This window comes from Triticum urartu, chromosome 3A (assembly GCF_056163025.1).
Source record: "Triticum urartu cultivar PI428250 chromosome 3A, HENAU_Tu73, whole genome shotgun sequence".
NCBI classification, from domain to species: Eukaryota; Viridiplantae; Streptophyta; class Magnoliopsida; order Poales; family Poaceae; genus Triticum; species Triticum urartu.
Window position 1 is genome coordinate 535,758,261 of NC_141875.1, and position 72,089 is coordinate 535,830,349.

The 72,089-nt window shown below is 45.1% G+C and overlaps 2 protein-coding genes and 1 long non-coding RNA gene across 3 annotated transcripts; 1 reads left to right on the forward strand and 2 right to left on the reverse strand.

Annotated features, from left to right (window-relative positions):
• Positions 1-15,494: 15,494 nt before the first annotated feature.
• LOC147980411 (uncharacterized) lies at positions 15,495-16,268 on the forward strand. Its single transcript, XR_015599791.1, has 2 exons — positions 15,495-15,669; positions 15,755-16,268. It is a non-coding gene; the product is annotated as an uncharacterized LOC147980411 (long non-coding RNA).
• Positions 16,269-22,349: 6,081 nt separating this feature from the next.
• On the reverse strand, positions 22,350-25,369 carry LOC125544911 (F-box protein At3g03040). Its single transcript, XM_048708699.2, has 4 exons — positions 24,812-25,369; positions 23,405-24,253; positions 23,157-23,318; positions 22,350-23,070 (listed from the first exon to the last, which is right to left on the reverse strand). Exons 1-4 carry the CDS (start codon positions 25,352-25,354, stop codon positions 22,645-22,647), a joined length of 1,980 nt encoding a protein of 659 aa, XP_048564656.2. The 5' UTR covers positions 25,355-25,369; the 3' UTR covers positions 22,350-22,644.
• A 1,324-nt stretch (positions 25,370-26,693) lies between these two features.
• On the reverse strand, positions 26,694-31,986 carry LOC125544913 (F-box protein At4g18380). Its single transcript, XM_048708700.2, has 2 exons — positions 30,041-31,986; positions 26,694-27,121 (listed from the first exon to the last, which is right to left on the reverse strand). The coding sequence occupies exon 1, from the start codon at positions 31,269-31,271 to the stop codon at positions 30,066-30,068; it is 1,206 nt and encodes a 401-aa protein (XP_048564657.1). The 5' UTR covers positions 31,272-31,986; the 3' UTR covers positions 26,694-27,121; positions 30,041-30,065.
• Positions 31,987-72,089: the final 40,103 nt, after the last annotated feature.

A 72,089-nucleotide genomic window follows, 5' to 3' on the forward strand; every position in this document is an offset into this window, starting at 1 on the left:
TATTAGTAATAGTTTTGAGATATGATGATGTGATATGTGAGTCATCTTGATGAGTAATTATGCTTTAGTAAGAATATTGGTGTTAAGGTTTGTGATTCCCTATGCAAGCACGGAAGTCAATAATTGTGCAATGAAATTATATCCTACTTGTGGTGCATTATTCGGTGTTAATTATGCTTAATGCTCGCTTATGAGATTATTCGTTTCTTGGTTGGTCGCTTCTCAATCTTTTGCTAGCCTTCATTTTGCACTAAGTATGATCACTACTTGTGCAACCAAAAATCTTTAAACCAGTTTTGCCACATGAGTCCACTATATCTACCTATATGCGGTATTATTTTACCGTTCTAAGCAAATTTGCATGTGTCATCTCTAATTTTAAAAATAAACTTCTCTTTTGTTCGTTCGTGCCGCTCACGGAGCGGTGAGGGATGGCTAATATTTTCCATACTAGATGTGTTATTCTCACGATGAGTGTTTATTCACTTGTCATTGCACGAGAGTAAGGCAAAGGTATTAGAGATGCCCTGTCCTGAAATGAAAAATGAGTTTACTTTATGTTATCAAATAATAAATTCCTTGGAAAGTGTTGGTATGGAAGGCACCCGTGGATACGGTTAACCATGGAAAGTGGAAGTATGGTGGAAAAAGGAATAAACTTTATTTTTTTTGTTTGGGAACCACCTATGATATATCTAGCATGGAAAGTGTTGAGAAGTCTAAGTCGTTATCGTTGGTGGGAAGGACACACCTCCCAAAATGTTTTTATCTCTAAGTTTTTCGCTTTGAGCTCTGGCACCTCTACAAATCCCTACTTCCCTCTACGAAGGGCCTTTCTTTTACTTTATGCAATTTTAATTTTTGAATTTGAGTCTCCATCTTCTCTTATAAAAGCACCAACTAAGAGGCATTATGATCGTACTTGAGCATTGGATGTAGTTAATACGCGAGCATGTTTCATGAATGGATCAATGATTGAGCATAATGGGCTAGGGATAGCTTATTTTGGCATTGATATTTTGAAAGACATGGTTGCTTGTTGATATGCTTGAGTATTTAACTTATCATGTCAAAACTAGACTATTGCTTTGAACAATATAAAAGTCCAAATGTCCATTCTATAAAGAAAAGAATATGATATGACATGTTAGGCATCATTCCACATCAAAAATTCTATTTTTATCACTTACCTACTCGAGGACGAGCAGGAGTTAAGCTTGGGGATGCTAATATGTCTCCAACGTATCTATAATTTTGTTTGTTCCATGTTGTTATATTATCAGTCTTGGATGTTTTTTAATCATTTTATAGTTATTTTAGATCATTTTTTGGTACTAACCTATTGACATAGTGCCAGTTGCTGTTTTCTGCATGTTTTTACATCGTAGGAAATCAATACCAAACGGAGTCCAAATGCAACGAAACTTTAGGAGGATTTTTTATGGACTAGAAGACACCCAATGGGCCAAGGCAGCGCCTGGGGGTGCTCTGAGGGGAGCACAACCCACTAGGGCGCGCCAGGAGACCCAGGTGTGCCCTGGTGGGTTGTGCCCACCTCGGGTGCCCCCCGGACAACCTATTTTCTCTATAAATACCCCAATATTCTAGAAACCCTAGGGAAGTAGACGAAAATCAATTCCGGCCGCCGCAGAGTCCAGAACCACCAGATCCAATCTAGACACCATCACGGAGGTGTTCACCACTTCCAATGGTGCCTCTCCGATGATGCGTGAGTAGTTCTTTGTACACCTTCGGGGCCGTAGTTAGTAGCTAGATGGCTTTCTCTCTCTCTTGTTTGATTCTCAATACAATGGTCTCTTGGAGATCCACATGATGTAACTCTTTTTGTGGTGTGTTTGTTGGGATCGGATGAACTTTGAGTTTATGATCAGATCTATCTCTTTTTATCCATGAAAGTTATTTGAGTTTCTTTGATCTCTTATATGCATGATTGCTTATAGCCTCGTATTTCTTCTAAGATATTTGGGTTTTGTTTGGCCAACTTGATCTATTTATCTTGCAATGGGAGGAGGTGCTTCGTAGTGGGTTTGATCTTAAGGTGCTTGATCCCAGTGACAGAAGGGGAACCGACACGTATGTATCATTGCTACTATAAGGATAAAACGATGGGGTCTATCTCTACATAGATAGATCATGTCTACACCATGTCATCGTCCTTATTGCATTACTCCGTTTCCCCATGAACTTAATACACTAGATGCATGTTAGATAGCGGTCGATGTGTGGAGTAATAGTAGTAGATGCAGGTAGGAGTCGGTCTACTAATCTTAGACGTGATGCCTATATAATGATCATTGCCTGGATATTGTCATGATTATTTGAAGTTCTATTAATTGCCCAACAATAATTTGTTTACCCACCATTTGTTGTTTTTCTCGAGAGAAGCCACTAGTGAAACCTATGGCCCCGGGTCTCTTTCCCATATTATTTGCCTTTGCGGTCTACTTTTCCTTTGCTTTTATTTTCAGATCTACTAAACCAAAAATACAAAAATACCTTGCTGTGTTTTATTCTTATTTATTTTATTTGGCATTCGATCTATCAATCTACAACACCTTTATTCACGTCTGTTTGCCCATCTTGGGGCGCCGCTACCCGGAAGGGATTGGCAACCCCTTTTACACGTCGGGTTGCGAGTATTTGTTATTTGTGTGCACAGGTTGTTTACGTTGTGTTGCTTGGTTCTCCTACTGGTTCGAAACCTTGGTTTCATCACTGAGGGAAATACCTACCACCTCGGTGTTGCATCATCCCTTCCGCTTTGGGGAAATACCGACGTAGCTTCAAGCCGCTATCAACTCCTGCGCCGTCATGACACTTCAGAAGGACGAACAGCTGCCGCCGGTGCCAAGATAGTGGAGAATGTGACTGTGCGCCTTGGATAGAGGCGGCGGCGCACGACAGTCCTCCTTGACGACACGCCGGGGCGGCGGCAAGCGGCACTCCTCCTTAACGAAGCATTGGGGCGGTGACGAGATCCGCTCTTCCTTCACGTGGTGTCCAATTTGGTCGCCGCAGATGTGCGTCGGGGGAGAGCATGGAGGGGATGACGGCGTCAGCTTCATGGGGAAGAGCGCCCCTGGTGGCGGAGCCAAGCCATTGATGTGGATGACGGAGCGACGGAGTGACGGAGCAACGGAGCATCAGCTCCATCAGCTCCTCGAACTCCGCATCGATGGCGGTGTAGACCTGGCCCGGCATCGTCAACGCGGACTGCGGTGGTGGCAGCTAGTGGTCCTCCTCGTTGCCGCGGGAGATGACGATCTCAGCCTGCGTCGAGGAGCCGACAGCCGATGAGGACGATGGCCCCAAAGTTTGAGGGCGGCGTCGCCACGATCCGCCAGATCCCGTCCTAGACCCTCCTGCCAGCACCGACGCCTAGGACTTGCCCACCGCCGGAGATGTGGAGTGATATGGGCGGGGGGGAGGGGAGGAGGAGGAGGATTCCATCTGGACGGCACCGGAGCATGGCTTATATAGCCACGTCCAGGCCATGCGAAGGGTCGGTCAGCCGATTCAATGCGGCACAGCGACCGGAGTTTGTTCCTCGACAATAAGGATGACAATGGGTAGGGTATGGGAAGGGTAGAGCAATACCATACCCATACTGATGTCGCTTGAAGCTATGTCGGTTTTTTCCCCAAAGAGGAAGGGATGATGCAGCACAACAGCGGTAGGTATTTCCCTGAGATGTGAAACCAAGGTTATCGAACTAGTAGGAGAACCAAGCAACACAACATAAACAGCCCCTGCACACAAATAACAACACCTCGCAACCTGACGTGTTAAAGGGGTTGTCAATCCCTTTCGGGTAAAAGCGCCAGAAATGGTGTGTGGACGGGAGAAAGTTGTAATAGATTGAAAAATAGATCACAAATAAAATAAAGTGCAACAAAGTATTTTTGGATTTTTGGTTTAATAGATCTGAAATAAAAGCAAAAGAAAATAGATTGCAAAGGCAAATATATGAGAAAGAAGACCCGGGGGCCGTAGGTTTCACTAGTGGCTTCTCTCGAGAAAAATAGCAAACAGTGGGTGAACAAATTACTGTTGGGAAATTGATAGAACCTCAAATAATTATGATGATATCCAGGCAATGATCATTACATAGGCATCACGTCCAAGATTAGTAGACCGACTCCTGCCTGCATCTACTACTATTGCTCCACACATCGACCGCTATCCAGCATGCATCTGGTGTATTAAGTTCATGGAAAAATGGAGTAATGCAATAAGAACGATAACATGATGTGGACAAGATCCGTTTATCTATATGGCGGTAGATATAGATCTCGTCTTTTTATCCTTGGTAGTAACGATAGATACGTGTCGGTTCCCTTTCTGTCACTGGGATCAAGCACCGTAAGATCGAGCCCACTACCGGGCACCTCTTCCCATTGCAAGATAAATAGATCAAGTTGGCCAAACAAAACCCAAATATCGGAGAAGAAATACGAGGCTATAAGAGATCATGCATATAAGAGATCAAAGAAAATCAAATAACTTTCGTGGATATAAAAAGATATAACTGGTCATAAACTCGAAGTTCATCAGATCCCAACAAACACACCGCAAAAGAGTTACATCATATGGATCTCCAAGAGACAATTCTATTGAGAATTCAATGAGAGAGAGAAAGCCATCTAGCTACTAACTACGGACCCGAAGGTCTACAAAGAGCTACTCATGCATCATCGGAGAGGCACCAATGGAAGTGGTGAACCCCATCCGAGATGGTGTCTAGATTGGATATGGTGGTTCTGGACTCTGCTGCGGCTGGATGTATATTTCGTCGACTCCCCTAGGGTTCTAGTATTTTTGGGGTATTTATAGAGCAAAGAGGCGGTTCAGGGGGCACCCGAGGTGGGCACAACCCACCAGGGCACGTATGGGCCTCCTGGCGCGCCCTGGTGGGTTGTGCCCCCCTTGGTGCACCCCCGGGTGCAACCAGGGCCCATTGTCTTCCTTCTGGCCCATAAAAAACCATCGTGAAGTTTCGTGGCATTTGGACTCCGTTTGATATTGATTTCCTGCGATGTAAAAAACATGGAGAAAACAGCAACTGGCACTTGGCACTATGCCAATAGGTTGGTACCAAAAAATGATATAAAATGACTATAAAATGATTATAAAACATCCAAGATTGATAATAAAATAGCATGGAACAATCAAAAATTATAGATACGTTGGAGACGTATCAGCATCCCCAAGCTTAACTCCTACTCGTCCTCGAGTAGGTAAGTGATAAAAACAGAATTTTTGATGTGGAGTGTTGTTCATCAAGTCATATCATATTCTTTTCTTTATAGCATGGAAATTTGGACTTTTATGTGATTCAAAGCAATAGTCTAGTTCTGACATAATAATTTAGATACTCAAGCATATCAACAAGCAACCATGTCTTTCAAAATATCAACGCTAAAATAAGTTATCCCTAGCCCTTCATGCTCAAACATTGATCCATTCATGAAACACACTCGAATATTAACTACACCCAATACTTGAGCACGATCATATTGCCTCCTAGTTAGTGCTTTTATGAGAGAAGATGGAGACTGAATTTTAAAATAAAAATTGCATAAAGTAAAAGAAAGGCCCTTCGCATAGGGAAGTAGAGATTTGTAGAGGTGCTAGAGCTCAAAGCAGAAAATTAGAGGTAAAAACATTTTGGGAGGTGTATCCATCCCACCAACGAAAACGACTTAGACTTCCCAACACTTTCCATGCATAGATATATCAATAGGCAGTTCCCAAACAAAAAATAAAGTTTATTCCTTTTTCCACCATAACTTTCACTTTCCATGGCTAACCGTATCCACGGGTGCCCTCCATACCAACACTTTCCACATAAAGTAAATATTTCTTTGCATTTCGGGATTAGGCATCCCTAATACCTTTACCTTACTCTCATGCAATGACAAGTGGATAAACACTCATATTGAGAATAACACATCTAGCATGGAAAATATTAGTCACCCGTTACCGTTCTGCGAGCGAAACAAACACACAAAAGAGAAGTTTATTTTGAAAATTAGAGATGGCACATGCAAATTTGCCTAGAACGGCAAAAGAATACCACATATAGATAGATATAGTGGACTCATGTGGCAAAACTGGTTTAAAGGATTTTGGATGCACAAATAGAGGTCATACTTAGTGCAAAATGAAGGGTAGCAAAAGATTGGGAAGCGACCAACCAAGAAACGAATAATCTCATAAGCAAGCATTAAGCATAATTAACACCGAATAATGCACCACAAGTAGGATATAATTTTTATTGCATGATTATTGACTTTCGTGCATGCATAGGGAATCACAAACCTTAACACCAATATTCTTACTAGAGCACAATTACTCATCAACATAACTCACATATCACATCATCATATCTCAAAACTATTACTAAGAATCAAGTTTATTTTTTCCAATGATCATCATGACATTTTCTTTTACTTTATCCTTCTTGGATATCTATCACTTTGGGACTAACTTTTATGTGTTGCTTTTCATAAGCTCAAACAAATATAAGTGAAGATCATGAGCATAACAAATTTTCTTTCTCTCAAAATAATTTAAGTGAAGCAAGAGAGAATTTCTTCAAAATTTTACTAACTCTCAAATAAATCTAAGGGAAGCAAGAGAGCATTTCTTCAAAAATAACAAAGCACACCGTGCTCAAAAATATATAAGTGAAGCACTAGAGCAAGCCCTAGCTCATAAAAGATTTAAGTGAAGCATAGAGAGCAATTCTAACAAGTCATGATATAATTTTGGCTCTCTCAAAAAGGTGTGTCCAGCAAGGATTGGTGACTTAAAGCACAAAATAAAACAAGCAAAGACGCATATCATACAAGACGCTCCAAGCAAAACACATATCATGTGACGAATAAAAATATAGCCTCGAGTAAAATACCGATAGTTGTTGGAAGAAAGCGGGGATGCCACTCGGGGGCATCCCCAAGCTTAGTTGGTTTCTCATTCTTGGATAATAGCTTGGGATGCCGAGGCATACCCAAGCTTAGGCTCTTACATCCTTCCTTCATCCATCATAAGATAACCCAAAACTTGAAAACTTCAATCACACAAAACTCAACAACGCCTTCGTGAGATTCGTTAGTATAAGAATAATAAACTACTACTATAAGTGCTCTATCAAACCAATTCATATTTTTTTTTGTATTATATCTAATGTATTCCAACTTTTCTATGGCAAAAACTCATCAAATAAAACCATAGATCTATCAAAATAAGCGCACAACACAAAGAAAACAGAATCTGTCAAAACAGAACAATCTATAGCAATCTGACTATTTCGAATACTTCAATAACTCCAAAAACTCTGAAAAAATAGGACGGCCTGAGAAATTTGTATATTGATCTACTGCAATTGGAATGGGTATTTTATCGCCCTCTGGTAAAAAAATGAAAATTAATTTCATGAGCGTAAAAGTTTGTGTTTTTTCAGCAAGATCAAACAACTATCACCCAAGAAGATTCTAAAGGCTTTACTTGGTACAAACACCAATTAAACACAAAAAATACAATCATAATAGTAGCATAATTGTGCTAACACTCAAGAACAGAAAGCAAAAAGCAAAAATAAATTTTATTCATTGGGTTGCCTCCCAACAAGCGCTATAGTTTTACGCCCTTAGCTTGGCATAAAGCAAGGATCTAAGTTTTGTCATCCTTCTTCTTCTTAATTTTCTTGGCGGTTTTTATTAGAAGGTTTTTTAAACACAACATAGAACATATTATCCATAGAAACTTTAGCATTCCTTAGTTGATTTTCATCATAACCCCTTTGATTTCCTGCTACAATCCAAGAATAGTGTTGATTAACATTATTAAAAACTTGTTGGATTATATCTAGAACGAGGACCTCCTTTTTAAGATTCTCATCAAAGATCTTATTATCCCCAAGCAAATGCCTTAGTGCATAGTCACTATTGTAAAGAATTTCGTCTATCCCGGGTTTTTCACAATTCATACCATAAAAATCAAAGATTTCCCTAGCTTCCCGAATTATGTAGTCAGACTCGTTCACAAGAATGAGAGTGGCCAACTTTTTGGCTCTAGGATTCTTTATTTCGGGAAGCTCAAAAAACAACCTTTGCAAAGTAGGATGAGTGCGGATAAATTTGCTTTCAAGTTTCAGAACTAGTGCTGAAATAGCATCCGCATAAGATCTAGTAGTTTTACTATAGGAGCATCATCCGAACTTAGATTTCCGACACAATTGAAAAATTCTTGGATACATTCTTTTCCCATAATGTTCCCTTGCCCCAAGATAAAAGTTTTAGTATCCAGATTTCCCGTACATCCAATTTTAGGAGTTAGGCCATCATCTATTGGTGCCATACCGAAATCACTCATGATTGCAAGCAAATGATAGATCAGACGAGAAAACGGCGAACGGAAAAAGAGAGGCAAATAAAGCGGCAAATTTTTGTCAAGTGGAGAAGAGGAAAACGAGAGGCAAATGGCGAATAATGTAAATTGCAAGGAGATGAGATTTGTGATTAGGAACCTGGTTATGTTGAAGATCCTCCCCGGCAACGACGCTAGAATTTCCTTTTGATGTTGCTTGAAGCTATGTCGGTTTTTCCCCAAAGAGGAAGGGATGATGCAGCACAGCGGCGATAGGCATTTCCCTCAGATATGAAACCAAGGTTATTGAACTAGTAGGAGAACCAAGCAACACAATGTAAACAGCCCCTGCACACAAATAACAACACCTCGCAACCCGACGTGTTAAAGGGGTTGTCAATCCCTTTCGGGTAACGGCGCCAGAAACGGTGTGTGGATAGGAGAAAATTGTAATAAATTGAATAAATAGATCGCAAATAAAATAAAGTGCAGCAAAGTATTTTTGGATTTTTGGTTTAATAGATTTGAAAATAAAAGCAAAAGAAAATAGATCGCAAAGACAAATATATGAGAAAGAAGACCCGAGGGCCGTAGGTTTCACTAGTGGCTTCTCTCGAGAAAAATAGCAAATGGTGGGTGAAAAAATTACTATTGAGCAATTGATAGAACCTCAAATAATTATGACGATATCCAGGCAATGGTTATTAGATAGGCATCACGTCCAAGATTAGTAGACCGACTCCTGCCTGCATCTACTACTATTACTCCACACATTGTCCGCTATCCAGCATGCATCTAGTGTATTAAGTTCTTGGAAAAACGGAGTAATGCAATAAGAACGATGAAATGATGTAGACAAGATCCATTTATCTATATGGCGGTAGATATAGATCTCGTCTTTTTATCCTTAGTAGCAACGATAGATACGTGTCGGTTCCCTTTCTGTCACTGGGATCAAGCACCGTAAGATCGAACCCACTACCGGGAACCTCTTCCCATTGCAAGATAAACAGATCAAGTTGGACAAACAAAACCCAAATATCAGAGAAGAAATACGAGGCTATAAGAGATCATGCATATAAGAGAGCAAAGAAACTCAAATAACTTTCGTGGATATGAAAAGATATAACTGATCATAAACTCGAAGTTCATCAGATCCCAACAAACATACCGCAAAATAGTTACATCATATGGATCTCCAAGAGACCATTGTATTGAGAATTCAGCGAGATTGCGAAAGCCATCTAGCTACTAACTACGGACCCGATGGTCTACAAAGAACTATTCACGCATCATCGGAGAGGCACCAATGAAAGTGGTGAACCCCATCCGAGATGGTGTCTAGATTGGATCTGGTGGTTCTGGACTCTGCGGCGGCTGGATGAATATTTCGTCGACTCCCCTAGGGTTCTGGTATTTGTGGGATATTTATAGAGCAAAGAGGCGGTCCGGGGGGCACAACCCACCAGGACGCGGTTGGGCGTCCTGGAGCGCCCTGGTGGGTTGTGCCCCCCTCAGGGCACCCCCCAGGTGCAACCAGGGCCCATTGCCTTCCTTCTGGCCCATAAAAAATCATCATGAAGTTTCGTGGCATTTGGAATCCGTTTGATATTGATTTCGTGCGATGTAAAAAACATGAAAAAACAGCAACTGACACTTGACACTATGTCAATAGGTTAGTACCAAAAAATGATATAAAATGATTATAAAACATCCAAGATTGATAATAAAACAGCATGGAACAATCAAAAATTATAGATACGTTGGAGACGTATCACACACCTATATAATCAGTGGGTACAAAATTCTACCTATGCACGTACCCATGGGTATGAAACTTTACACATACCCATACCCAATGGGTACCCGTATCCATTGGGTGCCCAGCGGGTAGAAGAAATAGTACACATGTTGTTCACAATTCTACGCTCATTGATAGAACATTTGACAAAAAAATCAATTATCCCAGCTCAATAACAGGTAGTGAGTAAATGAGCATTAACAAAATTTAGAAATCACAACATACTCTTAAGTCAATAGGAGTAGACGAGTCACACGACAAACTAATGACTAATTGACGGCAACTTAACATTAGTTCACAAACACACAGGTATGGGTATACCCACGGGTACAATGCTATACCCGTGCCCTACCCATGACATAATGGGTAGGGTATGGGTACTACCCATGGGTATAAAAGTGTGCCCAAACCCTACCCATGCACATGCGGGTACGGTACCCACGGTTACCCGTACGCACCCTTACTCGGTAACCTGCGTCCGCATTGAAGCAGCTGTTGCCGAGAGGTCGCGTTGGTCAGCGCCGCCCTCCCTCCCTCCAGTCACATCATAAATCAATGTCAGCATCCACGTGCTCTGTGCCGGCATGAATGCGGCGCGGTAAGCGGCACGTGTATCGAAAGGTAAGCTCGGGAGGAGTGGGTAACGGGTTTTTGGTGGGTCAGAGCGGTCAGAAGCGGGCATGGGATCGTTCTGATGTCTCGCAAACCTCCCCGCGTTTGTCTCCGGATTACGAAAGAAAGCGTGTCAGCACTGACAGGTCCGCATTGAATGGCTTCAGCGGTCCGGACAACATGGTCCGGACGGTTACAAGAGGTTTGAGGTCGCGTTGAAGATGCCCTAACAAGTTTACACTTGCTTCCCTCAAAATAAAAAATGTACACTAGCTAGAACCACCAACATGGATGATAGCTTCACCAAACCTCAGCTCTGCCATAATTTAATTGATATATCTAGTTTTCCGCAGACATCAACCCCCCCCCACACACACACACACTTTCATGAGCTAGGTTCTTTGAAGTGTTCTTGGTCAGATCTTTGGTTGTCCATGGCTACTATTCCGCCAATGCTGGTGGCAGTGGCGAATAAGTTTTCTCCAAATATCCCATCAAAGCGGTGGTTCTCTCGCTTTTGGTGTTGGATTTGGAGACATTGTTTGTGTTGTGTTAGGTCCTTCGGATCTGGGCAAGCACTTTGTGTGTCTTTAGGTTGGTGTCGAGATAATGATTCTCTTCCTCCTGCTCATTGCAGTGGTGTTATGCGTAGCCAGCGGCGTTGACGTCGGAACATGGAGTAGGTCATAACCAAGAGTCATGCCGCCGCCACAAGAAACCTAGATCGCCTCTTCTCCTCTCACTGTGCAGTGTCGTCGATGGCTAGGAGGTCCTTTAGAAATGTGGTGCCCTGGTGGGGCGCATGATATGGTGGGGATGGTCAGTTGTTGCACATGCGTTGGCAGCGGCGGTGGCTGGTTAGGGCTGGCGACTCAACTCCGATGTGTTGGCTTTGGCTACCTTCGATGGCGGCCTGACGTAGCTTGGTCATCAGAGAAGGGAGCTTCATGATGTGATCACGAGCGTCGACAGGTCTCAGGTTGTCTTAGGGTCTTCATTAGGGAGGTGCGGTGACCCAGCATACCACTGCATGGTGTAGTATGCCTATCGTTGATATAATGCCCATAAGACACCGTCTCATGAACCTTATATCCCTCAGAGTGTACAATAGAAACATAGCGGGTCCAGACCATCATTATATTACAACCTTTATTCAAACAAAGATCCAACGTTGAAATGATTCAAACTACTGGTACCAAAATGCGGGGTACCACTATTGATCCTGCGATCACTTATTTGGTTTAGATCATGCCACTCACATGATCAAGCTGGCTGCTACTACTATTCTACACTACTCTTGTTGTTGCTGATGCTCTGATCCATCTCCTCCGTTGTCGGCTCCGTAGGCGATGACGTAGTCGACTCCTTCGACTCCACCAGAAAGGTCTGGCTCCTTATAGAAGTACTCTCCAGCAACATTGGGATCCCCCGGCAGCTCCTCCAAATACTCACAGTCTGGAGGGGAAATAGTACAAGGGATGAGTACAGGAGGTACTTAACAAGTTCATAGATATTCTGGGTGGAGATGCACTATAGATACTACTGATTCCAAATAGGTCTCGACAATGGTTTTGGAAAATATTTGCAGCACCAAATTTTACTTATAGCATTTAGTCATCAGACTTCACGGGTTGTTAGAATCTCCAATAGACTCCTTTCCCGCCGCGTTCGAAGATCTTTCCCAGATCAGGGAGTGACAAGCCACAGTTCATTACACTCTGCAGAGGTGTGCTACTTTACCCACGAACGATTAACTTAGCCCTTTTGCCTGGTCCGTAACCTTGCACATCCATGATGCGTGGCCGGGTCTAAGATCCGAGTCTTTCCCTCTCCCATGTTTACCAATGCCCCTGACCCTGGCTCGAGAGGTATTCCCTCTTTTGCCCAAAATCTGCTACAGGTAGGGTTTATACGGCCCCGTGACCGATGATCATTTATGCCGCCCTGGCGATTAAGGATTGACGGCCCTCTGCCGATAGGGTATTTACAGCACCCATAGCCGACAGGATATATCGACTCCCTGGGCCGGTTATACGGATTTACGCCCCGTGGCGAACCTGTGCGAGGGCACATCGGTATGAGGAAAAGTTATTTACTCGCCCGGCCCATTCCAGGCTCTGTGGTCAACGCTATCGCTACGGCGCTGGAATGTCTGCTGATTTTGGTTGTTAAGCCCGGTACAATGGAACTCTACCACCGTGTTACGATCCTGAGTTCCATTGCCCACCAATGAATTGATAGTACTGAATATAATTTTATTTAATGCTATGAATAGATTATGCAAGGAGAGAATTTTGTAAAGATGCTTTTATGAAAGCATAAACAAAGGCATGCAAGGTATGAACTTGCCTCATGAATCGATAGGTGGTGTAACTCGAGGCTTCGAGACTCGCGGTTGCCTCGGGTTCTGAAAACGACATATAGTCCGATAAGGACTAATGTTGCAAGAAAATCTGCAAGATGCTATATGCATAGGATGACACGGCTTTTCTCCCCCTCTAACCCTCCAAGATTTTATTAGTGCATTTCTTTCAATTTATTTTATTAGATTATTATTGTCAACTCTTATTTCCATACTATATATTTTATAAATAAGTGGTTTATTTGTTATTATTATTATTATTGATAATTTGAGACACCTAGACAGTGAATCATACTTGGTATTCAATTCTATGATTTTATGTGGATTATTTATTCTTGTTTATTTCTTAACTAAAAAGAATATTAATTATAATTAACATAGTTGAAATACTTGATTTTAAGATTGTATTAAATATTTTTAGATGTGAATTTGCACCTTGTTTATATATATTTATTTTATAATTTTAGTTGATTTATAACCTTAACACACATGTATTGGTTTGGGTTGATCTGACACATACGTGATGTGGACTAGTACTAATTAACACATATGTGTAAGTAGAAGTGCACAGGGGATTATACGTGAATCAATCCAAGGGCTTGAGGTAGCACACACGTGTATTGGTTTGGTGGCCTGGTTCAATACACATGTACGCACACCATGGTTGGGTTCAGCCCAACACGTACGCACGCTGGCTAGAGTATTTCAGAAGGGAGTATCTAGAACTCATCTAGATGAGACGTAATTTGGTCTCATTCACCTGGAAGACAAGAACAAATACAACCCACGTCAGCACACACGCATCTTATAGCACCACATCCAATGGCTATAAAAGATGAATGAGACCAAATTAAATCTCATCTAGATGAGTTCTAGCAAAACTGCATAACTAAAGAATCCTTCAGTTAACACGAATAGCAGAGCCACATAGGAGCAAACAACATATTAAGCACTTTGCTCCTGACCAACTTAGCAAATCCAGAGCAATCATATACTCCCACCAGACCATCACGTGAGCACAGAAATAAAGCAAATACACATGGGCAGCTACTGACAGACCCTAGAACAGCATGAATTTATCACCAGAGAGCTCCAGTAGGAGTTGATGCTTGATTACAACATCTAGCAGCAACTGTAGAATCCCACATCCAACCCAAATCATGGCCAAGGCCATGCATGAGCAAAATCAATGGAGAAGGAACCGGGAGGACCTCACCAGAGGGAGATTGTAGCCATAGCTGTAGCTCAGCCACACAACGGTTGTGGTGTGACCATCACCACATCCAGGAGAGGGTCTGGAGGCCGCCGGAGCACAACCACGACGACCAGGGCGAGCGCCGGGCACGGTGGCGCCACCCCGAGGGCATCACCGCACGGAGACGCCACCCCAGGGGCACCAACGCATCACGGTGAGCCGCTGGAGGTGCCGGATGAAACCCCGCGACGCCCGAAGGGCCGTCGGCGACAAGACCCGCCTCCACCACCGGAACCCTAGCGAGGAAATCGTTGGGGACGACCACAGGAGGGAGGAAAAGTAGATCGATGCGGCGGAGCTGGTAGAGCTCGCCAAGGAGCAGCAATGGGTGTGCTGGGAGGCGCCGGAGCTCACTGGAGCGGCCAGAATCAGCCGGCGACCCAGGCGGCGACAGCGGGGATCGAGCGAGAGAAGTACGAGAGGAAAAGAGCTGAGCGAGAGATAGAGTCGAGTGCGTGTGCGCATTCTCGAATCAGTTTTGCTAGAACTCATCTAGATGAAATTTAATTTGGTCTCATTCACCTTTTATAGCCATTGAATGTGGTGCTATAAGATGCGTGTGTGCTGACGTGGGTTGTATCCGTTCTTGTCTTCCAAGTGAATGAGACCAAATTACGTCTCATCTAGATGAGTTCTAGATACTCCCTTAGTTATGAAGCTCCCTGATTTAGTACACTAATCCTATTGTCTTTGTCTACTTGATTTCACTTGCTGTACTTCCCACTGCAAGTTGATTAACTGAATATACTGTTACTTAATTCTGTCTATTTCCATTGGTCTGGCTGACCTTCGGGTAATAGCTAATTATACTTGTTGTTACAGGTTATTGTTATTATATATACTTACAGCAGCACTGCTAATGATACCAGCCCATGTGCTGGTGGATGTGGTGTCCTATTTGCAGAAAAATACCATGTGTAAGTGAAGTGCAGTGTTCTGCAGAAGCAGATATTCAGTTGGGTGCTACCCTATCTATTTCTTCTATGCTATCTTTACTCTACTTAAGAATAGATACTGCTTGTCTTGGCTATATTTTGCTTTCTTGTCTATTTTTCTATCCCTCTCTCTTCTGTGGCTTCAAGAACTCCTACAAATCCTGTGATGCATGACACAACATTTCTGTGCACGCCTGAGGATTCCATCACTCCAATCCTACCTCTGGTGCTGAGTAGCTTGGTCTTGAGGCTTTGGTTATCCTTCTTCTTGTGGTTAGCCTGCACCTCCTCGCTGCTTCACACTAATTCTCAGGTTTGGGTTTGGTCCAACTCCTGTTTGGTTCAGTTGTACCAGTGGCTATCAAACTCTCACTACGGCTGGGTTGCTCTATTTATAGTGCTCTGGACGGGTGACTCAGCTGTGTGCTTGTTGTGTGTGCTGCTAGTGCTGTCCTTGCGTGAGTCTCTGGTGCTGGTGGTGTTGACAGCAGCTGCTTGCTGGTGTCAAGCTCTCCTTGATGCCTATCTTGTAAGCTGATGGGTGGCTAATTGCTTGGTTACTTGGTCCTGGCCGGGTGGGTTTGATCTATATCTACTCCTGGCTTTATTCTGAGGCTGAACAGTGGCTTATATCTACTGTCACTTGACAGGATATATGCTACATACTAATCCTAACCCACTCTCTCTAGTGTTTATGGTTGCAGGTTTTGAAGAAAAGAAGAAGAAGATCAAGATTAAAATCAAGATCTTAGATATGATAGTATAGGAAGAATAGATAATTTAGTTTAGGTTATCCTTCCCGAATTCTTTACAATCCAAGAATGTATTCTCTTATTAATTATTCATGTATGTCATATGTAATATAACTTTGTAATATTTATCCGATTATCAATAAAGCTTTAATTTTCTTTATTGTCCAAAGCCTATATTAAATGCAATTCCAATTTATAATTGATTGGAACTTATGCACTCAAGTCCTTTTAACTTATTTGAATTATAATTTGAACCCAAAACTCTAAATAAGAGTGAAGGTCATGTCCAAATTATTTAAAATGCAAATTTAACTTAGTAATTTGAATGCAAGTTTGATTTGGTTTTGAGTTGCAAGTTGATAATAACCCCAACCTATATGCATGAATGCAAATAACATTCGGAAAAAAAATTCCCCGTTCTCTCAAACTACGGGTCATTACAGGAGGTGAGACGGCAGCGCCATCCCTTTGTAGGAATAAGGTTCTCACCATCTTGTACCTATTTTGTTGGTGTGTTCTACGGGCCCTTCTTGGTGTTTTCTTCTCTAGGGCAGCGATTTGCCTCGCACTCGTGGCCGTCAGCATCTTCTCGTCTACATTGACGACTTTCTGGCCATTCCTTCCACAAGTCGTCTGTCTTCCATGAATGTTATGCTTGCCACCTACAAATCGCCTACATGGCGCTAGCAGTGGGCCAGCCAGTACCGCTCGCTATGGGATTCCGTTGGTTTTTCCGAGAGATTCATAGCGGAGCTTTCAATTTTTGAACCAGTTTTTTTGGTTTCCTTTTCTTTTTCACCTTTTTCCTTTTTTGTTGGTTTTCTTATGTTCCTCCTTCTTTTCTATTTCTCTTTTTTTCGAAGTTCATGAATATTTGTAAATTTTATGAACATTTTCAAATTTGTGGACTTTTTTCAAACTCATGAATATTTTTCAAATGTGCAAGTATTTTTAAAATTCTTGAACACTTTTATAAATCCGTGAACATTCTTACAAATTCATGATTATTTTTAAATTCATGAAAAAACGAAATTGCTAGGTTTTTCAAACTTATGAACATTTATTTAAATTGTTTAACATTTTGAAATGCATGAATATTTTTTAATACATAGATATTTTGAATTCATGAACATTCTTTTGAATTTGCCAACATTGGTTTCATATTTATGAATAAAAAATTAATTCTCAAACATTTTTTAGTTCCTGGACATTTTTTAGTTCACCGAGATTTTTTTTACATTCGTGAATTTGTTCTCGAATTCATGGACATCTTCTGAATGCGCGATTGTTTTTCGCAAACTCGCGTCCTTTTGTAATTCAGGATTTTTTTTGAGTTCGCGAACATTTTTTGAATATGCAGACATTTGTTAAGGGGTGATTGTTTTCCAATTCATGAACATTTTGTCAATTTTTGCTATTTTTTAAAAAAATATAACTATCTTTTGAATTCTTCGATATTTTTTAATTGATGAAAAGGTTTTGAATATGCAAATATTTTTTTGAATTAGTGAACATTTGTTAAATTAAAATAGAACCGACCACAATAGGAAATATGGTATGAAAAGAAAATCAAAAGGAAAAAAATAATGCAGCCGCTCGTTGGGAGCCTCCCGCTTGGTGTGGCATACTAAGGGCATGTATAATGATGCTATCTTAGGAGTACCACGTAGGATATATGTTAAGATGGAAGAGCTAGAAATCATAACAAAAGATTTGTCTTCTCTTATTTAAAAGATGATCTCTTAGCATCATTTTATTAGGATTAGCTAGTTATTAAATATAAGACTAAGAAATAACTCATTCTAGCCATATTTTTTGTTGTCGTCTCTAAACTACATGCAAGGTTAAGATAAGGCTATTTTATCAACCACTGTACTTGCCTTAGGCGTTTCCTATTTAGGACTACAGGCGCCCGTTTGTATACATTTCCCAAACGGGCGCCGGCAGCATCGAACTAGGGACGTCCTGCATTTGCCTACACTGCACTAACCGTACGTCCACTTAGCCCGTAGTGATAAGGTACATACATTTCCTTGTTTTCTTCTTTCTTCTATTCCTTTTTGCCTTTTTCATTTTCATTTTCTTCTTTTTTCTTCTTCCTTATTAGATGAAAAAAAAATCACATTAGTGAACTTTTATTCAAATCGATAATTTTTTTCATTTTTCGATGAACCTTTTTGGAACTCGATGAACTTTTTTCATAATTCGATAAACTTTTTTTAAAACTTATGAAGTTTTTTCAGAATGGTTGAAGTTTTTTCATTTTTTGATGATTTTTTTAGAAAATCGATGAACTTTTTTCATAACTCGATGAACTTTTTTGAAGTTTGATGAATTTCCTTCAAAATTTATGAACTTTTTCCCATATTGACGAAGTTTCTTTCCAAATTTAATGAACTTTTTTCAAATATACTGAACTTTTCGTAGAATTCGTGGTTTATATATATTTTTGTGAACTTCGTTTTAGATAATTAATATCGGATATATGATATATATTTAGTGTAGTACTGGAAGAATGGTCAAATAGTGCTTCTTTCAGTTAGTGGACAAGTACGGCAGCTCATTCTAGTGGTTACGGCGACCGCCCGTCGGTGGTTATGTCCCGAGTTAAAATCCATGTTCTCCCATTTATAATACCCATGAGAAATGTTTTTGCTTTTCTCAGCAGGTTGCTGGGCCTGCTGGGCCGGTCCGCTACGATTCCCTTGTGAGCGCTGGTAGCCCCAACTGGCGCTCACAGCCGCGCTCTCGCGGTTGCTATAAGCGATACATGGCAGCTTCAGGGACGGAGTCAGGATTTAGATATAGGGGTGAAGCTGAAAAATAATTTGTCTCACAAACTACATAAGAGTTTTAATCCTGATATTACTTGCTGTCGGTGCAGGTTTAGCTATAGCTTATAGTGTTGAACAATTCCACGTGCGCGCCATGTAGATAAAGTTGTAATCAAATTACTCCGATATACGGCATAAAGTACCTTGGTACGGACCATTGTCATCATATGTATGTTTACGAACATGACTGATCATTGTCTAATTAAATAGCAGGATTTAGCTTGCATTCATATAGTTTTGATTGGAAAATCAATCGACAACGCAGACATACTTACGCATCTTGAGCCAATATGCGTTGTATTTGAAAAAAAGTGACCAAGTCGCAAGAATCCATACCTAGCTAGAGTACGGAATTCAGGCCCAGCCCGTCTCATCTGCTCGTCATAACCGATGATCGTTCTTTCCATAGACCACAGGCATGTGGTAACCATCGATGGTCAACGTTGACGAAACATGGAAGGATTCGCGCTTCCGAAAGATTGTGTGCGCCTATTCCCTAGCATGGCGATGATGGTCGACGTCAACGCCTGATTAAGCCCTAGCCTGGCGTGGGCGGCGGCGGCGGCGACAAGAGATAAGTTGAAGCGTGATTAGGTCAAACGACACAGAATGGAAACGAACGGTTGTACGTGTAGATGCATGTATTACGTATGGTCTTCGATCGATCGCGTGATTGGATTAATGCGTCCAATTCACTCACGGGAAAACCATGCCATTTGTTTTGGGCTTGGGCCAGCTAACAATAATATTGGGACGCATAGAGAAAAGGCCTATACAGGTACTAAGTAAGAAGTACACAGAAGATTAGTATTAGCCCCCGCTAAAAATCCATGGGGGTGGCCGATCCATAGTGGGGGTCTGGCCCCCGCTGGCCCCCCTACTGGCTCCGCCCCAGCGCCCCTCTGCCTTCGTCCTACTAATGGAGTAGAATTTGCTCAAAAAGAAACTAGTGGAGTAGAAGGCTAAGAGGAAACTAGTGGAGAATAGAATTCTGGGAAAAAACTAGTGTAGAAACCATCCAACAGACTGATATGTATATGCGGGTCTGTTTGCAAGGATGTGCAGAATAAGATGCATTCCAACCCCATCGTAGTTCTCAATCATTCCGTGACACCGGGTGTGGCTGAACCATATACGAAGCTCTACCATCGATAAAAAGAAGTGTTTGGCCTGAGCCAAAAACAGGTTAATCCACTTCATTCACCAAGGGTGTGTTTGGTTGTCCGCATATGGCCCAGCCTGCCCCGTGCGGGAAAGATTGAGCCCGTTTGTTTGCCTGCGTTTACTATGCGGCCCGCATCGCATGGAACTTAAAGCACGTCCAGTCCAGACACAGGGGAAACGCCCGAATCGGCAGTAGCTCGCGAGCCTGACTCGGGCGAGGCAGGGAAGGGCGACGCGCTTCTCCCCTCGTGCGAGTAGGGAGATGGAGCAAGCTCGCCCGCGTCGCCGAAAAATCGGCAGGAGGATTTCGGCTCACCTCCCGCCGAGTCCACCCCTATTTAGCCCCTCCCTCACTGCCCCAACTCCCGCCACCATTCTCCCTCCGTTCGAGCTTTCCCGCCGACACGCATCGGCACCGACGAGCAGGTAAGCGACGCATCTTCATCGGCTGGCGGTCCACGACGTCGGCGCTCCTTCACCGGCCGGCGTTGATCTTCCACGACCACCCCCCCTCGTCCTCGAGTTGTAGCCATGGCCTCTGTGAGTTCAATCCCCCTTTCTCTTTGTTCCTTCTAGCTAGATCTAAGCTGCAGCTAGGGTTTGATATAGATGCATGGTTGATTAGTGGTCTGATCTGTGAGCTGATATGGATGATTGCTATGTTGCGGTTGCAATTTGGTAGGGCTAGATGTTCAAGCATGTGGTAGGCTAGATTAGTAGTAGAGTTTGAAGTTCAACCTTGTGCTTGTGTTGATTCGTGCTTAGATCTGTGATTTGTAGCTATTGGTGGTCCATTTGTAGCATGTTGTTTGTTGTAGATGTATGTTCCTGCTCATAGATTGTCCGGTATATGCTTAGTATGATAGCGATGAAGCATGTGCTTGCTATGATAGTGATGAATCGAGGACTTCCCTGGGACCCCGGACGTCGAGGTCCTTGATGGCCCTGACAAGCCCTTCGTGAAGCCCTTCGACAAGCCATTTGACCCCGTCCATGATAGGATGAGGAAGAGAGCAGGCCTGATGGAGGAGGAGATCAATGTCTTTTGCAGCATGACTGAGGCAGTGAAGGAGGTGGCAACAGCCACCAGGGAATGCAAGCGTCCACCCTGACCTGGTCTGTATATTTTGCAGCATGACTAGGGCTCAAAAACTATTTGATGGTCTGTATATTTTGGTGAGGTGGTATATACTAACCCCTCACGCTGATGGTGAACTTGCAGTGGTAGGACGACACCCTCTTTTGGATGTGGTGGTAGGTTAACACCAAGGTAGTGCTAGGTAGAACTTGCTATGCCGTATGATCATGCATGCTTTACTTCTTCTCTTCTGCTCCATTATTGTTTGTGTGCTACTTTACTTGCTACTTGTGGGCTTCATTGATTTGCTGCTATAACTCTTGCTCTTGTGCATTGCTAGGGCAAGTGGTATGCCGTGTTCATCGGTAAGGTTCTAGGGGTTTATAGTTCATGGGAAGAAGCCAGTGCACAAGTGGCATCGTATAGCAACAACAGCCATAGAGGGTTCAAGACTAGGCAGGCAACAGAATAAGCTTACTCCGACTGGCTGCGAAAGCACGGAGGCAGTAGTGTTGACAGTGGCAAGGTTGGAGGTGTCAAGGTGGATCGTCAGTTTGGGCTGAAGCTGAAGAATTTCATCATCTTCACCCAGTTCATTGCCATTGTTGTGTTGTGACATTGGTGTAGGTGGGGGTAAGCTCACCAACTAGGGTACAAGGTAAGCACAACATGTACGCCGTATGCAACCAAACACCGTGTTCATGTGCTGCTTGGGCCAATACAGGCAACCAAACAAAGTGCACTTGCGTATTACCTAATGCAGGGACACTAGATGCAGACAACCAAACAACTTACAGATGGCGTCTTAGGGCCTGTTTTTGCTCAACCAAACTGGGTTGAGAAGTGTATGCGATGCAGGAACTGTAGCAAACGGCAACCAAACACGCCCCAACTGATTGATCTTCGCTTCGCTGAACAACAAAAACCATCATACTTGTGGCCTTTTCCACACCCTACATTATATCTGACAATACTCGCCTAGACCAAATCACAGCAATTGTTTGGTGCCTGCCCGGTGTCCAAAGGGACTTGTATGCCAGTGAGCTGAGACTTTGCAATTGAGGCGTTCCAACAGGATGGAACTGGAACAGATGGGGAGCAGGTATAGCCTCCTCCAAGCAACGAGAGTGGGATCAGTGATAGTCATCGTCACCATTTGCGTTGATAAAGATAGGTTACCAACGATTTAATTGAAGAAACAGGAATACAGGATACAACACAAGATCAATGTATTTGTATAACTAGTCTTAGCTCTAATCCAGGTGGAGTAACAATCAACCTGCAGGTGTTCTAGTGACGCCAATAAGGTACACAAGCATAGAAAAACTGGTAACTTGTCAAGAAATGAAAGCACATGTGTGGTATGACAGGACCTACACAGTGAACAGCTATGGTACCAACACAGCAGAGAACAACAATGAGCGATGAAGACGAAGGACAACATCTACAACGTCGCAAATCTACATATTGGATACCTGCGGCAACATCACATCCATAACATGGCACCGGGTACAAGGCCCCCCGACATTTAACTTGACTGAAGAGGGAACTTTCTCCAGGATGTATCTCTTGACGGCACTGAGTGCTTTATGTGCTTCCAAGATCATACGCCGGCTTGTGGGCATGCATTTACCGGATTCTGGGGCAGAACACCTAACAGACTGACCAACCGCCTCCGCACCAAATATGCAGTCCAGTGTGAGGCTTTCAAGTGACGTTGCATTCTTGAGGATATGACATGTTAGCTCAACTACACTCTTTGCAGAGCAAAAGCCATCGATTTGCACCTTCTTCAGCCTCTCATGTCGCCTGTGTTCAGGAATCTGCCTCAGATGTGAGGAGGGATCCTCAAAAACCGAATCATGCCGCATGTCACTCTGATCTACCTGCATAGCATCAAATAAATGCCAGTCAAATTAAATGTCTCCATGGCAGATACTAGACACCTTTGCAGCGTGAACAGTTAACTCACACTTAAGATGAAACTCTCCAAGACAGGACAAGCATCCAGAAATGAAGCCAAGGATAAATAATCATAGGCCGGGGTAACAGCCCCACCATCATCCTCACCAAGGTAGATATTCAAGTGCTTTATGTGGAGGAATTTGTCAGCTACCATTGGGGTACTAACCCTCTGCACAAAGATAACTCGAATTAATCATATTCCTTCCTATGAGTCATAAACACTGGAATCTAATAATGTGAAGCTTCAGAGTATACCTCACAAAACGAGTATACAGTAAGAGTCTCAAGATGTGGTGCGATGAAAGGTAGCTTAGTGATAGCATAACTCACAGCATTGGGCGCAAATGAATACCCCACCCTTAAGTCTTTTACCTTTGATGATTCTCCAAGCACGAGTTGTACTGGTTCACCAAAGAAGTCAAAAATGGAGAGGTGTGGAGCTGTGCTCTTTATCACTCTCAGCTTGTCGCACTGAGACACAGTCAAGCAACTAAGCCGCTCCAGCCAGAATGGTATCTCCAGGCAGATTAGCTTCATGCAACAGCTGACTTCTAACTCCTCCAAAGCAAAACAATTGGAAATAAGATGCCCCAACTCATCCCCCGTGATACAAACTCCATACAGATGCAGCTTTGTCAGGCTTCTCAAGCAATCAAATCCAACCGGGGGGCGGAAGGCACAATTGGTGAGGTAAAGATACCAGATTGAGTTTCCACGCCCATCAAGTAGAGCTGAACACGGGACTTCATACATTTTCCTATATTTCGTAGGCAGCAAAAGTGTGACTTCTTCAATCCCTGGTGTGATAGCTTTCTGGAGCCAACTATTTAGATGACAAGTGTCGACATTGTAATGATCACGGATTACAAACTTGAGTATCTTCACACCGGTGTCTGAGTGATTTTTCAGAATATGATCAACTCTGCTAGTGAAACCCCTTGCTATATCGATATTTTGGCCTTCTTTCTGTTTCAAGCCTAGTGTTTCCTCACTGAATATAAGCTTGGGGTGACATCTCCAAGAATGTAGAAATGTGCGTGATACACAGGCAGAGCAGGCAGAATCACGCAATGGCATTAGGGAATGTATAAGGCACCAGATATCCTGCACAAGCATGGAAAAAATAGTTGATCACTGGGATTGAACAATTTTTAACAAATAATAGTGGAATGATACAGAGAAATGTTAAATCCCAAGTGATCTGCTCGCACTTGTACAAAATGTGCTGCACATGGAGGAAGGTAAGTGCATTGAAATGTAATTTTGGTAGATAAGTTCAGCTCATTACCGAGGTTCCTTTTCTATGTAAGAGTAATGTAGGTGGCTTTCACAGTTCGTTGCAATTTGCATGATCAACTACTGGAGTATATCACTAAGAAATTAATAATGTTGGATTTTTTCCCCATAACCTATTCTTTTTTTCAACCAATTTTGATAACCTATTCTTTGAACAAAACCTAGAGTAGCCAACTACTCCCTCCGTCCGGAAATACTTGTCATCAAAATGGACAAAAATGTATGTATCTAGAACTAAAATACGTCTAGATACATTTCTTTTTGTCCATTTTGATGACAATTATTTCCGGACGGAGGGAGTACTATAGAAGGATTAACCACATCTTTCAGAAAGATCTGTAAAGTACAGTACATTTTATCCCGTACCTCGGGTAGATTGGGCAATGACCATGTCGACGAATCACCACCCTGTGAATGATCATCTTGTTGGCAGAGTGAGCCCTGTTTATCTGGCACTGCGGGAACCGATTCATCTGTAGCACATGGGCTGAGCTCCGGCCAAATCCCTGTCGGGCTTGAAGTCGATCTGGTGATGGGCAAAATGGTAACTGTACGGTCCGCCTCCAGCGATTCGAAAGGCGACAAGGGCGGCGCGGGGGGCGTGCTCGTCGGCGAAGCGAAACGTGAGGGATCCGCTCCGCCGGCGCCCAGGCCCCTCTCCACCTCACCGGGGAAGGAGGCTTTTGCCCCCGGTGGCCGGAGATCACGGTTATCCCCGCCGGCTTTCACCATGGGTGGTGGAGGCGCTCCTACATACGACCGGGGCTGGAGGTCTGAGTGCGCCGGTGTGCTCGTCGCCGTCCGAGGAGGGGCGGTCTGCGGGAGTGCTGGCGGAGATGCGGCAGCAGGAAGCTCTGCGTCTGCCGGTGGCGGCCTAAGACTCGGGAGTTTGTCGTGGTGATGGGCCATACCCAGAAGTGGACATGTTTTTTTTAGGTGAGAATGTGGTCGATCCGATCCGGTGCTGGACCGTCCTGATCCTGGGCCTGGGCTTCGTAACTTTTTAAGCCCAGACTAAGTGGTCAAGTGTTTTGTATCAATCTGTCTAAAAAAAAGTGTTTTTGTCTTAAAGAAAACAAAAATCTCTCTATTACAAAAACAGTAACTAGCTAGCACATGCGCCGCTTGATTCAAAGAACGAGCACAATTTGTAGTTCATAGACTGATGAGCCCCCGGCTTGTCTGGTTTCCAAATTTGTAGACGATGTAATTCCTATCTGAAATCAATAAAGCTAGCCATGGTGGCCTTCCCTTAAAAAAAAATCTCTCCTCTGTCATGGAAGCCAAAGCTCATTCTTGTTTGGATTTGCAGGCTAGCACCAGTGAGTGATTTTATTTTATTTTTGCAAGAGAATTTCCGATCCATTCATCAATCATGGCAGTACATAGCACACTAGAGGTAAAAAAAAATTAGAATTAGGTCCATGGAACAGTGAGTGATATCTCGTCGAGTCAATTCGAAATGCAACTGCCTGCATGCCTTTCCTTTTTTTCCTGAACTGCGCCGTCATGATGTTATTGGACAGTTCCCGTGGTTAAAATATCTTGTTATTCGAGTCATGCGAAACCATGACATTATTCGACAGTTACTGTGCCGCAGGTGTATCTTCTGTCACGTAATCACTAAATCACATACGATTTGACACAAGACCTGAAGCTGTCCAACCTTTTGAGGCACAAATGGCCTCATGCAGATTAATTACTCACCAATGACCACAAGTTTCAAATTCTGGCAAAGAATCATTCAGCCACTCAGTTTCGAACAGAAGCGGAACTATTCATGCTTCAACTGGGAGGAGGGGTAATGATGTACTTCCTCCGTTTCTAAATACTCTTTGTAGAGATTTCACTACGAAAAACTGCATACGAATGTATATAGATGCATTTTAGAGTATAGATTCACTCATTTTGTTCGGTATATAGTTCATAGTGGAATCTCTACAAAGACTTATACTCCCTCCGTCCCAAAATTCTCAACTTTGTATTAACTTTAATACAAAGTTATACTAAGTTTAAGACACTTATTTTGGGACGGAGGGAGTATTTAGGTACGGAGGGAGTATCACACACAAAGTATTCACACATATGCAATAATGCAAGCATGCGTAACAAGCAACAATGCATGCTGTAAATGAAACAAAAGGGTACGACAGAACTAAAACATCAAAGTAGAGTGAAATTATTTGGAAGAAAAAAAACTCCCTACTAATTTCCTCGTCGATAAAAAAATCCGGTTGGGCGGTCTGGATTGATCGAATGATTATGGTATAGACATAGATAATTATGCATCTGTTCTGTAGTAAAAAGTTCAATCTAAAGACATTACTAGTCTGATACACACAAAGGTTCAACAGTTTTGAGTCACATATGCCACAGCACAGCTAAAATGTGTCTGGAAATGACAGAATGTTTCAGCCTATAATTTGGTATAGAACTAGCAGAGTAACAGTGAAAAAGGGATGCTACTCGATCGAATATGTCCAATAGGCGGATAGTCAACAATGGCCAACCAACCTAGCATCTAGAGGCTTCACTTCAGGGTACTTTTGCTGTAGATGAGACATTCCATTCCACATTGCTGAAAAGCCCAGCAAAAGCAGGGTGTATATAATCTGCACATGCGTCAGGTCCACCACTACTACATACGCTGATACGCCTGAAGGGCATCCCATCATCCTGCAAGTAGAGTGAAAATGATTTCAGTGAAACATTTCAATAGATCAGCTATAATAAATCATATAAAAATGGAAAAAATGCAACGGACAGAGGCACGTTTTTAAGAATGATCTCCGATGCTTTCATAGTCTGGTAAAAGAACATATATGAAAGAAATGCAACGGATATCAGTGTTATTAATTGTAAATATGCAATGATTGATTCAATAGTAAAGAAACTATGTACTCCCTCTCTCCCGAGTTACTTGTCGCACAAATATAAATGGATATATCTAGAACTAAAAATATGTCTAGATTTCTGCGACGGGTAATTTGGGACAGAGGGAGTATGACATAAATAACGAGTTACAAAAAAGAAGTATGATTGGGGAAAAGCATTGTTAGTCCCTTCTAAAAGTCAAATCTTCATCTTCTTTTACAGTTGAGTGCAAAAGAAGTGCTAAGAAAGCACCACATCATTTCAAATCCTTTGTGCCATCCAATAAGCATTCAATGAGTCAAAATGTATCCTTCCAAGTTCAGAGTGTAGGGCATATAAAAATTCTAGAGAATTCTCCTTTACAGACTAGGCTATACCACAAACTTCTATAGTACTCTCCTTAAGAGTCTTGCATCAAACCGCCATAAGCTTTCTCTGCATATTTATCAAGTAAACACAATTCTGGGTACTAAAATTAAGCATACATTGTCGATTGTTCTCCATTGTAGACCCGCAACATGCAAGAGGGTTCATCATTTAAGTAGTCATTCTCCATTCTAGCCATAAATGGACAGACTCGCACAGGGGCCACTATACTGTATGGTTCTAAAATTCTAGCAGACATACGCCACTAGCAAGAGTTGTTACGAAGTGTGGCTAAGCAAAAAGTTAGCAAGAAGTGTGGCAGAGCTTGGCAAAATGTTGAACCTATGACATGGGCCATACGAGTATTAAGTGCGGCAAGCCACAAGCGTAAAGATGGCAATTGGGCCCATGGTTATGGCCGCCTGTGGGCAACCGACCCGAATGGGTAGGGTATGTGCTGTGCTCTTTCCCCATGGGTTGTATCCATGGGTAACCCGGTTAGTAGTGGGTAGGGCATGACTACAAGTTTGTGCCCGTGAGTTACCCATGGGTCACCCGATTAATATTAGTGCTTAAATATTTTGTTTTTATTTTACATGACATGTTGACGTTTTGGTGAAGATTTGTTTTAGGGTAAAATGCATCTATCTTGCTTTGCTTATTGCTCCAAAGAGATCAACCCATAAATGAACTAAATGCTACCTAAGTAGCTTCAACAGAGCAACACGTTGGCCAGTTGGGTTGCTCGAAAGAGATAAACCCATAAATGAACTAAATGCTACCTAAGTTGCTTCAATGGAGCAACACGTTGGCCAGTTGTGCCTCCAAAGCTAGCGTGTGCTGCTTTGCATGCACAACAGCAAGTTAAATATGCAGCTGGCCAGCTGCTTTAGTACCACCTCGCCTAATCGAGCGCACGGGACGTGGAGCTCTGGATATATGACTATATGAGACTAGAAGAAGAACCAACAATCATCCGTTCGGAAGTGTGTGGCGCCAAGTATTGGGCATGAAGTAAATATTAAGAAAAATACTAAAAAACCAGTGGGTGACCAGTCAGGTTGCGACATGGGTGCCATTAAAGATACATGGATAGGGTCGTGCATAGGCGCTGGACCATATGATGGGTTCAGGCACGGGTCTGGTGAAGGTCGACCCGGCGAAACCTGATCCGATTGCCATCTTTACACAGTTGTGGTGCAAACCAAACATGTACCGACAAATATGTAGTGTGCCGTGTGCCTAAAGTTAGGAGTGGCAAACATCAGCTGGGAACCAAAAGTCCCGTAAAGGTGACAAGACTGCGCGAGAATTATTCTGTCCTATCTAATCATAACACGACCTCCAAAAACCATAAAAGATTATTGATTCCCAGTAACCACCTGCCTAATACTCAAGAAATTGCATCACAGCTAACATGCCAGCAGGAACAGAAAGGAACTAAAACAGACACATCCGAATAGCTGTAGTGAGACCAATTCAACAACCCTGGACTTTGAAAAGAAGTCATATAGTGTGCCTTTACCATGCCAAAAGTGGCACATGACCCATATCAGTGCATGGTCCAGCAAACAAACACAATGGCAGTAAAGTAAATATCATATAAATGTTAAATCCTTACCTGTTAGTACACTAACCTAAATACGTATGCAAAACATATGCACCCAAAAACCCTTATCACCCAAACCATGAATCTGTGAACTGTGGCCATTACCATTACTCTCTGTTGATTAAGGAGAACAAACTAAGCATATCAAGTTATGCTCACCATAAAGCAAGTTATGTTTGCATAATACCCATAGTTATGGTTATGTCAATCAGGCTCTTAGAACCTTCCAAACTGTGGAGAAGCAAAACATTGGTGCCAGTTGTAATACTTAGTACAAAACTACAAATTGGGCATTAGTAATATTAATAACAATAAGAATGATACAAAATTTGCCGGTGTTAGATTCAATAACTCACTGCCAAGCCTTCAGAATTGGGACCCATTAGAACTGGAGAGGCATGGAAAACCTTGCCACGTGTTTCATAACTCTCACGAACGAGAAGAAAGTCAATGAGCCAAAAATCAATAATTTTGCTTATATACACCCCAATCCTTTATTATTGAATAAATCCAGAACAGCATATACGCTTCCGGACATAGGTGGCGAACTTTAGAGATAATGATAAAATATGCGCGAATCAAGGTTTCACTCTATGCACTTCGATTTTGGCAAGAAAAAAAAGGTAGTTCCATTCAAGGAAACTGCATTGATTCCTTCCAGATACTGCAATGCTACAGGACATCAGCGATGATCTAAATAGTTTGGCAGTAATGATGTGCAATAATCATGTGAAGTGATAAATTACCTCCTAGAAAGTTAAACTCTGAAGCTCAGAATGAGTTCATTTCAAGGCTGTATGTCCGCCGCTTGAAAAGCACCTTTGCCGCTGTTCGATATGGCTCCTCAAAGGCATCTGAGATCCAGCTAGCTCCTGCCGGACCAGCAGCCTCAACCCCTCCTCCCTCCCTCAGCACATCGTCACTTGGTCTGATCGCCACCAGCGTGGCGCCCTTCAGCAGTACTCCCCCGGGAAGTTCAATATGCGGGGCATACCAAAGCCTCATAATGAGCGCTGGCATGAGCGTGCGGTGTGAATTGCCAGAAACCGACACAGGCCGCACTCGCAGCTCCTGTAACTGCTTCTTGTCCATAGTGAGCACACCCTGCCCGTCAGCATCCGTGAGGTTCAAGCTATCAAGCATTTCATGATCGGCAATGATTGGCTGCAGCAAGTAATGCCGAGCCGATGCAGCAATGAGCGAGCTGATGGTCCAGACGACGCGGAGCTTAAGGCCCCCATTCGTATGAAGCGACTCAGGGATGCTCGCCAGTTCTTCAGGCTCCCTGTTGTCATCCAGAGATGTAGCCTCGCTGTCCTCGGCATTAGGGGACGACATTGGTGATTGCAGCGGTTTTGACGATACAGAGGACGCGCCGAGGATAACACAGCTGCCGAGGGTGGACCCAAAGTCGGCCTTCCACTTGAGGAGCACGCCGTCGTCAATGCCGAGCTCTCCGGTGGGCAGCTCGATGCGGAGGCTGCGGAGCTCCTTGAAGGAGCGGAGGACCTCGGAGGGCGAGTGGTGGGAGACGTCCCCGGCGGGCGGAGGCGGCGAGGCGGGCGGCAGGGCCACGGAGCGCCGTGAGACGATGGCCAGGGTGGGGGAGAGGATCTGGCCCAGCGCCTGGATGGGCCTGACGATGCCGCCGAGCACGAGGCGCGCGATGTGGGCGAGCGCGCCCCGGCCCCGCGACGGCGCGGCGGCCTGCGGGGAGCCGGCCGAGGAGGGGGCCGGCTCGTCGGGAATGACGCAGTCGACGCGGACGAAGACGGAGTCAACGAGCGGGACGAGGCCGTGGAAGCGGCGCGAGACGAGCGCGCAGCGGCCGAGCGCCTTGACGTCGCCGATGCGGTTGAAGACGTCCAGGAGCACCGCGTCGGGCAGCCGGTCGAACTGGTCCTCCTCCTCCCCCTCCTCCGCCGCCACCGCCTCCCCCGCCGCCGCGCACGGCCATCCCTCGCGCCCTTCCTCCATGGCCCCCGCGGAGACGCCCGGCCGAGCCAGCCGGCGGCGCAGATCGGGATCCGGGGAGGGACGGGAGTGAGTCAGCCGCGGGTTGGGGGATTTCTGGTGGAAGCGAGCGAGCGAGCGAGCGAGTAGTCGGCACGGGGCACGGCACGGCGGCTGCGCGTGAGGCGAGGTCGGGCGCTTGGTCTTGGTTTTGGGTTGGGTAATGGGTACCCCCCTCTCCTTGGCCCTTGGGTGGTGGGTGCGGGCGACGACGCGTCACGTGTCGGGCTCGACCGCTGATCGCGGAGGTAATGGGGATCACCCCACCACCCCACCCCCCACCGTGGTGTCTTTGTGGTGCGGGCGTGTGGACTCGCCTGGGGCAACGCCTGCCTGACTGACCTTGGAGATAGATAGATGGTGGCCGAACCCGTCGCTCTCGGCCCAAAATTCCGACGGCGACCGCTCCGGCCGAGGCGACGGCAGCCCAATGCCAATGGGGATGGGATCATGACGTTTCCATGGTTGTTGACCTCGCGTCGTCGTGCCGCCCGCGGTGCCGTGCAAGGAACAACCCCGCACCGCAGCCAGCTGATGGAGACCGGGACCGATGGCCCGTCCCAGGCGCCTCCGGAGCCGTCCGATCCTCCTGACGCCAACAACGGATCAGATCGACCGTACGTGCGGACGTAAATGGCTTCCTAACTCATTCTCAGCCTCTCAGGTGTTTTGGGGCGATCGATGGGAACGGGATCTTAGCGGCGACCTACGATTAAACAAAGCGAAGAAGCGGGGGTGTTGTCAGAAGAAACAGCTCGATATATGGATCGAGGAGCTTGCTGACAGATGCGCTGTGCGAGTGGTGGGAGCCAGGCTGCGGCAGCGGGCACGCGAGGAATCTGGCCGCGGAACTGACGCCGCCGCTTCGGCCCCGATCGTCGTCCCCGCTGCAGGGCGGGGCGGCAGGCAACGTGGCCTGCGTCGCTAGCTGGCGTGCCTGGTCGGTCGTACGGGGAGATCGACGGAAGCTTCCGCGTCAAGCGAGGCAGCGGGGTGGATTTTATTCCATACGCTAATCAAGTGCGGTAGTTTGAGCTTGAGTGTGTTTCACCTTTCTTCGTGGAATGGATGCACAGCTTGCATCCATGGTGTTTGGGTGTGGTGCACTCGTGTGACGCAACGCAACGGCGACCCAACAACATGCTTGTATGTTAGAGCATCTCCAATAGCATGTGTATATTTGGATGTCTGTATATTCATATAGACACTGGTCTAAAAAGATTCTTTCATATACACGTCCAGTTTTATATCAGAATGTTTATATGCAGGGACCAGTGGGCTGTCGTTGGGGAGAGAAAGAAATTATGACTGCAGCTGAGTTTAGACAACGGCGTGGACATTGTCGGAGGTCGATATAAAGGATGTGTGTATTTGGACGACCATATAGACAAGCCGTTGGACGCCTGTTTTGGGGTCACGTCGTGGAAAACGAGTATAGACATCCATATAGACAAGCTATTGGAGATGCTCTTAGAGCATCTCCAGCCGTTGGCCCCTCAGGAGGCGCTAAAAATCGTTGTCTGCGGACGTACCGGCGCTAACCGCGTGCTGGGGACGTGATGTTTCCCGGTCACCGCATCCACGTCTTTTTTAAAACAAAATCCGGCCCCACATTCGCACAAATAAAACGCAAATTCAACCAAATTTCGGCGAGTTCATAACATATATAAAATATTTTACAAAAGAAAAAAAATCCCTGAGAGCCAGGTGGTCTAGGTGTAAAAAACCTTCGCGCACAAAACTTTTGTCTACTGCTGAAATTTGCTTATAAGTTTTTACACTCCACAAACCTTCCATGGAAGGATTGGGTCTTACACCATTCGCCACTTCATATTAGACATGGCAAAAACAGCTCCTTCCTAGCTAAAACCATCTTCAAGCATTTACAGAGTTTGAGAGAGATTTCCCGGTGCACTGTTGGAGACGGTTGCTCTATTTTTTTTGGTTAGATCGTTGGCTAAAGCCGACACCCCTGGCTTTAGTGTACCCTGCTCTTTTTTCTCACCACACAAACCAAAATGCCATGGTAGCCACTATTTTGCAGGATGGGATCGAACTTGCTCTTCGTAATCGACTAACCTCTACTGCGATTGCAGAAGTTGCTTCTCTAAACTCCTTGTTGCAGGATTGTACACTCTCTCAGGTTTCGGATGATCGTTGATTGCTTAACGGCGCTGCCTTTTCCATAAAAGGAGCATATACGGCCCTCTGGGATCACCTCTTGGATCCCATGCTTAATGATATTTGGGACTCAAAGGTACCCAAAAAGGTTACGATTTTCGGTTGGCTATTCTACCTTGATCGCCTAAACACAAGGAAGAATCTGCATAAGAAGAGCATACTGGACTCTGCAGCTTGTCCTAGATGTAATCACTTGGTGGAGGATCGTGAACACCTTTTTTTTACTTGTCCAGCAGCTCGCTGGATCTGAAGAGCAGCCGACATCTGTCCTCTTTTCACACCCATCACCAGTCTCTTCAGTACGACTCTTCCGGGCTCGCTGCCTACCACGTTCCGCCCCTTCATGCTCCTTATGATTCTTTGGAAAATCTGAGACGCACGCAACAAGAAAGTTTTCAAAAGTCTGGATATTCTGGCTTCAAACTCCTTGAGAGCTATCTTAGATGATTTGATTGTTTGGTCTCATAGACTTAAATCTGAAACTTTAAAGGGCCACGCCGGTCTGTGGCGTGAGTTCCTATCATCGCAACACTCTTAACTATGTAACATCCGGCAGGTTTTGAAATATATATTCAGGTGGGGAGCCTCCCCCCCGGTGAACATTTCAAAAACAAAAGAAAAAAAAATACTACTAGACCCGTTGTTCCTCGCCGCCCGCCGCCCTTGAAGCTCTACATGCCGAGGAGCCTGTAGAACTGTGTGTAGTCATCGTCGTCGCCTCCTAGGCGGCCGCTGTCCCTGCTGCTCCCCTGCCCAGGGTCGCCGACGCGGCGGGTTGGATGGTCCGGGGACATCCTCGTCCTTGTCGCTGTCGAGGATCACCACGCCGTTCTTGTCCTCGCGCCCATGTTGGCGGGCGGCTATCTCCTGCAGGGCTCGGCGCTGCCAGGCCATCTCGTCGTGGAGGTAGTCGTCTCGCGCCCACTTTAGGGCGGCCTCATTGGAGAAGCCGCGTCGTACTATAGCCTCGTACTCCGTGCGGAGGCCGGGCTCCACCTTTGGCCTGACGAGCCGGGTAGAGGTGGGGGAGGACTCGGCGATGCGGACGCTGGAGTTGTGGGTGCGCTGGCTAATCGGCGTGTCCTGGGGCTCCGGCTTGATGGGGAGGAGGGAGGGAGAGCCGGACGAGCGGCCGGATGAGGAGGAGGATGCCGGGTCCATGCGTCTCGGCGTCCACGAGCTCCCACGTCGGCGAGAGAAGGTGGGGGGAGCGGGGTACTCCAGCCTGGGTGTGTTGCCACCCTCGATGTACTCGAGGACGTCCTCGCCCCACCATCGGTGGCGGCCGTCGGCGTTGAGCCTCCCGGAGGGCATGACGCCGTTGGTGGCCTCGACCTGCTCGGCGTGGCGGCGACGGAAGTACGGCTCCCACAGCGTGCTGTCGGGGGTTGATACTTCCATTTTGCATCATGCTTTTATATTGATATTTATTGCATTATGGGCTGTTATTACACATTATGTCACAATACTTATGCCTTTTCTCTCTCATTTTACAAGGTTTACATGAAGAGGGGGAATGCCGGCAGCTGGAATTCTGGGCTGGAAAAGGAGCAAATATTAGAGACCTATTCTGCACATCTCCAAAAGTCCTGAAACTCCACGGGAATTATTTTCAGAATATATAAAAAATATTGGACGAAAGAAGTATCAGAGGGGGCCACCCACCGTCCACGAGGGTGGGGGCACGCTCTACCCCCTGGGCGCGCCCCCCTGCCTCGTGGGCCCCCTGGTGGCCCTCCGATGCCCATCTTTGGCTATATGGAGTCTTTCGTTGAGGAAAAAAATCATAAGCAAGCTCACGGGACGAAACTCCGCCGCCACGAGGCGGAACCAATCTAGGGCTCCGGCGGAGCTGTTTTGCTGGGGAAACTTCCCTCCGGGAGGGGGAAATCATCACCATCGTCATCACCGACGATCCTCTCATCGGGAGGGGGTCAATCTCCATCAACATCTTCACCAGCACCATCTCATCTCAAACCCTAGTTCATCTCTTGTATCCAATCTTTGTCTCAAAACCTCAGATTGGTACCTGTGGGTTGCTAGTAGTGTTGATTACTCCTTGTACTTGATGCTAGTTGGTTTATTCGGTGGAAGATCGTACGTTCAGATCCTTTATGCATATTAATACCCCTCTGATTATGAACATGAATATGATTTGTGAATAGTTATGTTTGTTCCTGAGGACATGGGAGAAGTCTTGCTATAAGTAGTCATGTGAATTTGGTATTCGTTCGATATTTTGATGAGATGTATGTTGTCTTTTCTCTAGTGGTGTCATGTGAACGTCAACTACATGACACTTCACCATTGTTTGGGCCTAGGGGAAGGCATTGGGAAGTAATAAGTAGATGATGGGTTGCTAGAGTGACAGAAGCTTAAACCCTAGTTTATGTGTTGCTTCGTAAGGGGCTGATCTGGATCCATCTGTTTCATGCTATGGTTAGGTTTACCTTAATACTTCTTTTGTAGTTGCGGATGCTTGCGATAGGGGTTAATCATAAGTGGGATGCTTGTCCAAGAAAGGAAAGTACCCAAGTACCGGTCCACCCACATATCAAATTATCAAAGTACTGAACGCGAATCATATGAGCGTGATGAAAACTAGCTTGACGATAATTCTCATGTGTCCTCGGGAGCGCTTTCCTTTATATAATAGTTTGTCCAGGCTTGTCCTTTGTTACAAAAAGGATTGGGTCATCTTGCCGCACCTTATTTACTTTCATTACTTGTTACCCGTTACAAATTACCTTATCACAAAACTATCTGTTATCGATAATTGCAGTGCTTGCAGAAAATACCTTGCTGAAAACCGCTTATCATTTCCTTCTGCTCCTCGTTGGGTTCGACACTCTTACTTATCAAAAAGGCTACGATAGATCCCCTACACTTGTGGGTCATCAAGACTCTTGCCGGGGAGTGAAGTGCCTTTGGTAGGTGGAATTTGGTAAGAAAAAATTTATACAGTGTGCTGAAATTTACTATCACTTGTTACTATGGAACATAATCCTTTACCCTGACCAACAGAGCAAAGAGTTGCTCCTCAACCTACTGAACCTACTGAAAATGTTTACTTTGAAATTCCTTCGGGTATGATAGAGAAACTGCTAGCTAATCCTTTTATAGGAGACGGAACATTACATCCCGATTTGCACTTAATCTATGTGGATGAAGTTTGTGGATTATTTAAGCTTGCAGGTATGCCCGAGGATGTTATCAAGAAGAAGGTCTCCCCTTTATATTTGAAGGGAGAGGCATTGACATGGTTTAGGCTATGTGATGATATTGGATCATGGAACTACCAACGATTGAAATTGGAATTTCATTAGAAGTTTATCCACAACAAAAAAAAAATACACTTCCATGATGATACGTGTTTGTCACAGTAGGTCACTTTTTTTGTCATGCATGTACATCCATGACAAATTTATGACAGAATCAAGATAGTCATACATGTGCTGTCGTAGAAGTGTTCCATGACATTACCAAAATTATCATCACGGAAGTGTCCACTTCCATGACGATAAATCGCGCATCACAGAAGTGCTTTCGTCAAGGGTGACCGACACGTGGCATCCACCGTAACGGAACGCCGTTAAGCTATCGGGTTGGGTTTTGGATCCGATAACCCGTTAACAGCCCCGACCAATGGGGATTTTCCATGTGTAAAATCATCATTGGCTGGAGGAAACACGTGTCGGCTCATCGTTGGGACAGATGTCAACCACTCATTGGACGGAAGGCGCCTATGATACGTCGACACGTGGCACGACCCAACAGAGGCCCATTCCTGTGAAAAGGCCGGCCCGTTTGACTTGGTCAAAAGCTGGCGGGCCGGCCCATGGAAAGCCTGTTAACGGCCTGTTCGAATATAGCCCATTTACAGCCCGCTAACCCAAGGCCCGTTACACCCTATCTGAATTAGGCCTAGTAGCGTCATCCGGGCCATCCAATATGATTCCAGCCCGTTTTCACTTCTGGCCCATGTATGGCCCATGACGTCTTTCAGCCCATATGAGGCCCTATGTAACTCTTGGCCTACTAAGGGCCCGTGGTGAAACTGGGCCGTAATAAACAGCGTATCACTTTACACCCATTAACGGCCCGTGGTGAAACTGGCCCGTAATGAACAGTGCATCACTTTATACCCATTAACGGTCCGTTATTCCGTTGGGCCATTTCCAGCCCATGTTATCTTTCGGCCTTCTCAGAGCCCATTTATTCTTGGGCTCATTTCCAGCATTCGTTTACTTACGGCCCATTACTGTCATTTTCTGCTTGTGGGCCAAATTCAGCCCGTGGTTACAGTCGACCCGTTTGTGGTCCGTTAATATGTTGGGCCGATTTCATAGCGTCATCAAATACAACCTATTAATGATGGCCCGTTATGGTCGGCCCATGAACGGACGATTCCAACTCTAGCCCGTTTACGGCCATAATGCGGTCTGTTTGGCCCATGTTTGGTCAATCGATTATACGGCCCGTATAAGGCCCATTGATAATACGGCCCGCAGAAGGCCCATTGTTTCTACGGCCCGTAGAAGGCCCATTGTTTCTACGGCCCGTAGAAGGCCCACTGTTTCTACGGCCAGTAGGAGGCCCAGTGTCACTACAGTAAATATTAGCCCATGGTTATTGTGGCCTAGTTTTAAAAAATAGGTTATTGCAGCCACTAGCTAACTGCGGAAAAAGAACTGCAATGACTATAAGCAAACAAATAAACAAGACAACAAGGAAATAAATAAGCAAGCAACTAACGCTAGGCTATCACGACTATTACACATATTACATCCACTGGGCATCAAAGTTCGCCACCAGTGCAAATATAGGGAACAAAGCAGCATATCATATACACTGGTTGTCAAAGTTGGCGACCAGCGCAAATAAATGACGGAGCAAAACAAATCCAGAACTGAAACCACTTCAGAAGATCTCAAGAAACAATATCCTGGGTACCCATAATGCTGGCAAGATGCTTAGCAAGCTTATTAACTTTCTCTTGTTTGGCGCTTAAATCCTCCGGCGCTTGCTGTTGCACCAGAAAATATGCATCTGAATTCTGCAGGGACTTCCTCAGTCCTTCAGCTTCCTGCCGCAGCACATCTGATCGATGTCTTTCAACTTGAAGTTGAGACTCAAGAAGACGAACTGATTCAGGCAGCGAGTTCGAAGAGCTTGTGCCAGCAGTAGTGGCCAATAACTCGAACACTACATCAAGACAGGACTTTTGGGTTCCCTCACTGTCGTCAAGATAGTTTTTATCAGCTTTTTTGGAGACCAACAGGGATGTCTCACTATCTTGAACCTTATCTGCATTACTTCCTTTACCATTGGATAACGCGGTACTGTTCTCCAATATTTTGTCCGCATTCTAAAAGAGAAACAAGCAGACACATCACATGTTTACCATGTTGTATATGAAACTCATTTTGGTAAATGAGTTCAGTAGTAAAGTGGACAGGATAACAGCATGAAACAAACATATATCTATGTACCATGGTCACTTTATGGTCTATACCATTCTAGTTTTTGTTGCCAAATCAAGATAGAGACATAGTTCAAATAATATTTGTTCAAGACAAAGCAGAATAGACAGAATATAAGGGTGGGTAACTATAGAGCAATAACAACACTTGTAATGTGCATGACATGAGAACATAACTGTTTAATTAATTGAAACTGAAATCAACATTGGAGGTTAAAGAAACAGGTTTAAAACATACCTGTTGCGCCATTGGAGTTTCAATTCCATCCTTCAAATCTGAAAATAGTTGGTATGAGTAAATACAGTCATGCAAGAGCAAAGGAGTATGAACCATAGCTACAGAACCTGACTTGAGAACAAATCTTCTTCTCCTTTAAGCGTTGAGTTGGGATTCGGAGTGGTGGTCCTCGTGCTTTGGGCACTGCAGTTCCCTTACTAACTGCTCGTGTTTGGGTGCTCTATGGTGGAGACGGTGCTGTGTTAACTGGAACTGGGTTACTATCTGCCGGGGTTGGGGTTAGAAGGGGTGTAGCTGGTTCTCTGTCCAACTGGGTAGGGGTACAATTTGCGAGAGTCTGGGTTATGTGTGGTGGATCTGGTCCTTGGGCAAGTACAACCGTGGTTCTATCTGCATCAACTGGTAGCACTATCTTTTCTGAAGACCGTGTTGTTACTCCCTTAAATACTACCATCACGCTCTCCAATTCAAATGGCGGATAAACAAGAAAAGTAATTGAAAGTATAGACATTGTATGATAGACAGCTGCAATGGATAGTGGGGAATAAAAGAGGGCATGAAATAATTCATATTTATGTTGTCTAACCAAATAGGATAGCATGACACAATTTCACATATATGATGGCTAACTAAACAGGATAGCATGACACAATTTCACATTATGATGGCTAACTAAAAAAGATGGAAAGACATAGTTCAAAATATGAGACTATGTAAACAGGATGACATGACATAACTATATAATGTGTTTACTAAATAGGTTGGCATGCCATAATTCACATACATTCACGAATAGAATGCCATAATTCAAAATATGATGACTGTAAACACTAAACAGGATGAGATGATATAACTATATGATGTCTTTATTAAATGGGTTGCCATGCCATAATTCAGATAGATGATGTGTATGTACTATGTAAACATGATGGCATGATATAATTCAAATATATGATTTATATAGTAAGCAAGTAAGCAGATGGCAATCCATATATGATGTAAAAACTAAGCAATGCAAGACAACATGCATGACATGGGTAATATAACCCTGCCAAGTTTGAGCATAGACCTCAGGGGGAAAATAGGACTGGTCATCAGTCTCTGAATCCTCCTCTGAGGAGCTCTGTAACCAGCAAGATGTCTGCTTCAGCAGGTAGCATTGTCTGCTCTGAATACCTTGTTTTCACTCCAGATACTTCCATCACCGGTTCAAATGGCTGATGCACATGAAGAGTAGTTGAATATACAAACTTTGTCGCCAAATGGAACACGTAATACAAAAAAATGATAGCATGATATAATTCACATACATGATGATTGGCTAAACAGCATGGCATTGCATAATTCACATATATAATGCCTTTGCAACAAGATAACATTGTATAATTCACATATATAATGTCTTGCAATAAGATGGCAATGCATAATTCACATATATGGTAATTAGACACTGAACATGTGGCATTCACACAAAGCATGTCTAAACTAATCAAATGACATAGCAATGCGAGACACCATACGCACGATATGAGCAACATAACCCTACCAAGTTAGAGCATACACCTCGGGGGGGGGGGGATAGGACTGGTCATCTGTCTCTGAATCCTCCTCTGAGGAGCTATCCGTAACCAGCGAGATATGCGCTTCGTCAGATAGCATAGTCTGCTCTAAAGACCTTGTTTTCACTCTAGAATTTGCCATCACCGTGTCAAATGGCTGATGCACACGGAGAGCAGTTGAATGTAATAACATTGTTGACAAATGTAATATGTAACAAAAAAAAGGATGGCCTAATATAATTTACATATAAGATGACTGGCTAAGCAGGATGGCATTGCAAAATTCACATATATGATGCCTGGCTAAACAAGATGGCGTTGCATAATTCACATAAACGATGAATAAACTAAACAGATGGCATTCGCACAAAGGATGTCTAAACTAAGCAGATGACATATTTGATGTATAAAGTAAGCAATGCAAGACACCATATGCATGATATAACCAACATCAGCATGCCAAGTTAGAGCGAAGACCTCAGGGGGTAAATAGGAGTTGTCTTCTCCTTCTGAATCCCCCTCAGAACAGATATCTTCCTCTCGATTACAATCCAAAATGCGTGGAGGGGGGCTGCCTTTGCGGCTACCATGGAGCGACGTCTGCATGAAATTTTATTGCCACACAAGGCTCATCTCTTTTGCTCTACATGTTCAGTTCCATTGTTTACAATAACTGTCATGCATAGGAATAAAACATAGTGAGATTATGTAAGGAGTGCATGCAGAAATCCAGAGTGATGGTAGCAACCTGTGGATAGACCCAAAACCAATAATAGCAGGCAGATAATGGCTTCAGTTAAAAAATACAGATAATGGCTTCTTTACTGTTTGTTTCCCATCCAACATGAAACTCATAGTAGACAGCGGAGATTAACCAGATAGTAGATATATACTATTGATAGCGGCCCTGATATGTACCCCACAACCATTTAAAAACTCAAGTTTGACCATTAGTTTGGAGCTGACTCAGAGTCTAATCGGTGAACAGGACGATAAAGTAGCATGTAATATTAAGCGATGCATAACGTAAGCAGACACGAAAGAGTGCGACCTCTCTTGCGGACCCGTGTAGTCCTCGAGGTCATCTGCTCGGTTGATGATGGTAGTGCAGTTTTCATGGCTGCCAGCGGCGGGGAAGAAGATCTGAGGCGGCGAAAGACAGTCTGGAGGCCGGATCCCTACTGTGCTGGACCCTTCTGTCGTTGGAGCAGCTGAGCTGGGGTGGACGACGGTGCAGCAGGAGCGGGACAAACCACGCAAGGTTTTCTTTGACAACTATCTGTAAGAGAAGTAATTCTGTAAGGGCTCGTTTGAATTGGAGGATTACAACAATGCAAGGATAGGAAATAGACAGGAATAGGATAGGAATGCACGTGCAAAACAGAGAATTTAAAAACACAGGATTTCTGCCAATCTGGGTGTTTGATTCACAATAATTGGAAGATCACATGATGCAAAGAAGCATGATGAGATGAAGTCAAACCACAAGAAAATGTACGGTTATAATGTTATTATGCTACTATCTATTAGTCTTGTGCTTCATGAATAGGAATTTGAAAAGGAGGACAAGTGAAAATTAAAATTCCTACGTTTTTTCTTTCAAGGAGACACTAAAGGAACAAATCCGTGTGCTCAGTGGACAATATATATAACATGTAGAGTAAAAAAGAGATGCAACAAGTGTACAACCTCTTTGGCGAAGCCATGTCGATCTCAGCGTGATTGGGTTGGCCGGTGAGGATGCTCCGGCTGACTTGGCTGTCGGAGGAGGGGAAGAAGATCTTAGGCGTCTAGAGATGGAGCCCGAGGTACTGCTCCGCTGTGATGGAGGGTTTCGTTGTTGGAGCAGCTCTGGTGAGTTGTACGACGCCGAGGCTAAAGCAGGACAAGAGAGACAACGAACAACGTTAACCTGAGTGGAATTCTAATAACATCTCCAATACATGACGTAAAATACATAACCACAAAGTGCTAGATGTAAAATACATCAGTCGCTCATCTCTGAACTTAACTGTCGAAACTGAATTTTACTGTCGAAACTGAACTTAACTGTCGAAACTGAATTTTGCTGTCGAAACTGGACGCACTAGCAAGGTGAGGCTACACGTTGGTCGACTGAATTTTTCATCTCTGGTCAGTCGATTTTGCAGCCATTGGATACGAACTCAAGGGCCTGCGGTTCATCTTCAACCTCCACCCCCCCTGAGCCGGCCAAACAGCAGCCCCCGGCCGCCCGCGGTGCGCCGCCCCGCCCGCCCCGAAAACACTCCCCACCGTCGGTCTGCCGCCGCCCCGGCCATCCCTCTAGGCCCCCCCGTGCCAAGCTTTTTCTCTGGCGATCCCCACGCCACCGCCCCACCAATGCCCCGCCAAGGCCGGCGACCACCGCCCCCATCCTGAACCCTAAGATAGATAGTGGGGTACCTCTCCGGCGAGCCCCCCTCCCCGCTGCGGCTGGTTCTTCCTTCACCCCGACGGCATCAAAGTGAAGTGTAGCTAAATCGGAGCAGCATCGGAAGCAAGAGAAAGAGCGAGAGCAGCAACGCGAGCAAGAGCAATAGCAAGAGCAGACCAGGCAGGGGACCGAGAGCAAGAGCAGAGCAGCAGCGCGAGCGAGAGCTAAAGCAGTAGAAGGTCCTACTGATGTGGATGTCGCTGCCGAGGGAGCGATGCCGTGGAGGAAGTGGTCGGCGATGCCGCCGTGGATGGAGCTGCGCCGTGTCGGCTCGGGACCGAGCGCCGGCAGCACCGTGAGATCGAATCAAGAAGAAAATGCGGCGATTAGTGTACAACTTCTTTGGTGGCGCCGATTAGGCCGCAGCTTCATCCGAGGAAACGGTGATGATGATGCTCTTCCGGTGGTGCAGGTGAAGATGCCAGTGTGGGAATGGAGGTGGCGCGAAAGACGAGGGGAACATCGGGGAAGCTCCTTGGAGGTGGAGGACGGGGTGGCGGAACCGGCGGGACGATGAGATCGACGATGGATCCTCATCCGGTACGGTGGATGAGGGACGTCAAGGTGTTGCTGTGGACGACGTCGTCGGGGAAGAGGCTCCGACTGGGTGGCGGACGGAGCAGGGTGTGGGGTTTCGTCGCGGGTTTTCGCGGCCTCGGTGTATGAATGGGTGGGCGAATGGGATGGCAGTGGGGAACCATGGCTTAGAGACGTGCTTGTCCGAAATGTGGGATAAGTTACGAAAGTACCCCCACCAATTTGAGGTGGTTCTTTCGGTTCAGGGGTACCACGGGCATTTCACGTGTCGGGATTTCACAGGAGGTGGGAGTTTTCGCGCGCGTTGTAATTTCGGAATAGCAAGGCGCGGGTTCAGATGGAGGGAGTTGTCGGAGCACAACGAGACAAAGATATATCTTAAATATTTCGGGCTAACAAGGCGTGGGTTAAAATTTCTGGACAAGCCTAACGTGTACTGTACCAAATCAATGCGCCCTACAAATGTCATTCAAAACTTTGAATTCATGTTATGTTCAATTAAAATATTTCGCTACGTGTATAATGCATGCAACCTACTACTCAAATGAACGTTTTAGTGCATTCCAAACGTATATACTACCGCTTCAATATGAACTAAATTTGAATTCGTTTCTCTATTTGAATAAGATCTACAGTAGTGATTGTTGTGAAGTCAAAGCATTTGAATTCGTTTATCTGTTTTAATAAGATCTACAATCATCAGTATTGTCAAGTTAAACCATCGTTTGTGTATTATCTTCACAGCACACCACATGATTAGTCTCGAGTTACATATGAACTATGTGTACTATATGAACTCGAACTAGATTTTTTGAATCCACTTTATTTTGATTTCAAATCACATTACATTTGTAGCTCTAGCTAGATCTTCATAATCTAAACCATGTCTCATATGTATAATGTGTTTATCACATTATGTATGGTGCCCCGCCCCATACGCCTACAAGTATTTAGATGTGAGTTGCAAACACCACACATTACCACAAATTCAAATAAAATGTGAGAATGTTCGATATATAGTATTGTTTAGATTGTTCGATATTTAGTTGTAAGCTGCAAACGCCACACATTATCACAAATTCAAATAAAATGTGAGATTGTTTGATGTATAGTATGGTTTAGATTGTTCGGCATTTTGCTGTGAGTTGCAAACACCATGCATTATCACATTATGGTATAACATGTGCACAAGACGTGTATCACCGCTATATTCATGCATGCAATGTTTAAAACACTATGATCTCCTATTCAAATATATGAATCCGCTTTCATATCAAATTATGATCTTTGTTAGTCTCTTACACCCACACAATCCTCTAACCTTTGTAGCTACCACTAACCTTCTCTCGTGCATGCACACGCCCTCCTCGCCCTCCCCCTCCCTCGACATTCTATCCACCGGGCACATTCATTTTTTTCTTTAGGTCGTTCTCCCAGAGTCTCCACAACTCCTTTCCGACACACACCGATCGATAAACCTCTCCAGCGATGCCTGCCTACAACATACAAACACACCTTCAATATCCTCCTTTATGTGTCCTTGCCTCGTGTCTCTCATACGGTCAGACACACGTGTAAACTCTCGCCCCTCTTTTCGTCGCTCTCTCACAACCGCACACTCCTCCCCCTATCTAGCTAGTAGTTGGGCCTCTCGCACCACCTCCTAGCTCCATTCTCTCTGTCTATCCGTCTCGTTGGGCCTTATTAGCCTCTAACAAATGGACGTACACTGACCGATCTCTCGCTATACATATAGCTAGCTAGGTCCTTATAACTCGTTTTTACCCACACGTCAATCGACCTACCTCATTAGTTGTGTCTCTCCCTTCCTCCGACAAACGACAATTGATCTACCGATCTAGTTAGGTTTGCTTACCAAACACATGGTTCCCCTTCATCATCCATGGATGCGTCTCGACAGATCTATCACGTACATCCACACACAGAAACACATCCCCACTCTTATTGATAACATTGCAGTTCCACCCTCAGTTTGTCTAGTAGGCCTCTCCCACCATCTTCGAGAAGCAACTCGATCACCCATCCAGCACTCTACCCCTCTCCCTCCCTCTCCCTCCCTCTCTCTCTCCTCTCTCTCTCTGTCCCATCATATTTCCTGTCCTTCAGTTATGTATGGATGTCGACCGATCTCCCTCAAGACATAGCTGGGTCTCTCCTTCTCAACAGATATACGAGTCGTTCTACCTCTATAGTTAGGCCTCTGCCTACCCCTCCCCCCACCCCCTCTCCCCACACACATCGATACATCGAGCGCTCTAGTCATGTCTCCCTGCCACACACAAACTTGACGTGTGCCCTCTAACGTTCCGGTAGGCCAGTCGCCCTATATCTTTGACTTGTACACACACACAATTTCGATGGCTCTCTTCATCGATCTCGCACCCACCCACTTGATCCTCTCTTCGACTCTATCGATAGCTATGACCCTCCCTCTCTTCTCGTGGATTGCCCGACCCTCTATGTATGATATGGATAGGCCTCCATTTCACACACATTGCATGCAAAATTTTGTTTGAGATGTCATCGACACATATTCCCACAAATAATTCACGAAATCAACCCCCACCCCAAAACAAAAAACACTCACGAACGCGGTTTGTATCTCTCACACACACCCACGTAGGTGGGGAACATGCACGAAGAGAAGAGGTGCATGCACGGTGCACGTACTCCCGTCTCTTTCCCAACCACACCCGCGCGGGTACACGGTGGAGCTCATTTCTATACGAAAAAGGCAGCCCACGTGGTAATTTGGCACGTGTACTGGTTGTCCACTTGGTGGAGGGAGGATCGTCTACCACGGGTGAACAAACAAATTGCGACTTGACGTGTTTTGTTAAAAAAGAGGCAAACCATGTGTGACCTACCTTAGAGGCAAGGCTCTATACACTAGAGTACTTTTGATGTGTCCCGTCAACTCGCAGAACAAGGAGAAGCTTGCTTAGTATGCCATCTCCCCCGCCCACGGGCGCGGTGGCTCGCAGGATGAGGTGAAGCTTGCTTACTACGCCTTACTCCCGCTCCCTCGCCCATGCGCTCGGTGGCTCGCAGGACGAGGAGAAAAATTTACTACTCCCTCCGTTTACTCCTCATCCCTACTACCTTGGTTATAGAGATTATATCATATTGTTTGGAATATATATGTCCTTTAGTAGATTTCAATATGAACTACTAGTACATACTCCAAACACTGATGTATATAGACGTATTTTAGAGTGTAGATTCACTCATTTTGCTCCGTATGTAGCACTCTCCCTCGCCCCTCGACCCTCGCCCATGTGGTGGACGTGCAGCAATTCATTCGGTCTCATATAGCCAGAATGATATATACTGCACTACCATTATTGCTCGACTTCCCGAAGAGGCGAAGAGCCAATCACAAGGTCAATATTTTGGAGATGCCAAGCGCAAGGTTATAGGAGAACGAGTAGTAGGTGCCGCGTCATTTATAAATAAAGTTTTTTTCTTCAGTGGCACGTACGCAATATGATAGGTTCATATGGAGAGAAAAGGAGTACATAGTCAGGACGGGCCAGCCTACACGGTTGCTTGCTGGGGTTGCTCTCTTCACACTCTCTCTCTCGCACAAAACGACTGTGGCCACATCTCTAACATCCCGGCGGATCACGTCCGCTTGGGGAAGGGGTGGATGCTTAGTGTAGATGCGGTGGCCGTCGCCGACGGCGAAAACCCACTGTCGGCACGTCCCGATCAGGGGTCCCCGCCGTTCTCTCTCACAAAGCCGGTGAGGTTGCCTTCGTCCCTTGCTCACTGCCGCGACGTGGGCAGTTGCCGCCTCCCGCCGCCCTCCTCAAGGTTGAGCTACGTCCCTCAGGTACAACTCCCTTTACAGCCAGCTTGCACCACTGCTCCAGCTGCCCACATCACTCCCTGTGGATATTTCTCTATTTCTTTGCCCCGCACATACCTCTACTGGCTTCTACATACTATATTTGTGATGAGTTTATGTCTCATCAACTAGTCCCAGTAATATTATTCTAATCATGCTTGTTCAATTTCTTTGCCACAGGGATGCTCATCTCGATTTTGGTGAAACTGCACAAAATGATCCGATGGTCAAAAGGTTGCAAACTTCATTTATTAGGAAGCTCGAACGTTGCCAGCAAATTGAAGCCTGGTCAGGGTTCACGGTTCAAGGGCTAGGGACTGCATGGATCGTTTTTTCTTTAGCTGCCTCTGTTCCAAAATAAGTGTCAACTTTAGTAGTAGTACAACTTTGTACTAAAGTTTGCACAAAGTTGAGAAACTTATTTTGGAATGGAGGGAGTACATATTTGCTATGATCTGTTAATCATTGAGATGCAATAGCATGCATGTTAGTCTCCTTTGTATTTGATGAAATGTTGCAACGTGCAACCTTGGACGCAAGATACATGTAACAGAAGCTGGAAGCTTCATAGCATTGTACAAATTTATCTCGCTGATAAATTACAGTACGTACTATACTAGTACTTCCTCCGTTCCTAAATATAAGTCTTTGTAGAGATTTCACCATGAACCACATGCGGATGTATATAGATGCATTTTAAGTGTAGATTTATTCATTTTGTTCTGTATGTAGTGGAATCTCTACAAAGACTTATATCTACTAGTAATAGCTAACCCCCACTACTAGGAATTCTCTATCCTCTCCTTGAGCCACATCATCAAAATTGATGTAGCCGTTAGATGAAGTAAATCAGTCCATAATAGCCGTCTGATCTTGACGTTGAGAGGCTCCGCACTAAGCCACATGCAAGCATGCAGAAATACCATGCCACATGCATGTGAGTGGGTTTTAAATCACATCAACATGTTTTCATGCAAGCATGCACCGGTAGCATGCATGTAAGTGAGCTTTTAAGTCCCATTAACATGTCAAAAAGAAAAATATAATCCCATTATGCAGTAGGAGTTCAGGAGTTGGCTGATCTTTTTTCCTTACGTGGGATGATCTAAATGATGATGGGAGTTTATTTAGTTTGGCTACCACATTTGTCATGCGGTTATAGAGTTTTTTTTTGTTCTATGAAATCGATAATTTTGCGCAGAGAGATATACCGCTGTTCCGCGCCAATGCGCGGGGACTCATCTAGTAATATTTAGGAACGGAGGGAGTACTATGTAAAGAGTTAGGTGTCGCACGGTGATAGTAGTGTGAGGTGGGCCATGTAATCACTGAGCCTGCGTGTTTTCACTGCTCTTGCACGCCTCCGCTGTAAGAATGGAGAAAATTGTAATCTACTAGTAGTAGTATACCTCCTTTCGCCGAAAGCGTGGGACATCCAGCAGTCCTACCACCTCAGTAATAAAGACCAATGAGCCGTCAAATCACATAGACCCAACAGTAAGTTGGACGGACAAAGCAACCATCACTCTTGCGCCAGTGAGAGGTCGTGTCCGCTCTGCCCGGGCATGAATGCGGCACCGATTCTTTGGAGCAGTGCTGACCGTTTCGGGCGGGAAGCTTGCGCGGGCGATGGAGGGGCTTTGGGTGGGCCAGGCTGGTCAGGAGTGGGCGTGGCAGCTGTCCACATGTCCCTACCGGACACGTCCGAAAACGAGAGGATGCACCGACTCTCGCGGCTAAAATCATACACTACACAACATCTCTCTATAGGAGTAGGTCGATCTGTCGCTCTCTCTAACACACACACATGGTGTTAAACACACACACACACACGCACGCACACGCACGCACCTTGGTCCCGTTGCACCTTCTAACGTGACTTATTACACCTAGACAGAGAGAGTAGTAAGTATACAAGATACGGTGGCACACTGACTTAAGTCGAATACAAGTGGCCAAAATTTATGTGCATGTTATAATAAGGATTCACTTAAAATAGTACGTGAGCGAACAGAGGGATCAATTGGACAGTGTTCCCGAGCAGTAGCGAGATGTGTGAGGTAAGATACACCACTGGCGCTTTTAATTTTTCTTATTAATTTGTTTGTTTCACCCTCTGACTGGTGGGACCCAACGTACTATGTGGAGAGAGGTAAGGTGACTAAGGCTGCATTATTTCTGCACCACTGTGGATAGTCTTACCACCAAAACCACATGACACGATTATGATTGAAATCCCAATGACTCCCACACACAAAAAAACACGGCATGCTTGTCACACGAATGCAGGAATGTATACAAGGTTATTTCCCTCTCGTTGAACATAACGGGAGGCTTGTGTAGCTAGCCTGTTCGCTCACTCTCTCGCCCTCTCCCGCTGGAGCCTCAGCGCTTGTAGTTGCTCTCTTCACACTCTCTCGCCCTCTCCAGATCTAAACAAGACTTCATTGGCCTCTCTCTCCCCTCACTGCTGCTCAAAGAGCTGGCAGGATCCGTCCGCCGGGAAGGGGAGGAGGCTTAACCCTGTCGCCGTCGGCGAGGGACTACCGGCGCAGCTGTTCACTTTCCACCCAGCGGCGGCGCGGGAGGGCCTCCGACCCCTTCTTCTTCGCCGCCGCCCCGTCGCCCACCGAACCACGCCCCAAGAACCTTAAGGTATAATTTATTTACTCCACATGCATTGCTCTAGCTGCATGTATACCATGAATCTAGGACGTGGTTGAAAGAGGAAAGGAGTGGGGGAAAGTAGTGGGAAAAGTTGTATATAGCATGAATCTAGGACGTGGTTCAAAGAGGAAATGAAGGGGGAAAGTTGTATAGCATTAATCTAGGACGTGGTTCAAAGAGGAAAGGAATGGGGGAAAGTAGTGGGGAAAGTTGTATCGCATAAATCTAGGACGTGGTTCAAAGAGGAAAGGAAGGGGCAAAAGTACTAGTTCAAAAAGGAAAGGAAGGGACAAGGCTATAGAGTTTGAGCAGGACTAGATTTGCTGCGCTCACATAGGGAAAGGCGTCTAAAGATAACAAAACTGGGACCAACACAAATATGCTCCTTGGTTGCTTGTTCTTTGTTACAACAGACTGTGCGTGACCACAGTACATCGGTAGATGCACATGGTGCTGGTGCGTCCACTGTCCCGTGCAACTCATTAGCTGTTGTTAATCTAAGGCCCTGTTTGGTTAAAAACTCCCTAGTCCCTACCTGCTGGGTTCCAGGGACTAAACATGGACTAGAGGTTATTAAATGACATGCTAAAAGACCATGTTACCCCTAGTAATGAACTAATAGAGACAAGGTGCGATGCATGGCAGGGGCAACTGTTGGAAAAAGTCCCAAAAAGACTCCCTCGGGGTCTTCTTTCTTTAGTCCCAAATGCCCACTTTTAGTCCCTAAAAGTCCCTCCTCTTTGGTTTAGATGGGACTGACACGGGGTTTTTTTAGTCCCTACACCAAAATGTCCCTGTAAACAAACACCCTCTAATAATGCCGCTGGAAAATTGATGCAATGCCACAGTTAAAAGCAAATTACATGTTTAACAAATTTTATTGTTAATATAATCTCTATGTTAATATTAATCAATGCCACCGTTTGAGAAATGCTACTGTCTTGCTTTCTTTCCCATTTAGATAAGGTAGATACTTCTTTTTGTTGGCTTCTGTGTCATCCACCGTTATTGACCACTAATTGTTTCCTTTGCACCTCTGTGTAAACAGGGTTATCTACTTCACCTTGTTGCCATTGTGACCTTTTGTTGCACTGCACAAAACACTTTTGTTTTAAGAGTGTTTTGTGTAGTTCAACCAAAATGTCACACCGACAACGTTGCTTGATTGCTTGATCTTAGTGGAACTGCACAAGAGGAGATCTTACTTCCTATCCGTTAAGGCGAATTTGGTTCAGATCTTCTTCTTGTGAGTTGTTTGAATTCCGCATCATGAGAGGTCAATACTAGCCTTCTTTCACATGATTCTGCAGTGTGCATTCATATGTTGTGCTACTTGTACGATAATGTTGCTTGATTTTAGTGAACTGCACAAATGGAGACAGGACTTCCAATCTGTATGTGCACCGTAGTATCCCATTGAGGTAAGATAAGGATATTTCACAACTGCTGGCCTGTATTTTGCCACTTTCATCAGAAAATTAAGTTTAGTACTATACTTGTGCTCCCTAATTGACATGCCAAATCTTACATTGAAGGCGAAGCTTGTTTGTTATTGAACCAAGTGATGAAGGGGAAGAACAAGGGGAAGAAAAACAAAAATCAACTCCCGGTGCTATCATGAAAAAGTGGTATTGTCCTTGAGAAATGCTTCATCTGTATTGTTTTAAATATTTCCTTTCCTTTTTTCGAGCAAACAGTGATGCTAGCATTTAGTAGTCCTCTTGTCTTTGCACAACAGGTTCATCTTCCTCTGAAGAAGAATATGGAGTACGTGAAGTGACTAGTTCCGGTTATGCCAGGATGAAGAAGCCCTATCTATCTTATCATCAGAAGGAGCAGTTGAAGGATGGTTACATTACTCCCCACAAGACCAAACTAACTTCAGCTCAGAAGGACTGACAAAATCTCCATTTTTTTGCTGTGATGCGCGAGTACAATGTTGTTCTAGGATTCTTTCTGGCGAGTTCCATTTTTCTAAAAGTGTGCTCTACACGGACCATGTATGTGCCTGTTGAAACTATCAATTCATAGTACAGTTTGCTCTATACTAATCACTTATTTATATTTGTGCAAACAGGGGTGCCCAGCTTGATTTCAATGGGAACTGCAGAAAATGTTCATGAATACATCGAATCATTCATTTCCACCACAAGAAAGGAGGTGCCGATAAGTTCAAGGCGTTGCAACATATAAGGGCGAAATCATACAAGCTACGTGCGAATTTGGTTGATTTTGGTGGAACTGCACAAAAAGAACAGCCGGTTTATTTAGCACGAGGTGCCATGTCAATGTTCAAACTGATGGTAAACCCTGCCCATTCCACAATCGTAGGCATTTGATATTTTGGAATGGGAGAACCTTGTCAAATTTTGCTCATTGATTTTAGCAAGACATGCGTTTGATATTTTTGAATGGGACGCCCTTGCTGTCAGCAGCGTTGATCAATCTTTTCTTTATTCTTTAGTTGTGAAGTAAATATTGCCTCTGACATGTGAGTCGTTGAGATGCATAATCATCGATTGTTTTGAATGTTCTCTATGAATTGCCAGGCCTGTGTGTTTGATTGCAATGTACAGAAACACTAAAAACCTGCTCAAACTCTTTGTACTCCTTCTGTTCCTTTTTACTTCGCACATTGTGAAAGTGCATACTTTTTTGTATAAGATTGGTCAAAGTAGAGATACTTTGACTGCAGACAAAACTTGTATGCAGACTAGAAAGGACCGGAGGGAGTACATGTGAAACTGCTGCAAACGAGGTGATCACCCTGGGAATAATGCTAGTACATATTGTTTTGCATGTTCATCCAATGCCAGTGATACAAGAATTTGAACTAATCGAAATAAAGTCATTCATACACGATCGGATTTCATATGAACATGCCAGATTTCATTACATTTCATACATTCTTCAACTAAAAAGGGGTGCGCTGGAGGTATAATTAATTAACCAAAGCTACCCACCTGTGTCCCGCTGAGCCGAACAGAAGCTTCAGTGACTTAACTGCAGGTACAGTTGCGTAACTGACATGTGGCCTGTTGGGCCCATGTGTCAGTCAGCCAACTGCACCAACAGTTAAGTAGAAGCAACGTTATTCTCCAGCAGAACTCCCCGACTCCACGTCGCCGCCAAGAAGCTAACCGACCATCAATGGTCAACCCGCCTAGCTTGGCTTCAATAGGAGGGTAGCAGCGGTGGCCTTACTTGGACCCGAGCGGCGGCGACCTACCGTGTTCTACTCTTCCTCGTTTTCTGTGTGGCACGGCCTCGTTGGCAGCGGGGCGGGGCCTCGGCGGAGCCGGCGATCTCCTCTGTCTCGTTGCCGGCGGGCGGCGCCTCAGCGGAGCGGTGGAAATCCTCCCCCGCGTTGCCGGCAGGGTGGGGCCTCGGCTGAGCCGGCGATGTCCTCTGCCTCGTTGTTGGCGGGGCGGGGCCTCGATGGAGCCGGCGGTGTCCTCTGCCTCGTTGTTGGTGCCGCGGGGCCTCGTCGACGCCAGCGGAGCGGGGACTCGTCGGAGCCGACATTGTCCTCTGCCTCGTCCTCGGTCTCGCCAAACAACGCCTCGACCACTTCATCGCCCTCTTTGCTAGCCTCTTTGTAGGCGGCCGCAGCCTCCGCCACCCGCATGAGCTCCCGCCAGCGCTCGAGGTGGCCCTTGCGGGCGGAGCGGTACGAGTCGAGCAGCGCCTCCTGCTCCGCCCGCTCCACAGCGATCTGCTCCTCCGCCTGCAGATGCTCCTGGAGGAGATGGTGGTTGTAGGCGGCGTCGGCCTGCGCCTCCCGGAACTGCTCCTGACGCATCCGCCTCACACTGTCCATATATTGGGCACAGGCCTCGCCAATGGTCACGGTGCAATGCACCGGCGAGGATGGCGCGGAGGAGGGGGTTGGCGCCGGATCATCGACTACCATGTTCTCCATTGGGACGTCGTCATCCTCCGGCTGCCTGCCGGCCAGCCGGTCGGCAGCAATGGCTGCCATCTCCTTGTGGTCCGTCGTCCGCCCGTCCCGAAGAGCGCCGGAGCGCGAGGAAGCCATGGTGGGCAGTAGTGGTGTGGACAGGAGAAAGGGAACGAATGCGGATGACTGCGGCTATGGCCGGTGCAGCAGTTTATATAGCAATGGTGGGCGGGCGGAGGGACGAACGTGTGGTGCCGGAGTAGCCACCTCGACAACCGCGTATCATTAATGTGGGCGGTAGATGGACGGACGAACGGCACTTGTGTCGTTTGAAGGCGGAGCAATCGCCTGTACCGGGAAGCGGGGCGGGCGGCGCTGACTGTTTCGGGCGAAAAGCACGCGCGGGCGAGGAGATGACTTTACTTGGAGAGGATGACAATGGGGACCCACCAGGTCCATAGCCTACGTACACAAGTGCCTCCTTATTATATATATATATGTATAAAACTATACTCCCTCCGTCTAGGTGAATAAGTCGTATTAGAAGGTGCATCACGACCTAGGTGCAAGCAGATTGGTGGAAAAGAAGAATATTTCTCTCTTCTAAACACAACATTTAATCACAGCAGTTAAGAGGATGCCTTATTAGCTACCCATGTAGGCCATCGTAATTCATAGCATGCAAAGCGCTTTTATTTCTTGCCTAATAACCGCATGGACGTGCTGCATGCATTGGTCCTTGCCTGAGCAAAAAAAGGGAGGAAAGGGGTTTCCACGTGAGACAATGAGGCAGAGGTGGAAGCGCTCGCTGGAGTTATTTATTTTGCTTCCCCTTGGTTTCCTGACATCACGGTCCCACACCATTGTCAACCTATGTAGTACTAGTCAATAAACGAGAGAATTGCACAAGAAGCGGCCGACAGCTGGGACCAAGCAGCTCGAGCAGTATTTGTGTTTTTGAGGTGTGAGCACTGCAGAGTTTTTCGATGTTTAGCCCAGATATTAATTTTTCTCCTCCGAACAACAACAAAAACATCGCTGCAGGTATTAACTGGGCGGGCTGTGGCCCGTCTAGCCCAGGCCAGATATCCAGCCCAGATATTAATTTTTTTCAAGCTGAAAATGGCTAGCCCAGCTATACTTTTTTTAGGAATACCTAGGCAAGGTCAAGTTGTTATTCTCTGCCCCGATGGGCTGCAAATCTTTCCTAGGAGGGATGCATTAGGCTTAACAAGAAAATGGGCTTTAAGAAATAATAAATGGGATGTAATTATAAAAACTGGGCAGTAACTATAAAAAATGCACCAAACACGTGATTACTTTATAAAATATTATTTTTGGATATTGAAAATTTTAATTTCATTAATTGTTGCGAGCGCAATATTTCGTTGGATTTTTACGTAATATAAATTTATATTGACATTGTATTTAATATGACTAGAAATTTCGGGATAAAAATATTTCGGATCCATCAAAATGTGGGAAATTTTATTGAATTCTGTTTTGAACGGTTGGTTGAAATGGGCTGTACTTTTAATAAACTGTAAATGGGCTGTAGTAAATTCCATTAGAATTCAAAAATAGGCTACACATTCTTACAAATCTCAAATGGGCTATAAGTTCTCTGCCACACACTTCTGGCCTTACTAAGTTGACGCGTCCCCTAAAAAAACAGAGTTGACGCGTATGCAAGGCTTTGTCAACTTATAGTCAACACACGGTTCTAGCAGCAGTGGCCGTTGGATGTCCATCCAACGGATGCCGTGCTTCTTCTTCAATCTCGGATATTCTAGCTTCACCCGCCCAAAAAATAATTCCTCCCCCTGACATCTGGGACGCACCGTTTTGGAAGCTGACGTGTGGGCCTACTAAGTTGACTTACCAAGGGCTTTGTCAACTTAGTCAATATAAACGATTCTAGCTGCAGTGACCGTACGATGTCCATCTAACGACCGTAGTGCTTCTTCAACCTCTGGTCTTCTTGCTCCAGCCGCCCAAAGCAGCGCTGGTCGTGCCGCCTGCTCCTGCCTCCCGTGGCCGGCTGTGCTGCCGTGGAGGCCTCACCGCCCCTACTATTCCCACCGCTGGCCAGGCCCTGCGGCGACGGCAGCCTCACACCGCAGCCGAACGAGTGAACCCTCATACTCCTCTCCGCGTGGGCATCCACTGCCGCGTCTTCACCGGCTCCGCGTTGTCCCCTTCCTAGGCCTCACCGTCGTCCACCGCCCTGGTGCTCTCGGCGCGGCGTGGTCAACATGGAAGGAACAACTTCCATCGGACGTGGACTGTACATGGAGAGGCTGACAGCTGGGTCCACGGCGGCAGCAAGGAAGTGCCTCCTTATTACACGGAAAATAATGATTCCTCCACCTGACAGCAGGGACCCACCGGACGGGCCACCAGTATTTTGCGAAAAAAATCATTTCCGCCTGACAGCTGGGACCCACCGGACGGGCCACCGTATTTCGCGAAAAAACATTCCCCCCGCTGTCAGCTCGGACCCACCGGAAGTGCCTCCTTATTACGCACAAAAAATGAATACTCCCCCGGCTAGCTGGGACCCACCTTGCTGGGAGGCTGACTTGTGGGCCTACTAAGTTGACGGGGACGAAGGGCTTTGTCAACTTAGTCAATATGAATGATTCTAGCTCCAGTAACCGTACGATGTCCATCCAACGGCCGTAGTGCTTCTTCAACCTCTGGTCTTCTTGCTCCAGCCGCCCAAAGCAGCGCCGGTCGTGCCGCATGCTCCTGCCTCCCGTGGCCGGCTGTGCTGCCACAGAGGCCTCACCGCCCCTACTATTCCCACCGCTGGCTAGTCCCTCCGACGACGGCAGCCTCACACCGTAGCCGAACCAGTGAACCCTTGTAGTCCTCTCCGCGTGGGCTTCCACTGCCGCGTCATTCCCTTCCTAGGCCTCGCCGTCGTCCACCGCTATGGTGCTCTTCGCGCGGCGTGGTCAACGTGGTCAAGGAACGACTTTCATCGGAAGAGTACTATACGTGGAGAGGCTGACAGCTGGGTCCACGGCCACAACACATTTTTTTTTGTGATTTGCCAAGTAAGTCGCTTTGTCAGGCCTGTTGGGCTACAAATCTTTCAAGACGAGGAGAGCTTTCATTCGGCTGGCCGAGAAAATGGCCCATCAGTAATGAAAAATGGGCTGTACATTTTTAAAACACATCAAACCGGCAATTAGTTTCAAATATCTTTTTTTTTCATTTCAAGATTTTAAATTACATTAATTTTTATTTGTGGAGAATTTGTTGGATTTTATATCGATATACATTTATTTTTAAAATCAGTTTGAATGTGAGTCGAAATTTCGGGATTAAAAACAGTTTGGACCGCACCGAAATATGCAAAATTTCGTATAATTTTTTAACCGTTGCCACAATATGGGCTGTAATGCTAACAAAAAGAATATGGGCTCCAAAAAAACCTTAATAATTAGCAAATGGGCTGTAAATTATTAGAAATAATGGCAGATGGGCTGTATGTTGTTTTCCACAGATTTGAGGCTTTCCTAAAAAAAGGTTGACGCACAAGCACTGACTGTTGGATGTTGTAGGATCGAAAGTATGTCTAGAGGGGGGGGGGTGATTAGACTACTTGACCAAATAAAAATCTAGCCATTTCCCAATTTTAGTTCTTGGCAGATTTTAGCTATCTTAGGACAAGTCAAGCAATCTCCACTTAATTCAAGCAAGCATGCAAAAGAGTATATGAGCAGCGGAAAGTAAAGCATGCAACTTGCAAGAATGTAAAGGGAAGGGTTTGGAGGATTCAAACACAATTGGAGACACGGATGTTTTTGTCGTGGTTCCGATAGGTGGTGCTATCGTACATCCACGTTGATGGAGACTTCAACCCATGGAGGGTAACGGTTGCGCGAGTCCACGGAGGGCTCCACCCACGAAGGGTCCACGAAGAAGCAACCTTGTCTATTCCATCATGGCCGTCGCCCACGAAGGACTTGCCTCACTAGCGGTAGATCTTCACGAAGTAGGCGATCTCCTTGCCCTTACAAACTCCTTGGTTCAACTCCACAATCTTGTCGGAGGCTCCCAAGTGACACCTAGCCAATGTAGGAGACACCACTCTCCAAGAAGTAACAAATGGTGTGTTGATGATGCTTGCTCTTGTGCTTCAAATCATAGTCTCCCCAACACTCAACTCTCTCTCATAGGATTTGGATTTGGTGGAAAGAAGATTTGAGTGGAAAGCAACTTGGGTAAGGCTAGAGATCAAGATTCATATGGTAGGAATGGAATATCTTGACCTCAACACAAGTGTAGGTGGTTCTCTCTTAGAAAATGTGTATTGGAAGTGTAGGTATGTTCTGATGGCTCTCTCCACGAATGAAGAGTGGGTGGAGGGGTATATATAGCCTCCACACAAAATCTAACCGTCACACACAATTTGCCAAACTCGGTGGGACCGAATGGTTAAACTCGGTTGGACCGATTCAGCAAACCTAGTGACCGTTAGGATTTTCGGTGGGACTGAGATGCAACTTGGTAGGACCGATATGGTTAGGGTTAGGGCATAACGTAATCTCAGTGTGACCGATTACACAAACTCGGTGGGACCAATTTTGGTAATAAGCTAACCAGAGAGTTGGTCAGGTAAACTCGATGGGACCGATTCGCTCATCTCGGTGAGACCGAAATGTTACAAAAGGGAAACAGAGAGTTTACATTGCAATCTCGGTGGGACCGATCACTCATCTCGGTAAGACCGAAACGTTACGAAGGGAAACAGAGAGATTACAATCCCATCTCAGTGAGACTGAGATCCCTATTGGTGAAACCGAATTGCTAGGGTTTGTGGCAGTGGCTATGACATTTGAAACTCGGTGGCGCCGGATAGAAAGAATCGGTGGGGCCGAGTTTGACTTTTGGTTTAGGTCATATGTGGATGTGGGAAGGTAGTTGAGGGTTTTAGAGCATATCACTAAGCACTTTGAGCAAGCAAGCCATTAAGCAACACCTCATCCCTCCTTGATAGTATTGGCTTTTCCTATAGACTCAATGTGATCTTGGATCACTAAAATATAAAATGTAGAGTCTTGATCTTGAAGCTTGAGCCAAACTTTTTGTCCTTAGAATTTTGAGGGATCCACTTTCCTCATCCATGCCATGCCATTCATTGAGCTTTTCCTGAAATATTAATCTTGGAATAATGTTAGCTCAATGAGCTATATGTTGTTAGGAATTACCAAAACCACCTGGGGATAATTGCACTTTCAGATGTCCATCCAACGGTCGTCGTGCTTCTTCAATCTTTGCTCTTCCTGCTCCAGCCGCTCAAACAAGGGCCGGCGGGACTGCCTGCTCCCTCCTCCTCACGGCCAGCTGTGCTGCCGTGCAGGCCTCACCGCCCGACCGTACTCCCATTGCTGGCCTAGCCATCCCTCTACTCACCCACACCTGCTGTTATTCTCCGGCGACGGCAGACGAACAGTAAACCCTCGTACAATCGTACTCCCCTCCGCGTGGGAAACAACTGCCGAGTCTTCCCTGCCTCCGTGTCGTCCCCTTCCTAGGCCTCGCCGTCGTCCACCGCCCTGGTGCTCTCGGCGCGGCGTGTTCAACATGGTCAAGGAACGACTTCCATCGGATGTGGACTGTACGTGGAGAGGCTGACAGCTGGGTCCACGGCCGCAGCAAGGAAGTGCCTCCTTATTACACGGAAAATAATGATTCCTCCACCTGACAGCTGGGACCCACCGGACGGGCCACTGTATTTCACGAAAAAAACGTTTCCCCCTGACTGCTGGGACCCACCAGCTACATCTTCGCACGCAAGGAAGTGCGTCCGGGCAAAAAAAAAAACGATTCGCCCCCTGACTGCTGGGACGCACCAGCTATATCTTCGCAGGCAAGGAAGTGCCTGACAGTCGGGACCCACCTGGTCGAAGCGTACGTAGAGTTGTCATTCTGGTCGCAAACGTGTACGTACATACTGGTCGATGTAGAGGCGCGCACGTGTCGTAGTAGAGGCGTGCACGTAGCATGTACACGTACGTACAGCGGCCAGGGTGCAAGAAAGAAAATACGGCCACGTATGTGTACATACGGGCGGGGTCTCGAACGCCTACTCGCGCATACGTACGGCCAGGTCTCGTGTACATTGCTGGGTCGGAACAGAGAAATAGCGTCGTCGTCGTGTTCATGGGGAGGCAACGGAATGCGTCGTGTTCATCGGGAGGGCTTGGACGGAACAGGCGATGGAAATGAGGCCTGGCGTACCGCAGAACGGAGGAAACGGCCTTGTGTTCGACCGGCCATGTTCGAAACGGCATCCTGTTCATCGGTAGGGGTCTGGCGTACCGCAAAACGGAGGAAACGGACCTCCTACGGTCGAAACGGGGGTCCTGTTGATCGGGAGGGGTGTGGCGTACCGCAAAATGGACGAAACAGACTTGTGTTGGAGCGCTACGGTCGAAACGGGGGTCCTGTTCATCGGGAGGGGTGTGGTGTACCGCAAAACAGGACTCCACGGGATACCGTTCATCTCCACCGTTGACCCCCTCCAGCCTCCACGAGCTACTATTCATCCACCGTCGACCTCCTCCAGCCTCCACCTGCGACTGTTCATCCACGGGCGCCTGTTCATCCAGCCTCCACCGCGTGCTACTCCACCGGCTACTGTTCAACCAGCCCTCTCCACGGGCTCCTGTTCAACCACCCCTCCACGGGCTACTGTTCATCCTGCCCTCCACCGTCTACTGTTCATCATGTCCCTCCACGGGGTGGTCCTGTTCATCCAGCCCTCCACGGGGTCCTGTTCATCCAGCCCCAACCGGCTCGATCGATCGGGGTCCTGTTCATCCAGAGGCAACACTAAGGGGTCCTGTTCATCCACCCCCACCGGGAACTGTTCATCCAAACCCCCCCGCAACGCTCACTGTTCATCCAGAGGCAGCATCGATCGGCTTCAGTTTGCAGCAGTAGCGAAGGAATCGCTCGATCGGGTTCAGTAACACGTAGCTTGCAGTGCAATCGCTCGGGTTCAGTTAGAGCCCAACGCCTCGCTCGGGTTCAGTTAGAGCCAACGCCTCGCACACACGCGCGTACATGTACGAGAGAAACGCGCATCGCTTGGCCCCCGACCTCCCACCATAACCAGGAACTCCCCGAAATTTTCCTCCCCCTCGCTTCTACCACGGTTTTTTCCGTCATGGACGGCCCAAAGAATGTCATGCAGCTGCGTCTCCGGCCCGCCCAGGGCGAAAAGCCCATTTTCTGTCATGATTTTTTGTCATAGAAGTAGGAGCCCACCACATCTATGATGATACCGGGTTTTGTCACAATTATCGTCATAGAAGTGTCATATGTATGACAGAAAAAAATTTCGTTCGGCCCAAAATGTCACGGATGTGTCTTTTTTTTGTAGTGATCCTATGCATCTGGTTCATCATGATCACAATTATATATATATATAATTTTTGGCCTCGCGAAGGAGAAAGCATCGCTCAAGCTTGGGGGAGGCTTAAGTCAATGTTATATTCATGCCCCAATCATGAGCTCTCAAGAGAAATGATTATTCAAAATTTTTATGCCCGGCTTTCTCTCAGTAATCGCTCCATGCTCGATACTTCTTGTACTGGTTCTTTTATGATGAAGACTATTGAATTCAAATGGGATTTATTGGAGAGAATTAAACGCAACTCTAAAGATTGGCATCTCGACGAAGGTAAGGAGTCAAGTATAACACCTAAGTTTGATTGTGTTAAATCTTTTATGGATACCGATGCTTTCCGTGAATTTAGCACTAAATATGGGCTTGACTCTGAGATAGTATCTTCCTTTTGTGAATCCTTTGCTACTCATGTTGATCTCCCTAAGGAGAATTGGTTGAAATATAGTCCTCCCATTGAAGTAAAAGTAGTTGCACCTATTAAAGTTGAAGAAAAGACTATCACTTATAATGATCCTGTTGTTCCTACTGCTTATGTTGAGAAACCACCTTTCCCTGTTAGAATAAAGGATCATGCTAAAGCTTCAACTGTGGCTCGTAAGAGTAATACTAGAATACCTACTCCCTCTGAGCAAATTAAAGTTGATCCTAGTGTTGCTATGATTAAAGATCTCTTGGTCGATAATATTGATGGTCATGTTATTTACTTCTGTGATGAATCTGCTAGAATTGCTAGACCTGATACTAAAAATAAACATAGACCTGTTGTAGGCATGCCTATTATTTCTGTTAAAATGGGAGATCATTGCTATCATGGCTTATGTGATATGGGTGCTAGTGCAAGTGCAATACCCCATTCCCTATATAAAGAAATTATACATGACATTGCACCTGCTGAGATAGAGGAAATTGATGTTACAATTAGGCTGTGTTTGGTTGAGCTGTAGATTCTGTAAAAGCTGCTGTGAGCTGTGAGCTGTGAAAAAGCTATTGTGAACTTTTTGCTGTGGAAAAGCTGGAAGTTGTTTGGCTCAAACAGCTGTGAAACTGTAGATTTCACTGTGAATTGTCTGTAATGACCTTGGACAATGGTTCAATATTTTTATGTGCAAGTAGACCGCAAAATAGTGATATGTACATTGGTAGCAATAGAACGACCGTTTTGCAAAGAAAAATTATGACAAGCATCGGCTATCCTACTATGAATAGTATCCATGGTATCTTTGTTCTCCTCCTCTTCAACATGATCTGCTTGTGTTGGTGCTACTTCCCGTCGTAGAACATAATCATCCAATGTACAACAAAATGCAGCAAGTATTCATCAATAAATAGCCAGTGTGCTGGACATACAACAATGTGCAGCAATACTATCAAAATCTCTTCCACTTCACATCAATATACAAAAAATATGACAAGCAATATGCTTCATCACCACCAAATTTCATCCACTTTAAATCATCAATTGACAACAATATGACAGAGCAAAAAAATCCATCCTCTTTCTACTTGTACAGGAGGCGGGAGGGGAATGGGGAGTGGGAGGAGAGGGGAGCAGCTACTTTGGAGAATGGAGGGAGGAGGTCACAGCGGGGCAGCGGGAGGCATCACCGGCGGTGGAGGGCGGCGGCCCTTGCTGGTTGGAGGAGGTCCGGCAAGCAGTGGAGGAGGGAGGAGGTCGCGACGGGGAGGCAGATGGAGGAGGTCCGGCGAGCAGTGGAGGAGGGAGGAGGTCGCGGTGGGGAGGCGAACACGGGAGGCGGCGCCAGTGGGTTGGCATGCGGCGGTGGAGGGGCCGCGGCGGCGCTGGCGGCGGCTAGGAACCCTAGCTGCCGCTCGGGTGGATGGGGATCGAGCATGAGGTTTATGGATAGCCCTTCTCTCGTGCGGGCTGCCCTTGGTCGAATCGCTTTCCACTTACCAGTGGCAAAGGTGGGAAAATACCATCAAACTCTCAGGGGACAGCTAAAAATGCATTGCTAAAGTTGGGGGTTCACCTGCTTCGAAAAATACACTGCGAGGAAGCTGTAACTTCTCCAGATTCTGCTTCTCTTTTTCCCCCTTTGGTTATCTTATAGCTTCCAAAAGCCAGAAGTTGGCTTCAAAAGCTCAACCAAACACAGCCTTAAGCTTGCCAATAGAGATACAATTTCATCAGTTGGGATTGTTAGAGATGTTGAAGTCTTGTGTGGGAAAGTTAAATACCCTGCTGATTTTCTTGTTCTTGGTTCCCCACATGATAACTTTTGTCCCATTATATTTGGTAGACCCTTCTTGAATACTGTTAATGCTAAGATAGACTGCAATAAAGATATTGTTTCTGTTGGTTTAGGGGATATGTCTCATGAATTTAATTTTGCTAAATTTTGTAGACAACCCCATGATAAAGAATTGCCTAGTAAAGATGAAATTATTGGTCTTGCTTCTATTGTCGTGCCTCCTAGTGATCCTTTAGGACAATATTTGCTAGACCATGAAAATGATATGTTTATGAATGAAAGAAGGGAAATAGATGAAGTATTCTTTAAACAGGGACCTATTTTGAAACACAACTTACCTATTGAAATCTTACGAGGTCCTCCTCCACCCAAGGGTGATCCCATGTTTGAGCTTAAACCTTTACCAGATACTCTTAAATATGCTTATCTTGATGAGAAGGAGATATATCCTCTTATTATTAGTGCTAACCTTTCAGAGCATGAAGAAAAGAGAATATTGAAAACTCTGAAGAAGCACCGTGCTGCTATTGGATATACTCTTGATGATCTTAAGGGCATTAGTCCCACTATATGCCAGCATAAAAAAATAGAGAAGGATGCTAAACTGGTTGTTGATCACCAACGACGGTTAAATCCTAAGATGAAAGAACTGGTAAGAAAAGAAATGCTAAAGCTTCTAGAGGTAGGTATAATTTATCCTGTTGCTGATAGTCAGTGGGTAAGTCCTGTCCATTGTGTCCCTAAGAAGGGAGGTATTGTTGGGGAACGTAGTAATTTCAAAATTTTCCTACGCACACGCAAGATCATGGTGATGCATAGCAACAAGAGGGGAGAGTGTAATCTACGTACCCTCGTAGACCGTAAGCGGAAGCGTTATGACAACATGGTTGATGTAGTCGTACGTCTTCACGATCGACCGATCCTTAGTACCGAACATACGACACCTCCGCGTTCAGCATGCGTTCATCTCGGTGACGTCCCGCGAACTCACGATCCAGTAGAGCTTCTGGGAAGAGCTTCGTCAGCACAACGGCGTGGTGACAGTGTTGATGAAGCCACCAATGCAGGTCTTCGCCTAAGTACCGCTACGATATGACTGAGGTGGATTATGGTGGAGGGGGGCACCGCACACGGCTAAAAGATCAATGATCAATTGTTGTGTCTCTGAGGTGCCCCCGTATATAAAGGAGCTAGGAGGAGAGGCGGCCGGCCAAGGAGGAGGGTGCGCCAAGGGGGGAGTCCTACTCCCACCAGGAGTAGGACTCCTTCTTTCCTAGTAGGAGTAGGAGAAGGGGAAAGGGAAGGTGTTGGGAATATAGCTTCCAGGTAAGACCTGCCCAGGAGGCGCCGGGTCAACCCCAATGGCTAGTAGAAGGCCTAAGCCCAGAGGCGGCTTAAGGCCCAATATTGTAAAGAAAGACTTGTAAAGAAAGGCATATAAAAGAAGTCACCAAGCCGGGCATGTTTTATGAGCCGGCCAGGACTCTGTAGGCCGCCAGGCGTCAACCCATGTATATGAAGGAAATATGCCCTAGAGGCAATAATAAAGTTATTATTTATTTCCTTATATCATGATAAATGTTTATTATTCATGCTAGAATTGTATTAACCGGAAACATAATACATGTGTCAATACATAGACAAACAGAGTGTCACTAGTATGCCTCTACTTGACTAGCTCGTTGATCAAAGATGGTTATGTTTCCTAACCATAGACATGAGTTGTCATTTGATTAATGGGATCACATCATTAGGAGATTGATGTGATTGACATGACCCATTTCGTTAGCTTAGCACATGATCGTTTAGTATGTTGCTATTGCTTTCTTCATGACTTATACATGTTCCTATGACTATGAGATTATGCAACTCCCGTTTACCGGAGGAACACTTTGTGTGCTACCAAACGTCACAACGTAACTGGGTGATTATAAAGGTGATCTACAGGTGTTTCTGAAGGTACTTGTTGGGTTGGCGTATTTCGAGATTAGGATTTGTCACTCCGATTGTCGGAGAGGTATCTCTGGGCCCTCTCGGTAATGCACATTACTTAAGCCTTGCAAGCATTGCAACTAATGAGTTAGTTGTGGGATGACGTATTATGGAACGAGTAAAGAGACTTGCCGGTAACGAGATTGAACTAGGTATTGAGATACCGATGATCGAATCTCGGGCAAGTAACATACCAATGACAAAGGGAACAACGTATGTTGTTATGCGGTTTGACCACTAAAGATCTTCATAGAATATGTAGGAGCCAATATGAGCATCCAGGTTCCGCTATTGGTTATTGACCGGAGACGTGTCTCGGTCATGTCTACATAGTTCTCGAACCTGTAGGGTCCGCACGCTTAATGTTATGATGACAGTTTTATTATGAGTTTATATGTTTTGATGTACCGAAGGTTGTCCGGAGTCCCGGATGTGATCACGGACATGACGAGAAGTCTTGAAATGGTCGAGACATGGAGATTGATATATTGGAAGCCTATGTTTGGATATCGGAAGTGTTCCGGGTGAAATCGGGATTTTCCGGACTACCGGGAGGTTATCGGAACCCCCCGGGAGCTTAATGGGCCTACATGGGCCTTAGTGGAAAAGGAGGGCAGCAAGAGGAGTATGGGGCGCACCCCCCTAGGCCCAAACCGAATTGGTTTAGGGCAAGGGGGTCGGCCCCCCTCTTTCCTTCTTCCCCCTCCCAAGTCCTAATCCAAATAGGAAAGGGGGGAGTCCTACTCCCTATGGGAGTAGGACTCCTCCTAGCACGCCTAGCCCTGGCCGGCAGCACCCCCCTTGCTCCTTTATATACAGGGGCAGGGGGCACCCTAGAGACACAACATTAGATCATTGATCTCTTAGCCGTGTGCGGTGCCCCCCTCCACCATAGTCCACCTCGATAATACTGTAGCGGTGCTTAGGCGAAGCCCTGCGTCGGTAGAACATCAACATCATCACCACGCCGTTGCGCTGACGAAACTCTCCCTCAACACTCGACTGGATCGGAGTTCGAGGGACGTCATCGGGCTGAACGTGTTCTTAGGATTTTTTTTTGAAATTACTACGTTCCCCAACAGTGGCATCCGAGCCAGGTTTTATGCGTTGATGTAATATGCACGAGTAGAACACAAGTGAGTTGTGGGCGATATAAGTCATACTGCTTACCAGCATGTCACACTTTGGTTCGGCGTTATTGTTGGATGAAGCGGCTCGGACCGACATTACGCGTACACTTACGCGAGACTGGTTCTACCGACGTGCTTTGCACACATGTGGCTGGCGGGTGTCAGTTTCTCCAACTTTAGTTGAACCGAGTGTGGCTACGCCCGGTCCTTGCGAAGGTTAAAACAGCACCAACTTGACAAACTATCATTGTGGTTTTGATGCGTAGGTAAGAACGGTTCTTGCTAAGCCCGTAGCAACCACGTAAAACTTGCAACAACAAAGTAGAGGATGTCTAACTTGTTTTTGCAGGGCATGTTGTGATGTGATATGGTTAAGACATGATGCTAAATTTTATTGTATGAGATGATCATGTTTTGTAACCGAGTTATCGGCAACTGGCAGGAGCCATATGGTTGTCGCTTTATTGTATGCAATGCAATCGCCCTGTAATGCTTTACTTTATCACTAAGCGGTAGCGATAGTCGTAGAAGCATAAGATTGGCAAAACGACAATGATGCTACGATGGAGATCAAGGTGTCGTGCCGGTGACGATGGTGATCATGGAGGTGCTTCGGAGATGGAGATCACAAGCACAAGATGATGATGGCCATATCATATCACTTATATTGATTGCATGTGATGTTTATCTTTTATGCATCTTATCTTGCTTTGATTAACGGTAGCATTATAAGATGATCCCTCACTAAATTAACAAAGTATAAGTGTTCTCCCTGAGTATGCACCATTGCGAAAGTTCTTCGTGCTGAGACACCACGTGATGATCAGGTGTGATAGGCTCTACGTTCAAATACAACGGGTGCAAAACAATTGCACACGCGGAATACTCAGGTTAAACTTGACGAGCCTAGCATATAACAGGTATGGCCTCGGAACACGGAGACCGAAAGGTCGAGCGTGAATCATATAGTAGATATGATCAACATAGTGATGTTCACCATTGAAACTACTCCATCTCACGTGATGATCGGACATGATTTAGTTGATTTGGATCACGTGATCACTTAGAGGATAAGAGGGATGTCTATCTAAGTGGGAGTTCTTAAGTAATATGATTAATTGAACTTTAATTTATCATGAACTTAGTCCTGGTAGTATTAGCATATCTATCTTGTAGATCAATTGCTTGCGATATTGCTCCCCGTTTAATTTTTATATATATATTCCTAGAGAAAACTATGTTGAAAAATGTTAGTAGCAATGATGCGGATTGGATCCGTGATCTGAGGATTAACCTCATTGCTGCATAGAAGAATTATGTCCTTGATGCACCGCTAGGTGACAGACCTATTGCAGGAGCAGATGCAGACATTATGAACGTTTGGCTAGCTCAATATGATGACTACTTGATAGTTTAGTGCACCATGCTTAACGGCTTAGAATCAGGACTTCAAAGACGTTTTGAACGTCATGGACCATATGAGATGTTCTAGGAGTTGAAGTTAAATATTTCAAGCAAATACCCGAGTTGAGAGATATGAAGTCTCCAACAAGTTCTATAGCTAAAAGATGGAGGAGAATAGCTCAAGTAGTGAGCATATGCTCAGATTGTCTGGGTACTACAATCGCTTGAATCAAGTGGGAGTTAATCTTACAGATAAGATAGTGATTGACAGAGTTCTCTAGTCACCATCACCAAGTTACTAGAACTTCGTGATGAACTATAGTATGCAAGGGATGACGAAAACGATTCCCGAGCTCTTCGTGATGTTGAAGTCGACGAAGGTAGAAATCAAGAAAGAGCATCAAGTGTTGATGATTGACAAGAACACTAGTTTCAAGAAAAGGGCAAAGGGAAAGAAAGGGAACTTCAAGTAGAATGACAAGCAAGTTGTCACTCCCGTGAAGAAGCCCAAAGCTGGACCAAAGCCTGAAACTGAGTGCTTCTACTGCAAAGGAAATGATCACTGGAAGCGGAAATTCCCTGAATATTTGGTGGATAAGAAAGATGGCAAAGTGAACAAAGGGTATATTTGATATACAGGTTATTGATGTGTGCCTTACTAGTGTTTATAGTAGCCCCTAAGTATTTGATACTTGTTCCGTTGCTAAAATTAGCAACTCGAAATAGGAGTTACAGAATGAACAGAGACTAGTTAAGGGTGAAGTGACGATATGTGTTGGAATTGGTTCCAAGATTGATATGATCATCATCGCACACTCCCCATACTTTCGGCATTAGTGTTGAACCTAAATAAGTGTTATTTGGTGTTTACGTTGAGCATAAATATGATTTGGTCATGTTTATTGCAAAACGGTTATTCATTTAAGTTAGAGAACAATTGTTGTTCTTACATGAATAGAACCTTCGATGTTCATACACACCAACAAAAATGGTTTGTTGGATCTCGATCGTAGTGATACACATATTCATAATATTCAAGCCAAAAAGATGCAAAGTTAATGATGATAGTGCAACTTATTTGTGTCACTGCCGTTTAGGTCATATTGGTGTAAAGCGCATGAAGAAAATCCATGCTGATTTGCTTTTGGAATCACTTGATTATGAATCAGTTGATGCTTGCGAACCATGCCTCATGGGCAAGATGACTAAGACTCCATTCTCTGGAACAATGGAGCGAGCAACCGATTTGTTGGAAATCATACATACTGATGTATGTGGTCCGATGAATAACGAAGCTCACGACAGGTATCATTATTTTCTGATCTTTACAGATGATTTGAGCAGATATGAGTATATCTACTTGATGAAAGAAAAGTCTGAAATATTTGAAAAGTTCATATAATTTCAGAGTGAAGTGGAAAATCATCGTAACAAGAAAATAAAGTTTCTACAATCTGATCGTGGAGGAGAATATTTGAGTTATGAGTTTGGCCTTCAGTTAAAACAGTGTGAAATAGATTCACTACTCACGCCACCTGGAACACCACAGTGTAATGGTGTATCCGAACGTCGTAACTGTACTTTATTTGATATGGTGCGATCTATGATGTCTCTTACCGATTTACCACTATCGTTTTGGGGTTATGCATTAGAGACAGCTGCATTCACGTTAAATAGGGCACCATCTAAATCCGTTGAGACGACACAATATGAACTATGGTTTGGCAAGAAACCAAAGTTGTCGTTTCTTAAAGTTTGGAGTTGCGATGCTTATGTGAAAAAGTTTCATCTTGATAAGCTCAAACCCAAGTCGGAGAAGTGCGTCTTCGTAGGATACCCAAAAGTAACTATTGGGTACACCTTCTATCACAGATCCGAAGGCAAGACATTTGTTGCTGAGAATGAATCCTTTCTGGAGAAGGAGTTTCTCTCGAAAGAAGTGAGTGGGAGGAAATTAGAACTTGATGAGGTAACTGTACCTGCTCCCTTATTGGAAAGTAGTTCATCACAGAAATCTGTTCCTGTGACTCCTACACCAATTAGTGAGGAAGCTAATGATGATGATCATGTAACTTCAGATCAAGTTACTACCGAACCTCGTAGGTAAAGCAGAGTGAGATCCACACCAATGTGGTACGGTAATCCTGTTCTAGAGGTCATGTTACTTGACCATGATGAACCTATAAACTATGATGAAGCAATGATGAGCCCAGATTCCGCAAAATGGCTTGAGGCCATGAAATCTGAGATGAGATCCATGTATGAGAACAAAGTATGGACTTTGATTGACTTGCCCATTGATCAGCGAGCCATTGAGATTAAATGGATCTTCAAGAGGAAGACGGACGCTGATAGTAGTGTTACTATCTACAAAGCTAGAATTGTCGCAAAAAGGTTTTTGACAAGTTCAAGGTGTTGACTACGATGAGAGTTTCTCACTCGTATCTATGCTTAAGTCTGTCTGAATCATGTTAGCAATTGCCGCATTTTATGAAATCTGGCAAATGGATAAACAAGACTGCATTCCTTAATGGATTTATTAAAGAAGAGTTGTATATGATGCAACCAGAAGGTTTTGTTAATCCTAAAGGTGCTAACAAAATATGCAAGCTCTAGCGATCCATCTATGGACTGGTGCAAGCATCTCGGAGTTGGAATATATGCTTTGATAAGTTGATCAAAGCATATAGTTTTATACAGACTTGCGGTGAAGCCTGTATTTACAAGAAAGTGAGTGGGAGCACTACAGCATTTCTGATAAGTATATGTGAATGACATATTGTTGATCAGAAATAATGTCGAACTATTCTGCAAAGCATAAAGGAGTGTTTGAAAGGAGTTTTTCAAAGAAAGACCTCGGTGAAGCTGCTTACATATTGAGCATCAAGATCTATAGAGATAGATCAAGACGCTTGATAAGTTTTTTCAATGAGTACATACCTCGACAAGATTTTGAAGTAGTTCAAAATGGAACAGTCAAAGAAGGAGTTCTTGCCTGTGTTACAAGGTGTGAAGTTGAGTAAGACTCAAAACCCGACCACGGCAGAAGATAGAGAGAGAATGAAAGTCATTCCCTATGCCTCAGCCATAGGTTCTATAAAGTATGCCATGCGGTGTACCAGACCTATTGTATATTCTACCCTAAGTTTGACAAGAGAGTACAATAGTGATCTAGGAGTAGATCACTGGACATTGGTCAAAATTATCCTTAGTGGAATAAGGATATGTTTCTCGATTATGGAGGTGACAAAAGATTCGTCGTAAAGGGTTACGTCGATGCAAGTTTTGACACAGATCCAGATGACTCAAAGTCTCAATCTGGATAAATATTAAAAGTGGGAGCAATTAGCTAGAGTAGCTCTGTGCAGAGCATTGTTGACATAGAAATTTGCCAAATACTTACGGATCTGAATGTGGCAGACCCGTTGACTAAACTTCTCTCACAAGCAAAACATGATCACACCTTAGTACTCTTTGGGTATTAATCACATAGCGATGTGATCTAGATTATTGGCTCTAGTAAACCCTTTGGGTATTGGTCACATGTCGATGTGAACTATGGGTGTTAATCACATGATGATGTGAACTATTGGTATTAAATCACATGGCGATGTGAACTAGATTATTGACTCTAGTGCAAGTGGGAGACTGAAGGAAATATGCCCTAGAGGCAATAATAAAGTTATTATTTATTTCCTTATATCATGATAAATGTTTATTATT

What these genes read in the sequence shown, in the direction of transcription:
- LOC125544911 (XM_048708699.2), bottom strand. Translation starts at nt 25,354, where the DNA reads ATGGCCCATCACCACGACAAACTCCCGAGTCTTAGGCCGCCACCGGCA. An exon ending in CATTGCCCAATCTACCCGAG is followed by an intron (nt 24,254 to 24,811) that starts GTACGGGATAAA and finishes ATGCTTGTGCAG; the next exon opens with GATATCTGGTGCCTTATACA. An exon ending in CTGTATACTCGTTTTGTGAG is followed by an intron (nt 23,319 to 23,404) that starts GTATACTCTGAA and finishes ATCTTTGTGCAG; the next exon opens with AGGGTTAGTACCCCAATGGT.
- LOC125544913 (XM_048708700.2), bottom strand. Translation starts at nt 31,271, where the DNA reads ATGGAGGAAGGGCGCGAGGGATGGCCGTGCGCGGCGGCGGGGGAGGCG.